Here is a 72,089-nt window from a genome sequence, read left to right as displayed (position 1 = left end):
TCACAGCATTTTATTTATACTTCACAATTTCTTACATCAGCTGCATGTAGAGCACGTCAGCATTTCCCCTTGTTATTTCTGAAGAATTGTGCATAGTTTTTATGCAAGTCAGAAACCGAATGGAGGGCAAAAGTGAGATAGAGGGAACAAAATGTACTTTTACATGAACCACAGCAAAGTGCCTTACCTCTTAACCTCCTCCTCATTTTCAGGCTGCTTAAATTTAGCTTTGGGAGGATGAAGGGGGGGGAGGAGAGGAATTAACAATTCACACTCTGAAAAATGATAAGATGTGACATCTAGAGCCATGTAGTTAATGGAAGAGTAACTTTTATTAGTGATTTTATCACAAATCCCTCTCAGTCAGCACTAACTCTCTATGGGAAAGAATATGGGCAGGTAAATGCCTTGCTCAGCCCTTGACCTAATCTTGCTATTAAAAGCAGAGCAATAAATTTAGAATATCTTTAAAGCACACATGCACATACATTTGGATATGTGCTGTTCCACTGTACTGTACAGGGAAAGTGAACAACAGGGATAGGGAACCTATGTTTCTCGGTGCATCGCCGAACACCAACTCTAATCAGCCCCTATCAACATGGCAATGGTGAGGTTGATGGCTGCACAATAGCAAGAGGGTTTCAAGTTCCCCATCCATGCATCAGGGAGAATAAATCTTTGAAGGCGAAGTTATTGCTGTGATACCAAAGAGGTAGCTTTATTTATGTTAACTTTTAAAAACTGAACTCACAAGCAGAGCTTCTAAATGCATGTACAGAGGCGGGAGGTCTTTTTTGTCCATTTTATAGACCCCTTAAAACAGAGACTTTTTGAATTCTAGGGAGATGGGACTTCCATTTGGAAGTATGGAACCCTGAGTTGGTGTAAGCACATTACAGTGCTGCACTTGATGCACCCAATCCTAGGACCTATTTGCTGGCTCAGTGGATGAAAGATGCGGCCTCGAGGACAATAAAGGCATGAGTAAGACTTTCCCAACATCTCCTCTGATTAATCATAATTAGCTTGGAGATTATTAAGCACTGAAACAGCTACCTGAAACTCTCCCCTGAAACTCAGTAATCACCTCAGTAAATGGTCAAATCCATTACTAGGTGAATCACATTCCATAATACCTGTAATACTTTTCAATTAAGCACTTACACCATATAAAATAAGCATGATTACGTGATATAAAAATGTGACATTGTGGGTGCTATAAATCTTTAATTGCCATTAGCTTGCCACAAGACACGTGGCAGAGCTCTAAGTGACTCATGGGGCCTTCATAAACACTCTAATAAAAACTTTTGGAAGGTTTTTTTGTCAATTTGTCCTAGTTTTATCCTTTAACTTCTCCACTTTTCCACCTTTGAAGTTGCTTAATGACTGTGGAAACGATGATGTAATAATTATGGGCAAGGCTACATTAGGTAAATCTGTAACCGCATTGAGTCCACTTAGGTAACATTTTTATTTTTATTTTTTATCATTTATTTTCAGATTAGGGTAAGAGAGGACTCTGTATTGCTAGTGGGATTTATAATGCATGTAGGCTACATCAGTGGAATGAACAATAACTGGTTTTATTTCTTGGTACACGTTTTTTAGGTTGGCTCCTATCTTGAAACAACTCCAAAGAACACAGGCCTTGAGCATGCTCAGTTCCAACTATTTTCCTCTCAAAAACACTTTTGCCTTTTATCCTGTAGGAGGCAAACACATAACCCAGAAGTGTCCAGGAAAAAACAAGACATCCTGTTTTCTCGTACGAGAGCACAGTGGCCATTTTGGGTGCCATGATCTTGCATGATTTCGCATCAAGTTCTTGACCTGAAAAAGAACACACACACACTCCAAAAAAGCACTTGGGGGGCTGTGATCTTATGCAGAACCCCAAAGCACATCTTTAGGACTCTGTAATCTCGATCAGGACCACGGGCAGGAAGACTTCACCTCTTCTAAAGCAATCCCGATTGGTGGCCATCACTGCCTGTTGTGGGAGCAATTTCCATAGTTCAACTGTGAAGAAATACTTTCTTTAACCCGTCCTGAATGTTCCAGTATGCACCTTGAGGGAATTTTACCCGACTCTATAATATCTTTTTTGAGGTTAAGCAACCAGAACCTTACACAGTGTTCCAAATGTGGTCACATCATAGATTTGTATAACGGCATCAAGTTCTAGTCATGAAAATATCTGCGGTTTCTACGCATGCACACCTCTGCCTCTGTCTAGGTAAGCCTGAGGCATTCTCACACTTCTAGGAATCTTTGCAGGTAGGTAAAAGCCCTTAAGGAGGATGGGGCTGAGGGGCATGACTTTGCAAGAGGGGTGTGTCATCTGGGTAAGGTGAGGAGTACAGAAAGGAGAGTTCTGGAAGGTCAGATAAAGAAGTGTGAAGAGCCACATTTGGCCCCTGGACCGAATGTTTTCCGCCCATGATCTAAAATTACCTGATTGCACCACTGACCAAATTTGCATAGCATTCCTTTCATCCTTTTGAGGCATGATGGTCTAAAGAGATAGCGGTAGGCAATTTCGCTTGCTTGCTTCTAATATGCAGTTAGATGTAGGAATGGAGAACAGTCACATTTTTTGGTCCTGTCCTAACAGCCGTTTCATTTTTACATTGTCTCTTGTTTGAGTGAAGGGGCAAGCCCATTGGGCAGGTCCTCTGTGAAATCCCCACTGAAATGAGGACTTACATGAGAATGTGGAGCAGGGGGAGGCTTTGTCTACAGTTGATTTTTTATTTTAAAAAAACCTTTGCAAAAAGATGAAACAGTACAATCAAGAAAAATTCACAACCCTACTTTAAAACATAGAAAAGTTAAAATACTAAAACAGATTAAAAATACCTCAACCTTCTAAGCATCTGGGTAGACTGGCCTAAACAAGAATATTTTTAGCAGGTGCCAAAAAAGTACAGTGAAGGTGCCTGCTAGATCTCAATTGACAGGGAGTTCCGAAGTTTAGGTGCTGCCACAGTAAACAATCAAGTTCTATATGCTGTTATATTCTGACAAGGCCTCACTCCTGTCAGCAATTGTGCTGCAGCGTTCTGCACTAACTGCAGTTTCCGAATCAAGTGCAAGGGAAGCCCCACATAGAGCGCATTGCAGCAATCCAGGCTTGAAGCAACCAACACATGAACTACTGTGGCAAGGCTTTCCCAGTTCAGGAATAGCCACAGCTGGCAAACCAGCTGCAGCTGGTAAAATAGCACTTCTAGCCATGGAGTCTACCTGAGTCTCCAGTGACAAAGCTGGATTAAAAAGTACCCTCCGACTGCAAACCTATTCCTTCAGGGGAGTGCAACCCCATCCAGGGCAGGCAACTGACCAATTTCTCGGGCACAGGAGTGACTCACCCACAGTGCCTCTGTACTGCCAAGAGCCAAGCTCAGCTTGATTTTCCTCATCCTTTTCACCACTGCATCCAGGCAATGGCCAGCGACTGCACGGCCTCGTCTGATTCAGATGTTATGAGAAGTAGTGCTGAGTGTCATCAGCAGACTGATGGCACCTCGCCCTGAAATTCCTGATGACCTCTCCCAATGGCTTCATGTGGATAATAAATAGCACTGAAGATAAGATAGTCCCCTGTGGCACCCCAGCCGCCTGGTGGCCAAAATACAGTCTCTCTGTGCTATTCTCTGGACTCAGTCCTGAAAGCAGGATTGGAACTACTATAATACAGTGCCCCCAATTCCCATTTTTGGTGCAGTCCAGGAGGATACCAGGGTTGATGCTGTCAAATAGGTAAGGTAAAGGTAAAGGACCCCTGGACGGTTAAGTTCAGTCAAAGGCAACTATAGGGTTGCGATGCTCATCTTGCTTTCAGGCCGAGGGAGCTGGCGTTTGTCCACAGACAGCTTTTCCAGATCATGTGGCCAGCCTGGTCCTGGGAGAGGGGAGGGGGTCAAGAATGCTTTCCAAGGACACTGTCAGCTTTCTCTGCCCTGGTGCTTCTTCTTCCTGCCTCCGCTCTCCCAATATTTCCCAGCTTCTGCCCTCTGCAGCCTCTGAACTATGCACTTCTGCAAACCACTGTTCTAAATCTATACTGCTCTCCTGTTCTCAGGAAGGTTCAGGAGAGGCGGGATCAGTCCCCACCATTCCTCCACAGTCCAGCCCTTGACAAGCACACTGTAAAGGAAGGAAGGCAATAAATGCAATAAATAATAATAAATACCTTGAAGGGCAGAATGTCCAGTATTTTTTATTTTTTTTTACTCTAGCCTCTTAAAGGGTTTGGTTTTCTTGTTTGGCTTGGCATCTCAGCCACTTATTTTGAAACTCCTGACTTCATGCTACAAAGATGCTCAGATAAGCAACAGGCATGGGAAGCCTAACACGACCTCAAGTTTATTGTTTTTAAAGTGCAAAGAGATCTGCATTCACTTTTTAAAACTCGGGATCAGCCCATATACTCTACATATATATTGTGCCATCTAATAGCAAACTCAGATGACAAGTGCCGACAGAATCCAAAGAGAGAATCCAGAGGAAGGTATTTCTACTGAAGTTTTCTGTAGAAGAAAGGGAAATAAAGAATGAAAAAGGGTAGAGGAGGGAGAGGGGGAGAAAAGCAAGAAATAAAATAACCAAAATCAGCCCCTGAAGACTGGGGGTGCTTATTAGCCACAGAATGCTTACTATCAGTTGGAAAAGAAAGATGGGGGAAATTGAGGGGGCGAGCAGTATTTGCATGGGCATGCTTCATAACTTGACCCTGAATAAGAAATTGCCCACACATAAAGAGGAACAAACTGGTTTGACATTTAAAAGAAAAGAAAATCCCAAACCAGTAAAAAAAAAACTCATAGCAGAAAGAAAAAACGATTGCTGGCTGCCAAGCAAGAGGCGCAGAAGGCTATTTAAATGTTTATCAGACTTTGATACTGACTTGGTCTTCAGAAATTTAGCTGCTATGTAGGTCTCTTGCTTGGTTATAAAGATTCCTCTATTGCCATCTAGTGGCACTGTTCATATATGTAGCCAAGATATTCCCCTTGCCAACCGTTATTAAACCACCCAAAAGGAATTCTTTGATTTTCTCCAAGGTTTTCTTCTAATGCCTTTCTCTCCTTTAAGGTTTAGGCAATGTGCAGTTCCCAACTAATTAAAATATTTATTTTAGTAGACTCTCTCTGTTGCTTTTCTACAATGGGTTTCTGAGTTAAAGGCAGGGGCGTTTGCGAGGGCCTTTAGCAGGGGGGTTTAAGGGGAAGGCCCAGAGTTCTGTCTCTTGGTGTGCATAGGATGGGGGACACCTAGCTTACTAGCAGTACATGTGAAAAGGATCTAGGGGTCTTGGTGGACCACAAGCTGAACATGAGTCAACAGTGTGATGCAGCAGCAAAAAACCCCTAATGTTATTCTAGGCTGCATCAACAGAAGGATAGTGTCCAGATCAAGGGAAGTAACAGTACCACTCTATTCTGCCATAGTCAGACCACACCAGGAATACTGTGTCCAATTCTGGGCACCAAAATTTAAGAAGAATGTTGACAAACTGGAACGTGTGCAGAGGAGGGCAACCAAGATGATCAAGGTTCTGGGAACTAAGCCTTATGAGGAGCACTTGAAGGAGCTGGGTATGTTTAGTCTGGAAAATATCTTAAGGTCTGTCCCATGGAGGAGGGAGCATGCTTGTTTTCTCCTACTCTGGAGGGTAGGACTTGAACCAATGGCTTCAAGTTGCAAGAAAGGAGATTCCAACTAAACATTCGTAAAAACTTTCTGACAGTAAGAGCTGTTCAGCAGTGAAACAGGCTCCCACGAGAGGTAGTTTTTAAACAGCGGTTGGATGGTCATCTGTCATGGATGCTTTAGCTGAGATTCCTGCATTGCAGGGGGTTGGACTTCCAATTCTGATTCTACAATTCAATTACTCCTGTTCAAAACTCTGTTCAGGAGCAGATTTACTGCCACCTGAGCCAGCTCAAACAAAGGGAAAACAAGCCTTTAAAATCCTGCTGGCTATACCAGGGTGAGAAACTCGTGCCAGCATAGCCCCAGCAAAATAGCCCATGAACTGTCTATTCCAAACTTGCTTGTCACAGTGGAGCTTGAGTTTGGATTGGAATGACATCTAATTAGATGATAGTCATTATATACCCTCCAACATTTCTACAATGAAAATAGGGATGTCCTATTCCAGTATTATTATTAATTATTATTATTATTATCACCATCATCATCATCATCTTATTTATACCCCACCCACCTGACTGGGTTGCCACAGCCACTCTGGGCAGCTTCCAACATAATAAAACATAATAAAACATAATAAAACATTAAACATTTAAAAACTTCCCTATACAGGGCTCCCTTCAGATGTCTTCTGAAGGTTGTATAGTTACTTATCTCCTTGGCTCCAGGGTCATATAACTCTATACCCTCCAACATTTCTCCAATGAAAATAGGGATGTCCTAAGGAAAAGCAGGACATTCTGGGATGAAATCAGAAACTGGGATGGCTTCTGGAAATCCAGGACTGTCACTGGAAAATAGGGGCACTTGAAGGGTCTGTCATTAGTCACAGTTAAATGTTGTTGAACCACATATTACTCTTAACCACTTTGACCAATTAACAAATCCTCACAAATAATGTTATCAGGTCCAAAATTCTTCCAGCTCACAGCTCCCACCAGAGATTGACACTTTTTGAGAAGACTGGTCTTGCACTGAATGTGTTTTTTCTGGTCTTGAGTTGGGAGCCACACACACCGCCTTGTGTACTGGATGCAAACATCCATCCAGAAGCAGAGATGAAGCCCCCTTTTGTTATGTCACGTCTGAGCAGCTGAGGAATGGGGAAGTAATTCATCTGGTTTCCATTTTGGTCTGCCAATTCGCCTGAACCAAGTGCACTTCCTGAATCAAGTTTCACTTCTTGAAACATAGCTATCTTTTGGAAAATCACACTTCTCTGAATTTTTGTGATGCAGGCCTTCAGCCAAACAGCATGCCCCCCCCCCAGCAATGTTTGTATTAGGGGCAAGTGTGCATGAAAATGCATATATTCGTGACAATAATATAAAAAACTATGTTATATTAGGGGAAGTTGCCTGTAGATTAGATTAGGCAAAATTGCATATGAAATGCATACATTAGGAGGAATACGCATGAAAATGCATATGAATTTCCATGCAAAAAACCACACAACTAAATTGCAAATTGATGTGGAAATGGTAGAGTGAACTTAAAAGTTGGGGAAATGCAGAGTTCCGGTGGAACTCACTGGAAATCAGTTCTGGCACCTCTCAGGTGGGCTCCATTGCCATTATAAGAGAACAAGGGAGGTGTTCATGGAGAGTTCTGGCACCTTTTTTCTTTAGAAAAATAGCACTGGGAAATGATAAACTGAAATTGACAAATTTGCCAATTCCTACACTAGATTAGATAGATCTTTATCATCAGTTTTCATTGACAAACACCCACAACTACAATTTGTGATCATGCTCAAGACAAAACTGCAAAAGAGCTGTATCTTTTACAATCGTGCCTCCTGCTCCCATCCACTCCATGATGCAGGATTTATCTATTCAAAGTTTCCTCCTGGACGTGAACAAATTACAGTGCATTGTTTTTGCTTATTTGCACATCGCCAGCTCAAGCAGGCAGCAAGCAAATATGTATGAAGATCAGAGTGGCTACTCAATGCATCATGGAAAAAAACAAGAAGAAAATGCATCACACAAGAAGAGGGCACAGATTTGCATAAAATTTGCCCTGGTTAACGTATGCCTATAGATGCAAATGACTGTAATTTACAAAGAAGTATGATATATCTCAGCATAGTGAAGAAGACCAAGTCAGCTGTGTGCCTGCTCAGTCTCCTGCCCAACTATTTAACACTGATGGGCAACTTCAAGACCCCTGCTGATCTCCCATCATATGGTTCTTCATCTTTACACTGGGTGTGAAACAGCCCTTCAAACAGAGAACTGTCCTCTCTATAGTAGGCTACACTGCCATCCTAATGCAGATAGTATTGTTAGGGGTCACAATCCAGCACCTGTGGGTGCCATGGTGCCTGCAAGGACCTTCACTGGCATCCTGGGCCAGAGCCCCAGAATCTGAGCTTTCATTTCTCTAGCCCTTGGAGAAATTTCCAGTATTTGGATGAAATGGGAAACTGTGCTTTCTTGTCGGTTATGATCGGACGTTTCTGATATTGTACATCTGCATGCAAAACAGAGTGAAGGGGGAATACACAAGTTCAAGGTTCCCCATGGAAGAATCTCATAAAAGCCAACCAACCATCCATGGCTTGTAATTATGTCTTTAGGAAACATGTCCTTCTTTTGCAGCATACTTCTGCTCTGATGCCACAGGAAAACCTTGCCTAACTCAATGCCTTCCAGATGTAAAGGTAAAGGTAAAGGGACCCCTGGCCATTAGGTCCAGTCGTGGCCTACTCTGGGGTTGCGGCGCTCATCTCACTTTATTGGCCGAGGGACCCGGCATACAGCTTCCGGGTCATGTGGCCAGCATGATGAAGCCGCTTGTGGCGAACCAGAGCAGCGCACGGAAACGCCGTTTACCTTCCCACCAGAGTGGTACCTATTTATCTACTTGCACTTTGATGTGCTTTCGAACTGCTAGGTTGGCAGGAGCAGGGACCGAGCAACGGGAGCTCACCCCATCATGGGGATTCAAACCGCCAACCTTCTGATCAGCAAGTCCTAGGCTCTGTGGTTTAACCCACAGCGCCACCCACGTCCCTTCTAGATGTAATGGGCTACAATTCCCATCATCCTTGGCCATTGGTTGTGCTGACTGGGGCTAATAGGAGTTGTTCTCCAAAACCTGGAGGTCAACTGTTTGTGAAAGCCCACCACACTTCTTCATGTGGGTTCTGTTCTCTCTCAGGCTGTGAAGCAAAACTGATACTGCTCACCGTTCTCAGGGTGCCTTCTTCTGCCACTTTACAGTGTGGGCGACTGAGTTTCCCAGAAACAGAAGCACCTTCTGAAATTGAAAGCGGAAGGGAGAGAGAGAGAGAGAGAGAGAGAGAGATATGAAAGAGGAAAAATGGAATGCTGAAAATGGCAGTTCTCACATCACGAGGAGAAACATGCTCCTACAGTAGGAAAGGTCACACATCTCACCATAAGATATGATACAATTTTTTAAAAAATATATTACACAGCAACGCAAAGTTCTCCTGTCATGAATTTAAGTGAGTACCACATTCTCCTGTCAGGAGAAGAACGCGTTCCTACAGTGGAAAAGGTCATGCATCTTGCCACAAGATCTTGTTGTGAGTTTGGGGGCAGGGGCAGGCTGTGTGCCTGAGTTCCTTCCAATTCCTGGATCCAACAGGGAATCAATTGCTGGAATAGGACCCCTAAAGGTACCTAAAGGTAACGAAAGAAGTGGCTTTGTGTCAGAGAGCAAAAGGATGGGGCCCCCTCCCTCAACTGGCTTTTAGAAAGACAAAGGCCAGAGTCAAGGTGTGTGAGCTAGAAGCTGGAAGCAGGCTAGGAAGCTGAGAGACAGAACCATGCCTGATTTCTGCTGAGATCCAAGGCTATGGAAGAGGCAAGACCTTCTTCAGGTGTTAATGCTGTGAGCCCCTCCATCATAGACTCAGGTTGTATATATGTGTAAATAAACCATCTATCATAAAGACACCACAGTCTCCCTCATTCCGAGGAAGCAGAACCCCAGGTAAGCACCTGGAACACCTGGAATCTCACACTGCTCAGAGATTGGGGTGGTGTGCAACAATATTATGCCACTTTTGATATTATACAGAAATATTATACAGAAATATGAAGAACAGAAGTAACTGTGATTTGCACTATCTGTCCATTTGGGATTTGGGGTCTCAACTCTCCGATAGACATAAGAGAATGGAGGCATGTCAAGTGGCATCTTCATCCTGCTCATACAGAGGTGGTTAATATTTAATCTTTTTTCTCTTTGTCCATCAGGACAGTAATCAATCGAGTCAAGGAAGGTTTTCAGGCAAGCACTTTAGTTAGATGACCCTCTGAAGCAGCATTCCTCAACCTTGGGTCCCCAGATGTTGTTGGACTACAACTCCCATCGTCCCTAGCTAGCAGGACCAGTGGTCCAGGATGATGGGAGCTGTAGTCCAACAACATCTGGGGATTCAGGGTTGAAAAAGGCTGCTCTGGAGAATTCATTGTTGTGGGTGTGAAGGAATCCTCCCTCAGGAGAGCAGGCAGGCTGATGCACAGCTGTCAACCTTCCCTTTTTTTGTGAGAAATTCCCTTATTCCAACACCGTTTCCCGCTGCTTCCCGCTACTATCCCTGATTGTTAGATATCCCGTAGATTGTCCCCAGGACAGGTGAGGCTGCTGATCCCTTATTTTCAAATCTGAAAGTTGACAGCTATGGGCTGATGTTTCTATCATCTGCCTTGTGAACGAACTGTTAATGGTAAATGATAGAGTAGAAAACGACGAGGATGAACTTTGTAACCATAGGAAACTGCCTCACACCAGGTCAGACGAATTGATCCACCGAGCTCAGTAATGATTGGCAGCATCTCTTTAGGGTTTCAGATAGGAATCTCTTACAGCCCTACCTGGAGATGGGGGGGGGGAATGGGACCTTCTGTGTGCAAGGAGGATGTTCTGTCACAGAGCCATATCTCTACCCCTTTAACTCTGTAAAATATTTCTATGTCCATTTGACTGGATATGCTTAAAATGGCCTTTTCAGCTGCTTTCACATTCACCTGGGTTTGCTCTAGCGTAAGTTTACCCTATCCCCCCATTAAAACAAATCAGTCTGGGTTTAAGTACACCCATTCTGCGAAATAGTCTTCAGGGAGCATAAGCAAAGCCTCTGGTGATGAAATGTATGGAGATTTTTATTGCGACATTATCACATTATTGCCCACAGCAGAAAAAGTACTCAACTCTCACAGACATTAGAATGCTGCGAGGGAGCCATTTTGGAATTGTTCCAATTTTGTAAGCATCTCGGTCAAATATGAGACCATAGAGATTATTGGGAGGGGGGGACTGGGGTAGAGATATTAACATTCAGGCAAAGCTTGATTTACTTGAGAGAGACGACAGCGATGGCTGTTTAGAGACGCTCTTGCCAAGGAGGTGATGACTAAAAGGGGAGAAAACATAAAATTGAACATTGTTTTCCCTGCTGCATGGCAAAGTCTGCTTATCATCAGTAGAGGAAACAGAACCCAGGTTGCAGTGTTTTCCAGAGAATGATAAAGATGCTACAGAGGTCATAAAATAAAATTAAAATGGTATATTACAATACACACACATGTTAATAGCAGGAAAGCTTTATGGACTTTAGTAAGGTTGTGTGTATATATATATGTATATACACACATGAATGTGAAAAGCAGACATTCTAAGATTGGTAAACATTGTCGAAAAGCTCCTAAGTATCCCCCACACATATAGTTTAACCCTTCGCCATGAAGAAGCGGAACCACATCCCAAATGCTAAAACAGGTGTACTGATCAGAATCATACATGCAAAAGCAAAGGTGATTTATATAAGTGCTAGACCTGGATTAATAAGAGTTTATTTCACTACATTTGTGACTATTTGATTCAGAAAAAGAACCTGGTCTTTTAGAAAACAAGATATGTTTATTTTATAAAAATTTCAGCATTATTATTTTTTAAACACTGTTGTTATAAAGGTATAGGGACCCCGACCATTAGGTCCAGTCGTGGCCAGCTCGGGTTGCGGCACTCATCTCACTTTATTGGCCAAGGGAACCGGTGTACAGCTTCCGGGTCATGTGGCCAGCATGACTAAGCTGCTTCTGGCGAACCAGAGCAGCACACGGAAATGCCATTTACCTTCCCGCCAGAGCGGTACCTATTTATCTACTTGCACTTTGACGTGCTTTTGAACTGCTAAGTTGGCAGGAGCAGGGACCGAGCAACGGGAGATCACCCCATTGCAGGGATTCGAACCGCCGACCTTCTGATCGGCAAGCCCTAGGCTCTGTGGTTTAACCCACAGCGCCACCCGTGTCTCTCTACTGTTGTTATAAAGCGTAGTAATTAATAAAATAGGAGACTTTTTATAGGTGGTCTTGGATTTATCTATTAAAAGGCTCACAAATGATTTAATGGTGTCATGGGTTTTCATTCACTAGGGTCACAGTCACCCCATTCATTTAAAGCGCTATGATACCACTTAAAACATTGATGGCGTCTCCCAAAGAATTATGGGAGCTGCAGTTTGCTAAGGGTGCTAAGAGTGATAGGAGACCTCTATTCCCCTTTCAGAGCTACAGTTGGGAGAAGGTGTGAGCACGCTGTGGAAATAACACAGAGAACAAATTGGCAAATGTGCTCAGGCAAGATTCAGACACAACAGGAGGCTTTGAAGATGCAGCTCGAAAGAGCAAGCAACTCTGGAATACATTAAGAAAAGGTTAATCATTAATCCAGCACTATGTGTGTTGATGGCACCCTATAAATAATACATGTCTTGAAGCTCCCACAAGATGGTCCTCAGGTAATGGATTATCTACTAGAGCAAACATCAGATTCTAAACTTGGCCATCTAATTGAGAAGTTAAGTCTCCTAGTAGAATATTGAAATCCAAACTGGATGCAGTTAGTAGTTCCCAGACTTTTTATTAAAGAGTTTCTTATCATTCAAGAACTCACATTTTGTGTTTCAGTTCTTAATGAAGATGTGAAATTCCCGGTACCATCTGATAAGCAGAGAGGCAAAGTAACGAGGGTCTGTCATCCTTTGGGGAAAATGAGGCACAGTGTAGTTTACAGTGTCTTTGGAATATGATTTATTTACACCAGAAACTTTCAAAGGAGAGAGATTTCACAGCATTCACATCTCAGAAGCAGCCTGTCCTCCACAGCAGCCCAGCATTAGATTCCCATACATCTCTGTCCTTCTCTCCCAGCCTGCCAGCTTCAGCCAGCCTGCCAGTATGGTCCTGGCCTTGCACAGCAGCTCATTGAGTTCTCTCCATTGTTCCCCAACCTCTAAATTTCAACAGGATACGTTTTTCCTGTGTGACATCACCACACCTGGAACCTCCCCCCCCCCACTCAGCTATTCACCCAGAGCTCAGGCAGAGGGTCAATGACTGGCCATTGCCTGGTACGTTCAGGTTACCAGACTTTCTTCAAAGAATCCTGGGACACTTTTTTAAAAAAAAAAAAAAGAGGGGGAAAATTATTTTTTAAAAAATATTTTTAAAATATTAAGAATTAATATCTTTGTTCTGTGGTCTCCTCGGTCACGCAGCCTTCCTCTGGGCCCTGGCCTGTTCTCTTGGTTCCCCCAGTTGAAAACGCCGGGCGTCCCCGGTTCCCCCTCAGCAGTGGCAGCAGCAGTCTCAGCAGCCCGTAGCCAGCCTGGTAGCACAGTTGGCTCCGGCTGGCTTCAGGAGCTGCTCGCTGTCGTGGCGCCCGCCATTTTGCCTCACTGGAAGTCCCAATATGATGTGTCTTGTGCCATTGAACTAATCACGCAACCTTCATTTCCTACTAATAAATCTACAACACTTAAAATATAAATCCAGGAACATTAAATGAAATCCGGGGACATTCCAGGGATGGATTTTGTCCGGGGACAGATTTGTAAACCCAGGAAATGGGGACGTCTGGTAACCATATGTAAGTACACCTTGATAGCCCTTCTCCCCAGGGATTTCCTGGTTTAGCCTGCATTTTACATCTAAGAATCTTCGCTTTAATACTCCAAATACTGTCTAAATGCTACCATTTATTAAGTTCTAACATCCTCTAACTCTACCAGCCCTTACACCCCCAAACATTGTTACCTGAGATCTGTAACAATATGATTGACTGAATGCAGAAAAGCTCCCCCACTGCCCAGAATAAGGATGTGATGACGGAGAATGTTTCACCTGCTGTAATATTATAATTATTTTATAGTAGTAGAGGCAACTACCCTGCTCACTTCTTCCACCAACCCTACATACCCGCTCTTTGCCAACTCCCTGTCTCTTTACACCTGGCCAACCCCAACTTTACACCTAGCTCCCCAAAAAACTTCCCTCCTTTACAGTTTGTCCCCCAAAGCCACTCCACCCTCTTGGCCAACCCCCTCCCCTTGGCTTTACACTTTGCTCCCCCTCCCTTTATACTTCACTGGGGGGGGAACCCCCCAAGAACTAAAACATATTTTCAGTTAAAATGCAGACATTCTCCTTCATATTTCCTATAGCAATTTGGGGGTGGGGTGGATGAAGGAGAGGAATAAGCCCCAGAGGAGGAGGAAGGACAGGGCTCAACCTCTTTCTATTGCAAATGCATTGTAGCTCTTTTATATATATATAATTTATCCTAATTTGTAAAGAGAAGCTGAGAAATCTTTCTGCGATACAGATTCATTAATAATTGTCATTCTGTCTGTGCTGTATGTTCTTTGCCAGAGCTCAGATAATTTTTCACTTTATAAATGGAGAGCATCAGTGCTGTCACATTACCTGGAGCTGTGAGTCATTTGCATATAAACTATAAGCAGCTTTCAGTATTATATGCACAATTTTGGTTCCCCCTGGATTTAACTTCTGTAGCAGAACAAACAGGAGAAAACACTTAGTACTTCATAGACAAATCACACTGGATTGATTTAGATCAGTCAGAGTTTAAAGGAAGAGTTATTAATCTTCAAAGTTTTCAAAATATTTTACCCTTCCTGTCTAAATTGACTCTCAGCTTGTTCGCAACGTAAGAATAATGCAACATAATACTGGAGATTCAGCTGTGCGTATTTAGACAGCATTTGGATAGGTGAGAACAGAAGCCGCTCACCCAAATTGATGGGTATTGCCATTCAAATGATGTGTGTGTGCTGTGTCTTGTGATCAATTAAGCAGGGTGGGGCATACCTGCCCCCTCAATACTTCATTGAAGTTGGCACCCCAGTTACAGGTCTTCTCTTTTCCTCTGGAGTTCCTTGTCCTGTGTCTAATAACCTTTGGATGGGTGGTACCTTAGACCCAAATTGGCCCTGCTATTTGATATGCTGCAAAGGCATGAAACTCTTATGTGCAAAGGACACATAGACAGACACCTTGATCTGGGTCAGACTATTTGTCCAGCTATGAAAACAAAGAACATGCACTGATGCAACACTGCATTCTAGATTCCCAGACTTCTAGCTCTCTTGCTGACTCTTTCTCTCTTTCCTCTCTCTCACACTTATCAGTCCACTTACTTTAGCTGTGTGTGGGGGAGAAGGGAGTGTTACCATCCTCAAGTTCTGATAGGTATCTAATTCCTGACCATCTCCTAACCAAGAGCTCCCAAGGCAGAAATGTCATCAACAAACCACTCTAGACTACTGTTAACCAGCAGTCTTCCTAATAGAAGAATGGCAGGCCAAAATTCATAACACCAAGGTGTAAAGAAGACCTGTAACAGTAAGGAAAAATGTCTTTGCTGACACACATCCAGCCCAACTTTAGTTTAGTATCACCTGGTCAAGGCAAATTGCATTGCCTCTTTGAGAGCCAGCCCCAAAGATTACAGTATACAGAATTTGGGTGGCATTAAATGCTAATCCTACCCAGAATAGATCCATTGAAGTTGATGGGCATGACCAATTTAGGTTTGTTAATTTCAGTGTGTTTACTCTGAGTAGGGCTTGTTGAATACAACTGAAGTGCCTTCCTGGACATGTATGCCCTCTCCAAAATGTCACTCATAGTTGCATTTAATCTACCACATGACTTTGTCATGCAATGAATGTTTAGACCACCACTGTCATGGAAATATAGCCATATTTGTAATGCTTATTTACGTATTTGCTTAAGCATTAATTTCAGAATTGACCCCAACACTGCAAACACGTGGGTGGTGCTGTGGTCTAAACCACTGAGCCTCTTGGGCTTGCCGATCAGAAGGTCGGCGGTTCGAATCTCTGCAACGGGGTGAGCTCCCGTTGCTCTGTCCCAGCTCCTGCCAACCTAGCAGTTCGAAAGCACAGCAGTGCAAGTAGATAAATAGGTACCGCCATAGGAGGAAGGTAAATGGCATTTCCTTGTACTCTGGTTTCCATCATGGTGTTCCGTTGCAGCAGAAGTAGTTTAGTCATGCTGGCCACATGACCTGGAAAGCTGTCTGTGGACAAACACTAGCTCCCTTGGCCTGAAAGTGAGATGAGTGCCGCAACCCCATAGCCACCTTTGACTGAACTTAACCATCCAGAAGTAATTTACCTTTTACCTTTACCTAAACATTTATTTCAGAATTGACCCCAACACTGCAAACAAATGGGAGGGATACCATGGAAATCAATCAATGAGCATTTATGTTACAAAGAAGAATGCGCATGCTTGGACTGCTTGTACATAACAGTTGTGCTTCAGTTTACAGGCTTTCTTGGTTGTCACAGGCCAAAAGTCATACATTAAGTCTGGTTCTACAACAGAAGAAATCAATAAATGTGTGCATAGTAGGATACCTGTTGATGGGAACAGGATTAGAAGAAAATCTTCCCATTATTCAGAGTGAAATACACACAATGAAAGAATGAAAAATAAATTTGATTATTTTTAGTTGGAACCGTTATTGAAATAAATGTAAATAGCATACTAAAAATGAATAAAACATACCAAAGGATGACTTCATGTTTATTTTTCTCCAAAAGTGAGTGCAAGCCTAATGTAATCACTATTTTTTTTATTTTAAAAATGTTAATGAATCATTAAGGCATTTCTGACATTTTATTTTAAGCCTTTTTTGTTGAAGTTTTAACTCTTACACTAACAAGTGCTAATGTAGATCCTGCCTTCTCTCTAAAGAGCTATAAAACTCCAGAGCTTTCAGGATTTAAGCACAGTTATAAATCTCAAAGCCAGGTGTTTCTATATCATTTTCTGTAATCTGCAAATGATACTAGACTTTCTCAGCTCAAGCCAAATATGACTGTTGCACATGTTAGTATTAAACGTAACCCGCTTAAGAATGAATATGTAAAGCAAAACAAAAGGCACACTGACAGATTTCACCTTTGGGGAAAGAATGTCAAATGCCCTTGAAAATCAGATTTGAAAAGCCAGCCGTGGAAAGGTATGCAAGAGTGATAAATGAAAGGTAAAACACCACAAACTAAGCTGGACAAAATACAGTAGGGACCTGATTGCCTACTTCAAGTAGCATTCCTCTTAATTTATGACCTACCAAACATCTTCCAAGTTATGTCAGCATTGACGATGGTTTGAGCTTTTTAAGTTTCAAGCTGCCTCTCACATTGTGACTGTAAACTGTGAGGGTTGTTTTTGTTTTTAAAAAAGAACTGCTTCTGAAAAGCAAGCAGGGAAACTGTAAAACTGTAAAAAGCTGCCAAGAGGCCAAAACTCATTCATTCCTCCTGCAAGCCCTGTATTCAGTTTTCATACGGTTCCACGCATTTCTCTGCTGCCATAGGAAAACCTTCCCTCATTACTCTGACTGATTACTTCAATTACCAACCGAGCAAGGCCTAATGTTCTAGGCTTCATTCCCAGGAATGCAAAAGGTTCAATGATATGCTTCAGATCCATCCAATTAGGAGGGAAATTAACGCTAAATGCTCCAAGAACACACGTGCAGTGCCAGCTTGTAAGTATTTGGCCGAATAATCTCCACGTACTATCTGCACACCTCTATGTTTTCAATGACTATAGCTTTGTTTACTTTGTATATTTATTCCAGAATAAGTGCTGATGATTAATGGAGCTTTCCACTGGAAAGGGCGAAGAATTTGTGTGGATGGCAATAGGCCAACGACTGGGACAGAAATGAGAAGAAACATTACAATTAGCACACTAAAGCCACTACGATTTATACACAGGCTTAACTTTCCCAGCACAAAGAATTCTGTTGAAATAATTAGCTAAAAAGTATTTTACTGTGACAGGGTTGCAAAGATTAGAAGTCTGTGTTGGCGTAAGTTGGACAGCCCGCTCTATGCTATGCAGAGGAGCAATTTGTTGTCCTCTTTATTGATTTTATTGTCTGGTATTATTACTTGATTTAGAGCATTTGTAGCCCATGCTTCAGACAAAGTGCCTCCAAAGCATCTTGCATATGATCAATTAAAACAAGACACTCCTTACCTTTAGGCTTAGCTTACAGTCTTTAAAGGGGGGGAAAGGACAGGGAGGGAAGATGAAAATAAACATCTACACTCAGATACCCATTTCTAAACAGCAAAGCTGATGAAATGAGCCCTGCTTCCTCTCTCTCCCACTGAGGCTGTCTCATGGAACGGCTCCCTGGAGAAGGCTGAGGGAAGAGGAGGTTTGATGGAGTCACAGCGGAGCCAATATCTGTACCAGTTACTTTGGAGCAACTACATTATACAGGTAACTCGCAACTTATGCACATTTAACTTGTGCATTCAGCTTTACATGCTTGGCAAACAAGTGGGGGGGGGGAGGTGGGCGTCCAAGAAAAAAGAATCTGGCAATCCCACCTGCTATTGAACCCAATGTGTTTTGGCCATTCACGATTTTGGCTTTACATGCTATCCCCCAGTGGCGTAGCGTGGGGGGTGCCAGGGGGGCCGGCCGCACCGGGCGCAACATGGGCGGGGGGCGCGCTCGCACTAGCAGCTCTCTGCCCCTACTAAAATCCACGGGTTAGGGAGCCCGCGCTCGCTCGGCTTGGCGAGGAGGTCGCGGAAGGGGGAGAGCGAAGCCTTCTGCCGCGGGCAAAAAAAGGAGAGGAAGCCGGGCGGGCGGACTGGCTGGCTGGCGGGGGTCTGGCTGCGCCTGCTGCTACCGTTGCCGCTGGCGAGGGGGCGGGAAGAGACTTTTCCACCTCGCCTGGTCAAAAAGGAGAGCGGAGTCTCCTCAGGGCGCCCTCAGGCAGCGCAGGGCAAGGCAAGCAGAGCGAGGAGGAGAGAGAGGGGAAGGGGGGGGGAAGCAGCCAGGAAACGCTGCTGTGTGGAGGAGGAATCAATTAAGGAGAGAAAGCGAAAAGCCTTGGAGAAAGGGAAAAAAGGAAAGAAAAGAGGCAGCTCCAGGAGAGCGCGGGGGAAAGAGAAGCCTCGCTGCTGCTGCTTGGGAGAGTAAATTACTGCACTTGCCTTGCCCCGGGTTAGGGGGCGCAAATTAATTGCCTTGCCCCGGGTTAGGGGGCGCAAATTACTTGCCTTGCCCCGGGTGCTGATAACCCACGCTACGCCGCTGCTATCCCCAGAACGTAACCCCCATGTAAGTTGAGTCACTTGAAGTCAAAATAAGACAAACCAGTGTGGTGTAGTGGTTAGAGTACTGGACTAGGGTCGAGGAGATCCCAGTTCAAATCCTATCCAGCCATGAAGCTCAGTGGATGAACTTGGGCTAGTCATGACTCAGCCTAACCAACCTCTCAAGATTGTAATGAGACTATAATGTAGCACCATGTATGCCACCTTGAATACACTTGGATGAAGACAGGTTGAAATGCGTTAAATAACTAAAATATGGGAGGACAGAGTTTTTAAAAATAAAAATAAAATCTGGAAGAATCCATTTCAAAATCTGGGGAGAACTATTGATCTAGGAATGGTTATATTAAAATCCTAGGTCCCTTCTATTCATTGGCTAGGACTCCCAAAATTGCTGGGGTGTTTATGTAAAATAGAAGCTGAAATTTGGTACCATATCAAGTTACTAGAAAATTCAGTTAGAAGTTCACTTTCAAAACACAGGACACAAACGGAGCTTCCTGACATCCTGTTTCTTGAGCATTTGTTTGGATACGTTTGATGCTGCTGCTTTAAAAAAAGTGTTCTCTCACACTTTCCAGTTTCCATTTCCCCACCATTTTCCTTGTTGCAAATCTTTCAGGGAAGCAGGATGGTTGCACAAGAGCTCCACATCAATCATAACTATGCAACTTGATTGAACTTCACCTGAAAACAGTGAGTCTGGAAGCACCCAGGGTCTGCCACAAAGCAGCATCTTGCCTACACTGTTCAATTTATGGGGAGGGGCAACCAAAAAGGCCAACAAGTCTGGCTAATGCCCCATATGAAGCATCTGTTCTAGAATGTCCCCGATAATCATTTGTGGTTTCCAGCAGTTACTTGGCACTCCTGCAGAGCAAAAGGGTCATCAAAAAAGAAAGAATATTTGTAAACAACTGTTGTAAGTGAATCAACAGGTTTTAATGTGAACCGATGAGATGACATATTAGAACTTCAGCTCCAGTAGTTTAATCAGGAACATTCAGTAAATTACACATCCAGCATGGGGAAACTTCTGTCTGCAACATGGATAGCCTTTGTGTAGCCCAGCCCACTGAATGCCTAAGGGCACCATGCATTTGTTCTCAGTCATAAACTTGTCTTATCTGGCATCAGGCATCACACAAATGCTGCAACACAATCCCACTTTTGCATTTCTGGGAGCTCCAGTTCACAAGAGCCTTCTTACCCTGTTCAATGCACAAAGACAGCTGTTTGCATATAGTGTTGTCACACCCTCCCAGGTCTGACCAATAATACAGGGAAAGCCTTGCTAACACAGCACCTTTATGTTGATTCTAGTGCTTCAGAATCTGGTTAGAGCATAGATTCATGTGGCCATGCCTTTTCATTAGGAACAGCTTACTTTTTATAAAGAAAAAGAAAAAGGCCACGTTTTCCCTTTGATAAATTACTTAAATCAACTAACTGCACTGACTAATTTATTAATGCTTTCAGACTCACCACAAGTATATAAACACACATTTAAGAACTGACATGAATATACTTATTGTGTAAAGCTACATTATTTTCAAGGCATGAGCACTTCACCGCGAGAGTATTTATTCCTTGGCACTTCCTCTCCCTCTCTTCAGCCTGATTTATAAGGTTCTGTAGTTAATTTGATGTTAACATACTGCCTTACAGCTATGCTGGTATTCTTCTTCAGGAATACATTTTCCAGATTGTCACTTTAGTCATAAAGTACGATCAGAATATTTCAACTCCAAGTGCTGAAAGTCTAAAGGGAAACTTTTGGTGCCTCCATGTTTATTGAGAAAATTCTCTCAACGGTCTTGTATTTTCTGCTTTAAACCCAGAACTGTATTTCAGTAGGCTCACTTAAGTGATACCAGTTACTTGACATTTATTCCCACCCCACTGTGAGTGCTATAAAATGATCACTAGAGTGTCGACATTCTTTCCAATATTCTAGACCAGTGTTTCCCAAACGTTTTTGGGCAACGGCACACCTGTTACCCGGAAAAAAATCTCGCGGCACACCACCATTAAAGCCCCGCCCCGTGACGTCAGCGCGCGTCACGCCGGGAGGGACGCACAAAAGCGAAAGTTTTTTCCCTCCCCCTTGCCGGGGTGGGAGGAGGCAGCAGAGCGAGGGCAGCTGAGGCGGCGGCGGCGATAGCGGGCGGAGGAGGGGGCGGCAGCGGGAGTTGCTGCTGCTGTTGTTGCTGCTGCTGCCCGGACATGCCGGCCTCCTCCTCCTCCGCTGTCTCGCGCTCCTCCCTTTTGCGCGCGCTGCCCCGCCGCTCGGCACCACCACCGCGGAGCCGCCCCCGGCTCGACGCGGATCCTCGCCGCCGCCGCCGCCTCTCACCGCCCGACTCGCCCGCCTTCCTCCCACGGCACACCAGCCGGTGTCTCACGGCACACTAGTGTGCCGCGGAACACCGGTTGGGAAACACTGTTCTAGACCATAGCTATGCAAGGTATTAAAATAATGTTAAATATTGGTGAATGAATTCCAATTTTATTTAATTATCTAAATTCCTATTTTATTTTATTAATTTTATTTCAGGGGTTGGGATGATTTGAATTCAAACTCACTCAGGGACATTGGGTACACTCTGGAGCAGCACCAATGTCGTTGCGTGGGAGATCAATACAGATCAAAATGAGATCAATACAGATGAAACTGGACTGATGAAAGACCTTTGTCACTGTATCCTTATTGAATTCACATCATTCCCTTCAGTTGTTTACTCTGAGCTTGGCAGGACAGGACAGGTAGAGTTCTGTATGCAGCTGCCTCATCGATTACTATTATTTATTGATATACCAATGAAGGCCAAAATAGGCTTCTATTACTCAAACTGTAATAGGAACTGTGGCTTACTGCCATGAAAAAACAAAAAAAAAGAGATATGACCCATTGATTTCCTCATAAATAGTTCATTCTTACACACTGTGCTACATCAGCTCATTGACAGTACGCCCTCCAATGTGGTTTATCAAGAATCTATTTTTCTCCGTAAAATACTAGAATTTCCTGAGTTATTTTTTCCCTTAGGAATTCCTTAGATCAGGGAAGCTTTTAATGTTTGATGTTTTAATTTGTTGGAAGCCACACATAGCGGCTGGGATACCCCGGTCAGATGGTTGGCTTATTATTATTATTATTATTATTATTATTATTATTATTATTATTATTATTCCCAACTATATGCCATGATGGCGGAGGCTGTTGGGAGTCCAACAACTTCTGAAGGGCCACAAGTTTCCCATCTCTGCCCTAGATCCTAAGAACACTTTTGCTTGTTGTTGTTGTTTAGCCTCCTGCAGTTTGGTCAGACTTATGTTTGTAGCTTCGAGAACACTGTCCAACCATCTCGTCCTCTGTCGTCCCCTTCTCCTTGTGCCTTCCATCTTTCCCAACATCAGGTCAAAACTCTCCACTATGACCTGTCCATCTTGGGTGGCCCTGCACGGCATAGCTCATAGCTTCTCTGAGTTATTCAAACCCCTTCGCTACGGCAAGGCAGTGATCCATGAAGGGGCACTTTTGCTTAGAAAGTTTAAATGCAATACAATCCTATGCATGTCAGTTCAGAGCTGAAGAGATCAAAGTAATGTGCCAGGCATCCCCAAACTCGGTCCTCCCAATGTTTTGGGACTACAATTCACATCATCCCTAGCTAGCAGGACCAGTGGTCAGGGATGATGGGAATTGTAGTCTCAAAACATCTGGAGGGCCGAGTTTGCCTATGCCTGGGCTGTGCAATTTATGAGAAAGAACTGAAAGATTTGCTGGCAGATTACTTTGGTGACCCAACATTACAAAAGTTGCATTTGGATGAGAGACAAATATTATTTTCAGACACCGCATTTAAAAGGTTTGGGAACAACTGCTATTATACAACAAAAATTCTAGGAATTTTCCTTGTACCACAAGGTGGTGCCAAAAATCTACTAGATCTCACAGGTTTTCAATAAGATGCTGTTTTTCCAGAAGAAATTAGTTATAGCTAAAATAACTAACTAAATACCCTTTCATTGCAGCCCATCACATTCCCTCCTCAAGATACCTGAAAGACATGGGACTCTGCAGAGTGAGATTTAACCTGTTATTGAGAAGATGCAGCTGGGAGTAAGAAAAATAACTATCTTCCTTAAGTCCCACCCTGCATCCTGAGCAGTCCAGAAGCACTTTCTGCTTGCACACAATTCATTTTTTAAAAAGTGAGTAGCCCACAGGTTCATTCAAAAAACAAGCAAACAGCAAATCACCACCAGATTAAAACCAGTTCAATGGCATGCTGATATGAAAAGGTCTTTACTGTGAGTACATGGCATAAGATACTTATCAGCAGGCATGCTATAATTGTTTACACAATTGAGAAAGTACCTCTCTCCAGGTACTCTGCCTAACCTCAACAGGGGCCTCAGTGGCGGTTTCCAAATAAACCTATTAGGTAGGCTTGTGTGGGAAGCAATTATCTGTCAGGTACCCATGCACAAATATTGCTTAGGGTTCTTTATATCCAAGGCCATACAGCAGCTGTTGCAAAAAGGGTATTCTATACAAACATGTACAATTTTAGGAATTATTTACATGTATAAATTTGTTTTTAATTTGCTTTTTTTGCTTTTAACTTGTTTTTAACTTTTTAAGTTGTTATTGTTTGGTTTTATGTTTTCATATTGCTGGAATATAACTGTGATATATTTCCATGATACAGGGGCACAGAAATATTTGAAAGAAAGCAAGAAAGTTCTACTTTAAATAAGCACATAAAAATGGCAATGTTTACTCATCGGATTCCTATTAGTGAAAATGCTGTGGAGGGTGGGGTGGAAGAAAAAATTAGTGTCTTTAATGCAACAAGTTTCCAAACATATTTTTAGAGGCAAAAGGACTCAGAACTAAAGAACACTATTTTAATATATTAATATTAATAACAATATTAAAAGGTGACTTTTACTGTCAGTCGCTTGAGTGGACATCAACTCAGTTCATGACAACTGTTTATAAAGTGCATGGTTGTCCCATATAGCACAATGAGAACCAAACTAGAGACTTTTTAAAATGAAATTTCGCCAGGATGCCGTTTCCTTGAGCACTGGGAAGCCTATTTAAAAATGAGAAGAGAAGCTAACCACATTGCTTATGCAAATGAACATAAAATAGCCTCAAGGCCTAAGCTTCTTGCAGTTTCCCTGCCTGCAACCTTTCTGCTCCAGATTACCCACAAATGTCTGCCCTTCAAAACACACATTTTGAACTGCATAGGAGTGTGTGTATGTAAGACAGAAATCCAGAGCAAAGACATCTTTGGACAGATAGTGTTATGCAACACTTCCCTAATGGTGGGGTGACAGCCCACTTAGGGAAGGCTATAGGGGAAATGATTTAGCTAAAATTGGAGCAATTCAGATACCTGGCTAGTTAATTTCCAGTAAACATCCCCTACCTTTTTCTCCTCCAAGCAATGTTCCACTCTTTCTCCAGTCCAAATTCCTAGTACCCAAAGCAGCTTCCCTTTAACTAAATAAGAGAATCATTTGGGCTTAAGCTTTTCAAAGATAGTTCATCCCAAACTCACATTCCATGAAATATAGGTCTAGGCAAACCAAGTATTAATATTTTTTAAAGAGGTGAAATATTAAAAGATGTAACTGTCTTCATGTCACTTCATGTTGTGCACAGTTCTAATCCCACAGAACAGGCAAAGGTGGGAAATGGAAAAGGTGTGTAGTACAGATAGAAAAGGTACTGAAGACAATCCAGCTTTAGTTATTGACATCTTCCTCATGAAAAACACTGAAACATCTAAAACCTTAAAAATGCAAGGTGCTGGGGCAATATTGGCCTAATAGAGAATGAATAACTGGGGGTAGAAAGATTACCTCCCTAGCATAGCTTAGTAATTTTTATATTAGGGTTTTTTTTAAAGTTTATGGAATGGAAATCTGCTACACCAGTTGAGACATTTTCATTTAAATTTAATTCAAATCTGCTTTTTAAATTCCTACCCCAGCTAATTTGGTGTAGCTCACATATGCTTTGGGAAAAGACAAGAAAGCTTATGAAATTAGCCATGCTTCACAACAAAAAGAGAACTGTTTTCTCATCATCCGCTAGCCACCCCATTAAAAACCTGTGATGTCGAATGCTGTTGCGATATCACTGTGAGATCTTATCATAGGAAGTGGTGGAATTAAGGTTAATACTTTCTGATTAAATAGGTCCCTGTGCAGGACAGAAAAGTATGTGGCAATTCTGAGATCCAAATATCTCAAGTTCCTTCCTGTCCCCCACCATCTACTTTTCACCCAAGTACATCATATTTATGTCTGCTTTACATGAACTTTCCTCTTCAAAGAGACATTTTATATGGCTTCAAAATCATAAAACTGTTCTGTATCTCTGTATACTGACTGGATGGCCTCCAGCTGTGCCAAGTCTTAAAATGTGTCAGGTAATGCAGCACTCAAAACGCTCAACACATTTCCCAGTCCAAGCCTGTAGACCTACTTACATATTTTAGTGTTTCAGATCCAAATGGCCTTCACTTTGTTAGTCTTAATGGATGCTACAATGTGTTTGTGTTTTCTGACCAAGCATGAAAATGTATATTTTTTCAAAAAGGCTTTAGAAAGTACACGTTTACAATATGGTGTACTTGGAGTTTTCGTTAAGGCTTCTACAGCTTCACAGATGGAAGGCATGCAATTCTCTTGGGTGCAATATGAAAGTCCCAGCTGGAGCATTTCCAACAGGATGTAAACCATGGTCCTTTAGCTGCCCTTTCAAAAACATATTACTTAGGCCAGTGCTAGCAAATGTCAATACGAAAACAGAGTGCAAGTACTGGAACAACTCTGCCACATGCACAGAGGGTTTTTTGTGCAGAAAGTAATTAAGCGCAGTTAGGTGAAAATTGCATCAATGACAAAGGTATTACAAAATATTTATTTTCATAAAAATAAATAGCTTTAAATAATTTGAGTTACAAAATATCACAAAGAGATTCAGATAGCTCTAAAAATTTAAAGGCATACATAATTGCTTGCAGATATCTGGCTGTGTAGGACAGAATGTTCTCAAGAGGTGTTTCTTGAGGTCTTCAACAACTCTGAAGTTTCTTCAATCCTGAAGATATTATACAAAGAGGTTAGATATGCCAAACAAAATTGTCTACTTGCAGAATGGTAACATCGAATAAGCACCAATTGCATTTTCCCAACTATATTAAAGAAGAATCAGACTAAAAGACAATATGGAAATATGGATTATAGAAAACACATATTCCAAAATATCAAACACATATTCTTAATTTTCCAATTTAACTAGAAATTTTGCACATCTTATTTCTTTGTAGGAAATTATTTTAGAACAATACAAGTTGGGGTGGGTGTTAAAAATGAAACCTGTTGAAATAGAATTATAGTGAAAGAAAAAACAAACAAACAATGATAATGTAAAGTTTCACAATCAGGCATTACTACATCAAAGTACAATGCTCTTGGGTGCGAAAATGATCATGGTTTTCATTTTGTTTTTAAAAAAGAGAAACTCCTTCAATAAAACATTACCGGGGGGGGGGGGGAATCTAATCACTAATAAACATATTTAGCACTCTAATCTCTAGCAGCCACCAGTAAATTCACTTAACGTTGTATTTCAGAAACAAAAATAGTGACTCATCCCACAAACATGGAACTGTAGCTCGATTTATTATCCAGTACAGCCTTAAGGAAATGCCACACCTGATGCAAAGGCCTTTGAGGTTTGGAAAACACATGTACTTTCTAGATATGTTTTAAGCCAAAACAATTCCCTGCAGAGAAATAAATTTGTCTTCCCCCCCTATTACTTACATTTTGCTTATTCTCTCCATTCTTTGTACTGTTGTCTCCTGCAATTTCAAAACAGGCTAAATTAATTCTTTGAAGTCCGCATTTTTCTAAGTTTAAAGGCATGAACAGAGTAACTTTATACAAGCACTTAATTTTATCAAAAGTGCTTTGAAAAAGTTTGCTGTTACCCACCCCCCAAATAATAATAAAAATCAACCAACATCTACAAGCTCTTCCAAAGCTAAACAGCTAGCATTTGCTGGTTTTTAAAGTACCTTTGAAACCTCTGACAGACCATGATTATTAACGGCCGTGGCTTTGGGAGATGGGTCTGCAGATAACTGTGAACTGTATCCAGACGACTGATGAAGAGTCTCTGGCAGCTCCGCCTTCTCCCTATCTGTAAAGAAATATTCATTTTAAACATCACCTTTGCCTTTTTGCTCTCTCACATCAGGTCAGCCATCACACAGTTTGATTTACAGAATGTATTGACAAAGGAAATTGAGGGAGATGAATTTGCAAAGCTCCAAGGTCTTTCTCTCACGTTATTACACAACCATATATTGCAATTATAACATAGAAACTACCTGCGACGATTAACCAGGTATGCCATGATTCCTAGCAATGTAAGCTGTTGCAGATGCCATTACTCAAAAAGGTCATTACTTGAGAATAAACTATTTCCCGAGAGCTAATGCTTATCCGGGGGAGGGGGGGGGAAGGACCAAAAGTTTAACAACAAGTCTACAAGCAACACAAATGGCATCAGGGTTCTTCCAAGCCCTTCTTAAATGCCACACTGTTCATGTCAGTAGGATCTTGGCATTACCCTAAAGTGTTTTTATAGGCCAACCAAAACCTCTCTGCAGTGAAAAAACATCACATTGTACAAAATATCCTGTTGGCAGATCTCAGAGCCAACAGAGAGCAGCTGTACTTTATCATACAATAAATCAGTTCCAACTTACAGAGACGACAATGAGTTGATTGACAAGTATTCATACAGCAAACCAACCATATAGTTAATATACATTTTAGATAAAATGAGAACGGATGTGGAAAATTTTCTGTCTGTTCTGCAGTTCTAAGGCATGGTGAAGTTTTAAATGTGTCTATTGCAATTATGGTCTATAATTTTTCAAAACAAGATGTTTTCCAAAACAGTTTACAGAAACATAAACATACAAATAAACTATAATACAATTTTAAGACAAGTCTAAAAATGTACATTTCAAAACACTACAAGATATTATTAAAACTAGCATGAACATGACCATACAAAACAAAACATAAAACAATCACAACCCAAAACTAGCCATTTAAAAGGATCAGTAAAAAGATAGGCCTTGAAGGCTCATTTAAAGGTCCTGAGGGATGGAGCCTGCCTAACTTCAAGCAGAATTTAGTTTCTTAGTTGGGGGCCCAATGTTGTACATGTACAAAGAGAGGACAAGGCAACATTCCCAAAAGTGACTATCCACTTTGGTCTGGATTCCAAACTGGGCATCTCTCTGAGGGCTACTTTTGACAGTGGGAAGATCTGCCTACCTGCCAATCACCTGATATCATACGACATCAGGTGGCTCTATGTCCACCAAAAAGCACCAGGGCTTGCATTTGGTGTTATTTAAATTTGGTGCAGAATATACCGTATTTTTCGCCCCATAGGACGCACTTTTCCCCCTCCAAAAATGAAGGGGAAATGTGTGTGCGTCCTATGGGGTGAATGCAGGCTTTCGCTGAAGCCTGGAGAGCGAGAGGCATCGGTGCGCACCGACCCCTCTCACTCTCCAGGCTTCAGGAAGCTATCCGCAAGCCTTGCAAGCCCGGCGGGAGTTCCCGCGGGCTCACAAGGCTTGTGGGCAGAAGCCTGCAGCCCCGGCGAGTGTCTACAAGCCTTGAGCACCCGGCAGGAGGTCCTGCCGAGCACGCAAGGCTTGGGGCGGCAGCCGTGGTGGTGGTAGGGGGAAATAATTTTTTTTTATTCATTTACCCCCCCCCCCCCAAAAAAAAACCCGAGGTGCGTCCTATGGGCCGGTGCGCCGTATAGGATGAAAAATACGGTAAACCCCACTGGGATTGGTTCCATTTGGAATCTTCCAGTTGGGTTAGGTTTTGGAATTGGGCCCAAATTTAAATAGCGTAGAATGCAAGCCCTGCTGCAATGGAACAATCAGGATTTGTTCCAGACAGCAGGTGACATGTGAGTGTGGTTGGCCAAAAAAGGGCTGCATGGGCCAAACTGGTGGTCTTAATTTGACTAGCAGGCCAGAGGTTTCCAACCCCTATTCAACAGAAAATGAAATTTAAATAGACTGCATTTCAGTTTGCAACAACGCATTTAAACTGACAATATCACTGTGTAGTTTTAAAAGTGGACTGGAGAAAGCTACATCAAATACTCACCAGGAGAAACTGGAGTCATATTTCTGCTGGAGGTATTTTCTTCGCTCATGTTATTAAAATCTGCAGATAAATCAGCCTGAAATTATAAGACATTTCCCCCTTTATAACAGTGCTCTTCAGCAAAATAGCTAGCATTTCCTAGATCTGGTTAATGATCTCCCTCAGTACCTTTCAGTGAATGGGTTATAATACACTCCCTAAAACAACAGTATCAGCAGCATAGAGACAACATCCCTTTTCAGACACTACCTTTTAATCAATGGGTTCATGTATGCCAGTTCTATCCTGTTTCCTCCAATCACAATCATCCAAATTTTGCAAACTATGGTCTAAACTAAGCCACCAATGTTTCTTGCACATCACATTGGGCTGAATCCAATGCTGAAATTATGATGATGCAACGGCCTTTCATGTCTACCAACAGAGCTCTCTCTCCCTCTCCTGTCCCTTCCGGCACTCCCTTGCAGCCTCAAAACCAGCTCTAAAGGACTGGGGACCATTCAGGAGGGAGATGAGAGAGGAAGCAGATGTCCCATTGCATCAGTGGAACTAGCTCAATTGGTAGAGCATGAGACTCTTCATCTGAGCATCATGGGTTCGAGCCCCATATTAGGCAAAATATTCCTGCATTGCAGGGGGTTGGACTAGATGATCCATGTGCTCCCTTCCAACTCTACAATTTTATATGATTCTATACACACAGTGTGTATTGAATGAAGCACAGTTTATTTCTTGCTAAAGTAACCAACAGTTATTCTCTAATTATATCTCACAATTGGAAATCTATACCCTATACAATTGACATTCAACAGAATAAAATTCAAGGTGCTGGAGGTAAGAATAAATAAATAAATGCAGTAAAATAAGTTAAGTTGGCTCATAAGAAAAAAAGGCCACAATTGAGCAACAGCTTTACTAGAAGTAACCCAAAGGATACACAGTTGGTAAGCTACAACAAAACATTATCATTATTTAGGAGCTCAAAGTGGCAAATACATCAATATAGCTGTAGGTGGTAAAAACATACCTTTTTGGACTGCAGTAACAGTTGTGTTTCAAGTAGTAACACCCGGCTCAGTAAATTATTCCACTCCTTTTCATCTATAACAACTTTTCCCTGCAGTTTATCTTCTAACGCCTGCAACTTTTCTTCTACCCAGTCCAGTTTATTAAGCTTCTCCTGCAGTTCATCAAGTTGGCTCTTTAATTCTTGCATTTCATTAGTAGTTTCCTCCAAGACCTGTAAATAATATTTTATTCATCCAAAGTTTTAGATAATCTTTACTCATTAGCCCCCTTTGTGCCTTAATTCTCCCCGACAAGAGGCAGTGACGGCCACCAACCTGAACTGCTTTAAAGAGGATTGAGGGTTAAAGAAATGAATGGAAGATAGCCATCATGGCTAGTGGCCATGGATAGTCTTATTCTCCACCTCCACTGCAAGAGGCTTTATGCCTCTGATACCACTTGACAGGAATCACAGGTGACAGGAGTGCTATTGCTCCCAGGTTGTGCTTGCAAGCTTACCACAGGTATCATTCTGGGCACTGTCAGACTGGAGTGCTAAGACTAGACAGGCTTTTGGCTTTATTCATAGGCATTTACGTTCTTAAAGGGTTGGTGCAGCCACACTTTGGGCCCTGCTGTTATGATGAATGCCTCAAGGGGGCTACTGGCAGCATTATGTAGATTGTTTTCCCACTAGCTGCTTTTGCTATTTAATCATGTGTCAAATTTATTACTATTTCCTGTACCATTGGAACAATCTTTCCTCTTCTCTCCCCCGCCCACTGTTCTAGGGGTTCTTTCAACCCCCCACCAGAGCAGATTTGGGGTTGCAAAGGGGGAAGAAAGCCCCGATGTGCTAGCGGGACTCTTGCTGGCTCCCATTAGCACACCTCTTTAGCTGAATCCAGCCCATAACAATGCACAAGATATATTAGCTGGAAAATTATGATTATTTCAACAGGCAGGTGAGGAAAGAAAATTTAAATGGTCCTACCTGTTCACGTATACTGACTGGATCATCAGCAATACAGGCAACTTCTTCCTGCTCCTCCTGCTCCTCTTCTTCCTCCAGTGCTTCATTGATTATGTCTTGAGGGAGTCTTGCACTCAACATACTTTTATGATGTTCTATTTGGGGATTCTTTGTCATGTAAAAGACCCCACACACAAAGGGATGCAGAGAGTATTAATAAAGGCCATATAGGTCAACAGCAGAACACTTTCTAATTGAACCTGGCTATAAAACACACGTATGTGCGGGATAAAATACTTGAGGCATAAAATACAAAAACTTAGAAGTGATTTTGAAAAGATAAGAACAAAATTAAAAAAACCACTCCCTGTATTGTATAGACAAGGAATTTCTAAAGGCCCCATCCTCATATTGGTTCAGCATTAGCCCTATTTTTAATAAGTTGTGAGAACCAGGAACTGAGTTTCTAATATAACTTTTATGAACTGTTTTAAAGAGGACAGTTTTAGTAACCTTCTATCAATGGTATTTGGTGCCTTATTAATATACAAATAGGGTCTGATAAATGTTGTAAATGTGGATTAAACAAAACAGATCACATACACATTTTCTGGAATTGTTGTCAAACAGAAATATTCTGGAAATCCATTCAGACTAATATCTGTGATATGTTAGTATACCCTTGGAACCTAAAGAATTTCGGCTTGGTTATCTAAAAGAGTTTATTCTAGAAAATGATCAAGAAATAATGTTCAACTTTATTACTGCTGCTAAGATTATAACAGCTAAAAATATCTGAATGGATTGAAAAGCTGTGGTCCATAGTAGCTATGATTATGCTAACTTATGATAAAAGACTACATATAAACCAGCCTAAGAGGTTTATGGAAAGATTGGGGTTTTTTTGTAATGTTTTGAAACAAGTTCAGTGATAATATCCAAGTTTATGCTGCTTTCAACCTGCTGCAATGATATTTCTTTATGTTGTTTGAATTTTGTTTCATAAATTTCTTTTTTAAAAGTATGTTCCTACAGACACACCAAATTACTGGGGAATCCTCCCCAGTCAAACTGCTTCAGGAGCAGAGGGTCAGGATTCATAACTCCATATTCCATATTCCAATTACCTGAAAGGTAATCTTACAGTGCCAGGATGACAAGCCTAGAAGGCAGTGGCCACGAAAAGAGACGGTGGAAGAAGACTGGAAAAAATTTAAAAGTTATCTGAAGGACTATTATAAACTTAATGAATGTTAAAAATGTCGTGGTTTTTAAAAACAAGGGGGTACAGGGATATATGGTTAGAAGATAGAAAAGGACTAAGTTGACAGAGATTTGAAAGCAATAATTGGGAGTTGCTAGTTGAAGTATGGACATTGGGATGCAGAGAGGGGGGGTATGGGGAAGTCCAAGAAAAGAGGTTTATAAGAAAATATGTACGAAACTATGCGTGTTTGTTTGTCATTTTCATTGTTTGTTTGTTTTTTTTAAAAACGTTGTAAAACCAATAAAAATTTTATAAAAAAAAAAAAAAAATAGAAGGCAGTGGCACAAAGAATCAGCCAGATATCTGAACACAGTTCAGTTTCTGGTGAGCATTTTTCAGACAACTTGCTCAGTAAAAAAGCTATTGTTGCTGGAAACATATCTACAGTCTTTCAGTTTTTTGTCTAAAATAATTGTGTATTTTAATTCTTCTTCTAAAATAATTTTGAGTGCTCTTGCCTGCTGAAAATCCATAGTAGAGATTGTTGCAGAATCCGGAAGAGTAGGAAAAAGATTTGTAGCACAGAATGTTGCAGAATCGGGCACACTAGGACTGTTTGCTTGTAGCTGAGGTCTAACTGGATGGGTTCTCTTTCTTGTTTGGGATTTGACCTATAAAAAAACACAGAGGTCCCATCCAAATAGTTAATGATGCATATATTTTCCTGTTTTTACAATATGTAGTATGTTCTAACAAAACATTTTGTTGACGTAAATATACAAGTATATAAGCTCTAAGGGAAAGATATAAACACATACACTGTATCCTCTCAAGAGTGATTTTGAAGAGCAAATTGTAGCAATCAAATCCAAACATAATATTACACAACTTTGCAAGAAGTTATAATTGAAATTAAGTCAAAGTATGGCACTATGTCATTTTAACTGTCTATACACTGATGTGCAGGAAGAAGAAGAAAAATTAGGGGGGAAATGAGAATTATCTGATTTCCCCAATACCCATAGACAACAGAAAAGGGGAGTGGGGTCCACACCCAAACCAGAGCCAGTTCAGTAAGACACCCTGAGAGCCATTCATAATTTTGTTAATTAAAATAATAAACTGATAAATGGAGCAAACACAAAGTTTTCACACATCCAAGAAACTAATAACAAAAATGTGCTGGTTATTTTACTTAGACCTTAAAAGATATTAACATTTTTATTTCTCAGAAGTATGAACTAAATTAATAACCTGATCAATACCTTATTCATATTACTTAATTCTTTATGCCTTTTATAGACTGAATTAATAATGTCACAAACAATCTGTATTTTTCTCTCTGCAAAGCCATATTGGAGGAACTGCTGTTTTGATAGGACTGGCTTATACTGAAATTGATCTCGGAGAACCTGCAAGGAACAGAGAAAAAAGAAATTGCTTTCACAGTCACTATAACTGTGGTTACAGGTAGGTAGCTGTGTTGGTCTGCTGTAGTCGAAACAAAATAATAAAAATATTCCTTCCAGTAGCACCTTAGAGACCAACTAAGTTTGTTATTGGTATGAGCTTTCGTGTGCATGCACACTTCTTCAGATACGGGTTAACTGTGGGTTACAACCAGTGCATGAAAACCCAGGAAGTGCTAAAACACTGCCTATAAAACGTCACAACATAATACATGCTGAGATCGTACAATCATGTAAGTGCTATAACAATTTAAACCTGTTTGTAGCCTCCATAATGCCACACAACTTTTTCAGAAGACCTTTACACCATGAATGTTGCTTTAATGTTCTACTCTTGGATGTTTTAACTTAAGTTTTAAAGTAGATTTTCCTTTTTTATTTTTATAAGGGGCTTTGAGACATGTGGTGAAAGTATAGTTTAAAACAAACTTTTACTTTTCCGTTATTCTCAACAAGTGGTAGTGTCACAAAGGACACTTGAACTATATAAATACCTTATAAACGGCATCAATAAAACGCAAGTCATTCTTTGCCATGAGTTTCACATCCGATTCCACTAGAAGTTCTGCAATATACGTTGAGAAGGATGTGAAGCAATAGCTGATGATGGGCAAAAATGCAGATGGATCCCCCTTTGCCAACCTGTAATAGAGAGAAAAGCTAGACAGTAAGGGAATATTGTATTCCACTGCACCAGTGGAAGTGCAGCTGTTCTATTTCTGTTCCTCTAGAAACACTATATTAAAATCAGAGTTGTAACTATTTTACAATGTACTCACATTTTGGGTGCTTTCAAATTTCCAAGCATATCTCAAGTCCTTTTTCTTGTTAACTGCAACCAACATTTTGTAAGAAAGTTTCTACTTTATAAGCATCTTTGCTTTCCATTTAAAGACACAGGAAGGGGAGGCAGGGTAACATATATAAAACGGTCCCTTCAGACCATAGTTTTCTGCATGTCTATTCTGCATTTGTGGTGAATTTAAACTGCAGCATCCACACATCATTCAGCTTTATTAGATTTTCTGCCGTTATGATACAATCCCCTGATACAATTATGAGCCCAAAGCATCATGAATGCACAATTAAATGAATACCTGGAATGACCCTTTCCCCACCCAACATCAGACTATATGGATTAATATGCTGCAGATAGTTGGTTTTAGCTGCCTACCAGTGTTCATCTATTATCCAAACAGGAATACAGTACAAGTAAAATTCTTGCCTCTTCTTTAACAAGTCAGTTTATTATACTGTATATTTTTTTTAACTGGCCCACAGTCCAAGCAGAAGCAGCATTAAAATAACATGATTCTGATATGAGAACTGTAGATCCCTTTCCCAGCAAATCATGTTTGATAGAACCAATGAATATTATAAAAAATAAAGATATACTTGCACTTACCCAGCATAATCAACATCTCTGGGATAATTTAAAAGTCGAAGTCCTTGCTCTATTTTACGCAAGTTTCCTTTTAAATCTCCTGTGGCCATGCTATCACGTTACAATTCTTATTTCATTCAGATCATAGGAAGGGCTCAGTACAGACTAGAACACAGAATAGTTGTATTTTAGAATTCAAATGTTTTGGTTAGTCATATTATACTCTTACCTTATAGAACTAGCTCAAAGCAAAATTGGACTCAAGCTTTGTTGTATGAAAACAGCTATCCTCTTTCAAACCTTGCACATGGGAAGCACACATTACATCTTAAGTGGCATTTTTAGGGTTGCGAAAACAAAACAAAGAAGAATTGTTTTGCAAATACCACACTTTCACTCTGGAAACCCAGGCTACAACTGTACGCCCATTAAACCCAGTAGGACTAGCTTCTGGAGCATAAGATAGGATTGCACTGGGAAGGTTACAGCCCTGTGCCCACTTATTCTGCTTGCAATCCAACCCCCCCTTACCTGGAAGTAAGCCTCGTTGAATTCTATAGGACTACTTCCGAGCAGACATGGTTAGGAGTCTGCTTCCCACTGAGCTTATTTCCACAAAAATCAGTTGTAGGATCAGACTGCAATTCCCCCTCTTTTTCTCTCTCTCTCTTTTTTACACAGACTGCAATCCTACACACAATTAATTTACTTGCTGTTTAGCAAGCACCTACTGAACCCGGCAAGGCTTATTTCAGCAGCTGACACATCGCTATTGCCATTAATAAACAGCAATGTCAACGGCGCCTTATAACGAACAGGTATGACAGGTTCCTCATGGTCAAAAACAGACTCGGGACAACAAGAAAAAGGAAGAGGGAAAGAGAAGCACAGGTATAGGGGAGAAGTATAGGCGGTTATTTCGGTTACGCGTGCATAAGGCTGCAGAGTCAGCTTACCGGCCCCGGCCCACCTTTGGCCTGAAGGATGGCCAGAGCCCCGCCCACCTCCTCGCGCCGCCCCCGCCCTTTCTTTCTTCCTTCCCTCCCCCTGTTGGCGGCAGTTTGAGCGCTCCCGCGGGAACTCGAGGCAGACTTTCGCTCCGTTCATGCAGATTCCTCACACCTTCCTCCCTCTGAGGCTGCTAGCCCTATTGGCCGGCCCCTAGAATTTCTTCTCAGACAGCGCTGTGTCCTGCAAGAGGGAGGGAAATCGCCAATCTTTCGCAATAAATAAATAAATAATAATGTATGTTTTATTTCCGACCCCCGTGGAACCGAATCTACCGCTGCGAACCCCGCGTCGGTCTCTCTGGGCCAGGAGGGGCCGACGTCACTTCCGGTAACAACATATGCGGTGGCGGCAGCTGCAGCAGCAACAACAACAAGCGTTTAGACGCTCTGGGGTGTGTGTGGAAGAGGTGACGACTCATGTTTTTGCGTAGGGACCCGGAAGCCCGTTTCCTCCGCCGGCTGCACGAGGCCGCCTGACGACGGTCCCTCCCCCCCGCTGCTTATAAGGCTCGCGCACCCGATTTGAACACGGCTCGTCGCGGCGGCGGTTGGGACTGGAGCTAGCACAGGTAAGGGGAGCCTTGAGCGCGACACCCGGGGGGGGGGAAGTGGCGCTCCGGCCAGTTGTCGGCCTCGGCGGGAGGCTAATCGGGGAGTGGGGAGCGGACTTTGCCGTCTCTCATCCACCCCCGGGTTTGGATGCGGTTGGGCAGCATCTCTCTTTGAGCGGGTTTTCATGGCTGGGAAGTTGCACCAGCTGCCTGTATCCTTCATAGGGTTAAGTTCCTCCACGCATCCCTTCCTTGCACAAGCTCTGGCTCTTCAGAGTGTCACACGCCTGAAATCGCCCTGGGAGTAGTTCAAATGTGGTGTAATCTCTCCCCACCCCCCAGCCGGCAGCCCTTCCGGTACATGTGCATGGAGGAAATTAATAATATATAAACCTGTTTAATAATTTGGGTATTTAGGAACCGAGAAAAGTGATTGCATAACAGGTAACTTCTGGTTAAGTTAACTTGGGCTAAAGTCCTATTGCATACTTAGGTTGGAATACGTCTCGCTGGATTCAGTAGCAGTTTCTCAATAGACTAATGCAATTTTGCCATTGGATATGTGCCTCTAGCATAGCTGTCAACTTTCAGATTTGAAAATAAGGGATCAGCAGTCTCACCTGTCCCGGGGACAGTCTACGGGATATCTAACAATCCGGGATAGCAGCGGGAAACGGCACTGGAATAAGGGAATTTCCTGCAAAAAAAGGGAAGGTTGAAAGCTGTCTTCCTTCCCGCAGTTCTACTCATTTTAAATTTTTGCAGTTCACCTTGAAATTATCAATAAAGGGAAGTTTATAGATGATCTGACTGGTGTTTCTCTCCATACAAGCTTGTGCATGCCAAAACAAGCAAAATCCTAATTGGAGAGATGTTTGCCATTTCTGCTTTAAATCTAGGTCTCCAAATCACCAGTACATTGAATTGTTGGTCAGGCCTATGACATGCCACTTTTCTTTGCCTCTACCTCTTTGGCTTTAGGACTGACCCTGTGCTTAGGCTGGGTGAGACAATTGCTTGAGGCAGCAGATACCATTATTGGTGTGGTGGTGTGCCTGTCTAGTCGTTCTCAGCCCTTTGACACTTCCCTGTCAGAGATCACCACTGCTGGTGTCACAAAGGCTTTCATGCACCGCACCCCCTAAACTTTGCCTGTTGCCAATGTTGAAGTATGGTTTAACTGCCAGTTGAGCCAACTTCTGAGTATGGTATGGACAGCACCATCTTGACCTTTGCCTTAGACAGCAATATGTTTGGGCAGGTTCTGCTATGGAGCCCTGTTATGGTGAAGGTTTAGAGAGGATGCAACTCAGTGGTGCAGCACATGTTTTGTGTGCCTAAAGTCCTCAATTTAAGTCCTGGCATTGCTGCATTTAACTTTTTAAGTGTTGAAGATGAGATCCTGGATTGCTATTTTGCCAGTCAGAATGGTCAGAGATACCAATGTCTTGAAGCAAGGCTTTGTTTCATTGCAAAGGCAATGATTCTGTTGTCACTTCTGGATTTTATAGATTGAACCCTACATTACAAACTTCACTTGAATGTTGGTTTTCTCTCCTTACACATTTGTGGAGGGTGAGCATGGCATGTCACCGGCGCTTGTTTGGTGTGGAGAATGTGAACTACCTGCCCTGTTTGGGCGTGGATCAATTATAATATTCTAACATCCATACTTTCTGTATGCAGCGTTAATCTTGCATCAGAAGGGATTATAGTCACATTTGTCCATGGAAGGGGGAGTGACTTTCGGTCCTGTTCTTTCATCACTTTCTCTGCTCACGTCTGTGACATCTGCAGTGCAGTTGAACTGATGTCCGGTCAATGTCTCCTGTGTATGTGTGGTGCTGGAGCTGTGCAGTTCCATCAGTGCAAGCTGGCAGCTAATGAGTTGCACTTGACAGAACTTAAGACAGTCTCCTTTCCAGCTCCCACAGAATTTGACAGTGGATAGAATGTGGCACTATATGTGCTTTGTTGTAATTTAGATCTGCAGCCTGCTTAATATGCATAGTTTTGCATAAAATTAGGGTGTTCATTATTTATGCTTTGTGGATTTCACCTTCTGTGGTAGCTGTCATCAGTTTGAAGTGTGGTGATTAGGCACCTGTTCATGTTTGTACTTTGAGAAATGTCATTTAGGCTTTGGTCGGATATTGTTCAATTAGTTATATAGTTTTAGCATTTATTTAGCTGCTTCTCAGATTTACTCAGGGTGAGATACCGAAATTAAGCATTTTAAAAATTAGCTAAGCATCAATAAAATCAGAATCAGATACACCATTATGATGTTACAAATACAGTAGATATCTTTTAATGCATAGAAATAGAGTAGCAGCATAAAAATGTATGTTATAGATAAGGATTAGAATCTTCCTTAGCAAAGCTGAATTTATTGTGGTATGTATTCTTGCATTTCAGCCTGAAGAGATAAAACAGATTGACATATGTAACTACTAGCCAGCCAGTGACTGCTGTGAAACAAAGAGCTTAAGGCTCTCTGTAGCTTTTCAGTGCTAACCTAGGAGTAAACTCTTAATGTGCTCAGTGGGGATTACTTCTGAGCAGACATACATAGGATTGCAGTGCTGGTGCAGCAAATTTTGAAATGTCCTCTGCTGAAGTTACCTACTGTGCACAGGTTGTGTCTGAAAGGTGTTCCTGCTTTCCCTATGCAAACTTCAGAATAATCCATAATGTTGTTATTAGAGATGGGCAGAGGAATCATGTGGAGATGAGGCGGGGTGGAGAGTCCATGGCAGAGGAACTGCTGCTTCTTATGCCCTGCTGGCTAGGGTGAAAGTTGGTGGGGCAGGGCAATTAAAAGAAATTCTGCCATGATCAAGGGTTTTCTTTTCTTTTGCTGCAATTGCCTGTTTGGGAAAAGGAAATAACTATGGTAGTTCACGGGTTGGCATAGTTTTGTGGCCAGTTTGGGGGTTGGGGGAAGGACTTTAGATCTTATGGATCCAAGCCTCCACCCTCATATTTCCCCTTTTCATCCCCCACTGATAGGAACGGTGTGGTGGTGAAGAAGCCTCTGGCAGTAGAAAACATCCTTCTCTGACTCTCTCCAGCCATGGAGGGGAAGGCTATGGCATTCTATAGCCCATTGGCTGCCCACCCTGGCAGCTGAAGGGGAAAGGTGATACTGGCTTTATTAATGGGGGCGGGGAGTGCTGAAAGACAAATTGCACAAAAGCATGTGCTTTTCGTTATTTACGTCATGCTCTTTTTTGCTATATGTTTCTTCCAATGGGCATTGTTCATTACAGGATATGAGGTTTTATCCTAGATGTTCCAGTAGTCAGCTTCTGGAATGTCCATCTCAGGATTATTGCTAAAAATAATTGCTTTGTAGGAAAAAAGCAGAGATAAATCCTTGGAAAAGCCACAGAGAGCCTTAAGCTCTTGGTTTCACAGAAGTCATTGGTTGGCTAGTAGTTATATATGTCAATCTGGTTTATCTCTTCAGCCTGTTCAGTTAGTACTTCGTATAAAGGAGAGCACAACCTATTTTTTATAAATATTGTTGACAGGTTTCAGTAGTTACAAATATAGTTTTATTAGAGCCTCTCTTGTGAAATGCTCCCATGTTGTGTATGAAATATTAATTTTCAGTTAATTTTTAATTTGATTCTAATGCATTTCCATTGAGTGTGTCTCCTAGATAAGTATGCACGGTTTGCAGTCTTATACCATTAGTTGCCCTTGCAAACAGTATATATGGCAATATAGGCTATTTTCAGTTTGGATAGCTGCTTTACAGTTTGGATTTCACCAAAGCCTAGCCTCTAAACACTTCACCAAAGCAATGCAACATCTTTATTTAAGCAGGCTTGTATTAATAGGGGAAGTGTATGTGGTATTTAAGTTTTGTATGTTTTTGCTTCTTATTGCCTATGTTTTTATTGTCCATCTAAGAACAGGTTAATGAATTTTTACTGTATTCTTCAAAGATGAGAAGCATGTTATAAAATTGTACTGAACACTACTGATTGTTGGAATGCAAAACAACTGGCATAATTATTTGTTCTGAAAAGCGGAAGCTTTTGTTCCGCTCATAGTCATTACAAGTGTAGTGTTGTTCCTAGACTACAGTCCACAGCTTGTGATCTGCTGCAGATCAGAACACCGTGTTACAAAAATAAGTTGAAATGCTTATTTGAGTTATCAGTTGTAAAAAGCATGATTAATAGTAATTAATATTACCATCAGCTGAAATAGTTTAATTCTTCAATACCATTCAATTCTTATTTAATGCCTGTCACATGCTGTGCACTGTACTGAAGTGATAGAAAACTGTTTTGGATGTAATGACGTTGCATAGGAAATAGGAGATGGGACCCCCGCCCCCAGTGCCTTATCCATGGAAGCCCTCCCTGTATTAAGTTTTGCCTAATTTTGAATTTTTATATTTATGGTTAAATGATGTATACCGTGCTCTGCTGTTAGCAATGAGCTGCAATGAACATTTCATCTATAAAGCCCAATTGATTTAGGAACTGTGTACCTTTAAATGTCTTTGCTGCTGCAGATTGGACATGTTTATGCAAATTACTAGAGCAGTGTTGAGATTCTGGGCTATGTTTCTTCCATCGTGAGTTCGCATTTATGGCCTAATTCAGGAGACCTTTGATTTGTTGACCTTCTAAGAATTGTGCAAGACTCATGGTTGTCGTTGTTGTTTTAATCTGGCTTTGCTCATTTGTATGTATGATCATGGATGGGCAAGATAAGGCTGTCAGCCTTATCAAGCCTTCATAATCTCCTCACTCAGCAGCCTACACTACTGTTACTGAATTGTTTGGTGGGGGGGTTGGTCCAGATTTGTAGTTTGTGAACCATCTTCTGATTACTCTTGTGATAAGTTGTTGGGATTCTTACCTTTTCTTTGTTGATCTCTTTTAAAACATGTAAATAAAGTTCATATAATTGTTCTACATTAAGAGATTTGACAAGTTCTATATTGTCACAACATGCATTCTTTCTCTAAAAGTTTATTCTGTTCATGTGCCTATGTTCAAGTCAAGAACGGATAACTACTCTTGAGTTTGGGGATTGACCTTGGAAAGCCTGTTCTGCCTGCACAAGCCCCACTAAAATTAGCAGGTTTTATGATGAGAAACTATGAGCTTATACAGCTTTCCTTCAGCTTTTTAGTAAATACAAGCTAATACTGAAAAACGTAATGTAGGTGCCTAATTTACAAGGTGACTGAACTAGACTTCAGGGAGGATGTTTTTAATTGCAGTCTAAAACATATGTTGGACATATTTAGGATACAGTCCTTTGCACAACTCTAAGCTGCTGTTATATTCTATTGAAATCAACAGGATTTAAGTATTCCATCTGTATACACAATGCAGCCTCACATGTATTGCCATGACTCCTTTCCTAGTGCAGTTTGTTTATCTAGGCAATGTCATTGCTCCCTTAATGCTAGAGAGAAGTGAAAGAATTTCCAAGTCCTAAACAGCTGTCCTAAAGTTGCCTTCAAAGCTGGAACTTGTAAAATATTATTTGGCAAATAATTGTGGAGAACAATTGCTAGAATTCAGCCCCCCCCCCCCTTTCCCAAAGTAGAAATTCCTTTCACACACATACATAGGGAAAGGGCTGATCTTTCAATGAGCTGTCTCTTGCAGCTTTTAAGAGGTGCTGCTCTACCTGACCTACTTCCCAAAAATGTTGCATTTTTCATCTCGCCCATAAAAGGAAGTGGCAAAGGGTATAAATTTGGAAATATAGATAGTCATAATAAAGTGGACTTCATTAAGCCTGAGCAGAAAAAATAGCTCTTGGAGTATAAAGTCTTCCATCGAATAGCTTCAATCATGCATTTCCAGTTTTCTCAAACACCTGATAAGCTGCTTAAAAGCATGTGTGCTTTGTTTTAACACAATAAACTAAAATAAAATCTAGTTGTTATATTTATATACTAGGGACAAAAAGTTTTTAAACACCACAGTCTCATAAGATACTTGGAAAAGAGTTATTTCCTGCAAAACCACAGTGAAAGTGTTCCTGGTTTCTGCAAGCTTACCTGAATGCTTTCTAGTACAGTTATAAGACTTCTGTTGGTGGTGGTTGTTTGCAATGACATTTTAATGGTTTTCTGAAGTGTCAAAGTAAATATACCAGCTTGATTTTTTAAAAGCTAGTAGTTCGGATGAATGAAAGTTGTAGTACAAAACAACTGGAGGGCACCAGGTTGGAGAATGCTGTTATGGGTTATGTTTGTCATGCCTTTCATTCATTTTGTAATCCTTTGGGTGAAAATCACTTTAATGCTGTGCACTGTTTAAGCATAATTGCATGTAGAACCATAGACTTTATTTGCTTGTTCTTACAAACATGACTATGAAACTGTTGCTTCTGTTGGTTAATGAACTAATCTGGGTGTATCCTTGTGTTCCTCCCCCCTTTACAACCTGCAGGCTTGCAGATGGGTCAGGGGCTGTGGAGAGTGGCCAGGAACCAGCAGCTGCAACACCAGGGATACGCGGGACAAAGCTATCTGTCCAGAGAGCATGGTAGAAGGATAGCTGCTAATAACGTTTCAAACGCAAACCATCGGAAACATGCACAGGGAGGCATTGACATTTACCATCTGTTGAAAACTCGGAAGTCAAAAGAACAAGAAGGGTTCATCAACCTGGAAATGTTGCCTCCTGAACTTAGCTTTACCATTTTGTCATACCTGAATGCAACAGACCTCTGTCTGGCTTCATGTGTTTGGCAGGATCTTGCTAATGATGAGCTTCTTTGGCAAGGGTAAGTTAATGAGAGGTCATGAGCACAGGTTACAACAGTCAATTTAGATCCAGGATTTCTTGTCCAAACCACTTGCTTCTTTAAACAAAACATCAAAAATGAAAAACTACTGTGTAATTGTAATTGTAGCTAATTAACTAGGCTTTTTGAGTCTCCAAATTGCAACTTAAAGCCGATAAGGAGAGTACAGAGTGATAGAACTTTAGGAGCAATTAACTTAAGTTTTCAAAGGTGATGGTACTTCAGAAAAAAAGTGTGCTCTCAGGTCATGCAGAGGCATTTCAGAAATGGTTAGCGTTCTTGCACGTGCTTCTTACCCTTGTGGAAACTGTAACGGCTCTATTAAAAAACTAGGTACATGATGGTCTAAAGCAGGTATAGGCAAACTCAGCCCTCCAGATGTTTTTGGGACTACAACTCCCATAATCCCTAGCTAACACGACCAGTGGTCAGGGATGATGGGAATTGCAGTCTCAAAGCATCTGGAGGGCCAAGTTTGCCTATGCCTGGTCTAAAGACTCTAAAGTGAAACTACATGTTTGGTGAGAGCATGAAACATAACACTGAACTCATTGTGGCTGCTTCTTGAACTATCCTTCAGCATAGCTATCACAAGTATTCAATTGCTCATGAAAATTCAGTTCCTACCCTGGTCTACATATGGCTTGCTGAATTTGATAGTGCAAATATTTTCGAGATCAGCACTTTGGGCTACAAGGTTGTCTTAAATGGAAAGGGCCTGTTTTTGTGTAATGGCACCAGTCAGTAATGTTTCTGGAAGCAGAAAGCTAGCCTTCTCTTCATAATGCTCAAAACAACTGCTTGCCTGGCTACACCTTACTAACTGGTCACAAAAAATGGAGAGTGGAGAAAATGAGTTTTGTGTGTGCCACTTCCCAACATGTGGGTGTGCATTAATAAGATTTTGTACAGAGCAAGCCCTTGGAAGGGTAAAAGGAATGTGTTGACCCATGCGATTGGAAATACGTCTTGAATTTTTTCATGAGATTTATTTTTTTCATAAAAATAAATTTAATAGTTCAATTGTACCCTAAAGCACCAAGTTCCAGATATAGTTAGGTGTTCTTTTCTTATTATATACTGTCTAAAGGATAGGCAGTACTGGGTTGTAATCCTGCATGAAGCAGAACAACCACACACTGGATGACATTCCTTTTCTGTGAATTGATAAATTATCTGAAAGTAAAGCTTCTCCTAATGCCTGGTAGGTTTATTATTTTTTTAAGATTCAAGCTTGGGTCAACTGATGTTTACATTTACTTACCCGGTTAGTCTCTGAAATATTAATTAATGAGACTTTTACGATGAGAAGGCAAGTACTGGATAGCACCATTCATTAAGCCCCTCACGCTACAGAGGCTTACATGAACTTACAGTTATCTGTTTAACTATTTCTGTGTGGAAATTTAGACATGTATATGTTTGGAAGATTTTTGTACTGATACTACTTGCGTTGGCAATGATGCAGTACAAAAAAATAAGTCAGTTTTTCGGTAGTTGTGCAAATCCTAGGTATTTAATTGGTTCACTCATGTTCATAAAACATAATGAAAAGTATGTTTTAGACTATTTAGAAAACTCCTATTAAAGTCTGTGTACTAAGTTATATAACTGAAACATTAAGTGGTACTTTTCAAGTACTACTGTAATATCTGGTGGGCTCTTAGAATCCTGAAATCTTGGACCTGAAAATTAATTAGAGCATAACCTATTTCCATATTGAACATGCTTCCTCCATTTTTGTAGATTGTGCAAATCCACTTGGGGTCACTGTTCCATATACAATAAACGTCCGCCTCTGGGATTTTCATTTAGAAAATTGTATATGCAGTTGGATGAAGGCAGCCTCACCTTTAATGCCAATCCAGAAGAGGTGAGTTGATGACAATAGTAAGTGTTGGTGATAGTTCTGGTGCTCTTGTTGGTTTCTAAACTGCTGGGCAGTTCTAACGTTAGTGGAGCATAGAAGTGCCCACTAGATGTACAATTGAATAATAATAATCATTAATTAGAAGCATACTTTTTGGATGTACATTTTATTGAAATCCATTTGTACTTGCTTAAAGCAAATGTTTTAGGATTAAGGTTTAACAGAAAGTATGTTATTTTTACTTTGCCTTTGACTTCAGGTTTGTGAATAAATGTCTCATTTGTAGAAAAAATGAGAAAATAAACATATGCAGTTGTGGCACAAAACGCTAACACAATCCAGTGTACTAAAGCTGTTCATTAATTGGAACTTCAGCTTTGTTATGGAATTAAGAAACAAAGAAAGTTTGACTCATAATGGTTGTTTTACTTTAACAAAGGACGGAGTTGTCTCTGATCACTTTGTAATGCTGAAACAAACCTTAAATCTAAAGTAGCGGGTTTGATAACTGAGAGCTTTGGTTAGCAGGTGGGTTAGAAATACTCCAAATAAATTAAATACTGTTATGTGTTACATTTATGCATCCTGTGTGTGTTTAGAGCCCTTAATTTTTTGATCATGTTCATTTTCTAATTTTCTGTTTGCTTTTTCTGTCTTGTAAAGCTATTTTGTTGAAATAAAGAAATGTTAGGTAATCACCCCCTTGAGCCAACTTAGGTGGGCAGACTACCCACCTGTCAGTCCTCATTATGACATCAGGTGATTGACAAATGAGGGTTTCCCATCCACTTGTCAAAGCTGGCCTATGGGCTTGGGGGTGATAAAGATCTGGCCTGCTGGGCCCAAAAGGTTCCTCAGACTTGCACTATAGGACCATCAGCTAATCTGTTCTTGTCAGTAGCAAACTAGTTATGGCTTCCTTGCTGCTTTTAGCAAGGACAAACACTGATGAAGGAGCACAAGCTGCTGTTGGGAGTAGGTGCAGTTTCCAGTGGGAGGATACCAGAAGTGCCTTGTGCAAGTGTTATGTTTCATCATATATTTTATAATTTTCATTAAACGTGTGTGAGCAGTTTTCCTCTTCTCTTCCTCATGTATTTAGACTGCAGGCATAGGCAAACTCGGCCCTCCAGATGTTTTGGGACTACAACTCCTATCATCCCTGACCACTGGTCCTGTTAGCTAGGAATGATGGGAGTTGTACTCCCAAAACATCTGGAGGGATGAGTTTGCCCATGCCTGGTTTAGATAGAGCAAGAATAGTCTAGAAAATGTAATCAATATTTCTGTAATTTGATTATAAGAACTAGACAAATAACATATTTTACGGCACATGCTGGTCTGTGAGTTTCCTGAAATATATTTTTTAACATTTAGAATATGTTATATGGTTTCAAGACATGTGCAAGCTAAACATGCCTGCATTTTAACATCTTATAAGTTCAAAACCATGCATTCATTTGAATGTGATCTTGTACACAGCAGGACATGAAAATGACTCTTTTAAAGTAAAATGAATGCTAAATAATAAAGACTGACTAAATTTTCAGCATGATACCCAGTTAGGAAATGAAGTACAGTTCCACAGCCGTCTTAAATTTCAACCTAATATGACACACACAATCAAAAAAGAGAGAAGGTTCATGTTGAAGGAAGTATGTTTCCTGCTGCTTTACTACATATAAAATCCCATTCATAACTACACTAATGCATGTTTTATTTGCATATGAATTGGATGGCATATATTGAAATGTAGTTCTGAAGATAGAATTTCTTCATCGTTATTAGGATTTGTTCCATTCCAAATTCCCCTGTTGAGCACAAAAACCTAATATTGCATATATAAAACATCTCTTTGTCCCAGGGAGTCAACTACTTCATGTCCAATGGAATACTGGATGATTCACCAAAGGAAATAGCTAAGTTTATCTTCTGTACAAGAACACTAAATTGGAAGAAACTGAGAATCTATCTTGATGAAAGGTAACTTTATTATAAACTGGGAAGCATTGTATTCCCTTTTATTTAGTAGAGTTGTATTTTCTTTTGAAACTCTGGAAGAATGGGGCATTAGTTAATAATAAAATACATCAATTTAGTGACGGCAAAGCTGAGGATCTTTTTTATTTTTTTGGCACTTTACCAATTAAATTTACCCGGTAGTGGAAAAATGTGTTGATATCAAGTTTCTTGTAATAGAAATCTAGCATTAATTGGAATGATGCTCCTCTGCTCTTCATCAAACACTTCAAATTCTGGAAAGGAAAGTAATCCCTCAGTTAAAATCTTATTCAGGTTGCATCTGTCACCCACTTGCCCCAGTTGTAGAATCATTTCTTTAGCCATGTTAGGTTCAAGCTAGTAAGCATTATAGTGCTTGAGCAAATTCAGATGTTCTTGATATTATTTTAAAAATATACTATCCATATATGGTATTGAGGATTTCCTAGGAATAATTATTTGTTTACATGCTCAAGACTATCTCTGGGTTGCTGCCCTGGGACAGCTATCTAGTTTGCAGAAGGAATTCCAGACCTGTTTTCTTGACTGCTAACTTTGGTTTTTATTGGCTCACTGTGTACTGTATGTCTGGAATTGTGGTCTCCGCTGCTGCTGCTGATGATGATGATGATGATTATTATTATTATTATTATTATTATTATTATTATTATTAACAACAACAACAGTCAAAGTTGTGATTTCGTTTATAACGTATCTTGGGAGAAAAAGTGAGAGCCCCTCACTTTTATCCAGTCCATGAAAGTCCATGTATTCTACAAAATGTTTACACCATAATAAATCTATTCCTGTTAAGGTACCACAACACTGTTGATCTATCCAGGGAGTTTTCTTTTGAACTGAAGCAAAGGGTAAAGCAATGAAAGCCTAAAAAGAGCCAAGCAGATGTAGGAGTAGGAAAATGGAACATGTAAATAGGCCCTTAGAAAGAGAAAAAGCAAAATGTACAACAGAAAAACCCAAAAAATGTTCCATATACAAAAACCCATAGACAAATGTCAGAAAGGATATCAAAGTGATCTGAGGATGAAATGAATTTTAGAGTTTTAGAGACAACTCATTTTGGTAAAAACCTGGACTGTAATTGGAGGCTGTAACTAACGTATAGCAGAGGTGCCTGTTGTGACCTGCTTCCTGTATACCTCTTCCACCATGTGTTCTCTTCCTTTTATCTGACATTCTCCGTTGTAAATGTGTTCATATGAAATGTATTATTGTTTAATATTATCTGTAATTGGCTTTGTTTATTTGTCAGTTGATGGCTCAGGTGTTTGAAATATTAAGGTTTCAGTTCTGTATATATGTATCTGGGAAGTAAGCTCCTTGGAAATTGCCTATGTAGGATTAGGTTGTAAATTGTATTGAAAATATTTTGAATGTTCATGTAATCTTGATTGGCACTTACTGAGAGCTGTTGCAACCTGAAAAGTTTGAGGAAGTGTCCAGGATATACAGTCTCATGGACAATGCGATGCAGATTCTTAAGGTTGGGCGCATTAAGAGATGAACACATATGTATGATCCACTCAAAGAGCCATCTTGTAATTGAAAACAGCAGCCTCAGAACTGTTACTTATTTTTCCAGTTCTAGTAGCTATCAATGAACCAGTCGTACAGACTACTGTACTACGTGCATATATGATATATGACCATCATCAGATGTTTCTGTGGCATATCTGATTGCATTACAGTGCATTGTTTCAATATTTTAAAAGAACTGTGTTAGTCTTATTGCCATATCTTTCTCTAGCAGAGGGAGGTTTTGTTTTCCATTATTTGCATATCTTGATATATTATGATGTCTGGGGTTTTTTTACAATATGTTGTTGATACATACAGACTTGCAATGCAATATATTTTTGCCATTCTATATCTACAGAAATTAAATAACTATACATATTGCAACACCCTTTAACCTGCTATACCAATGGACAGGATCATAATACTTTGGTGTTCTTTATAGTACAAATCACACCTATCATGCTAAATATATGTTAAGTTGAACTGTATACTGTTTGTTCCGGTTTGTAGATCTTCCTTTACTGTCTTGATGAAATGAAGGATTTAGAAAGGAAAAGTAACCCTCCCCCCAAAGTCCTTATGGTTACAGTTCTATACACACCTGGGGTAGGTTCCATTGAATTCACTGGGACTTGCATCTGAGTAGACTTGCATAGGTTTCACTGATAAGTTTTAAAACTGTGTTTTGCATAATTGTCACTTGTCTTTTCTTTTTCCTTTTTTTTTAATTAGGCGAGATGTTTTAGATGACCTTGTGACGCTACACAACTTCAGAAATCAGTTCTTGCCAAATGCACTAAGAGAGTTTTTCAAGCACATTCATGCCCCTGAGGAGCGTGGCGAATATCTTGAGACTCTTATTACAAAGTTCTCACACAGATTTTGTGCTTGTAACCCTGATTTGATGAGAGAACTTGGCCTTAGCCCAGGTAAGAAGAAATGGCCTGCAGTTTAGATGGTGTGGAATGTTGTTTTGTAGTATTAATCAAGACCTGACAAATATGCAAATGTTTCTTTTTAGGTCTTGCATGATTTAAGAGCTCTGAATCTGCATATCCTTATGGCTTAGTAATGCGTTAATGGAGTTTATTTCCCAGTAAATATATTTACTGTAACCCAACACAGGCTTATGTTCCTTTTAAGCTCAGATTGGTTTTAGTGTGATTTGAGCACCAGTAACTACACAGTGGATTGCTCAGGTTAGATGGACACCTCTAGTAAGCATTGTGTACAGCATTCCAGGTATAGTCATATTCTCTGTGCTCCATTCCTTTACCTGTGATTGTTTCTTCTTTAACTCAAGAATATTGATGCATCATAGGTGAAGCTTGTTAGAGCAAGAGATAGGACTATTTTGGAATTGGAAGCCCAGTTATAGAACACCTTCTCCAGGAAGATACCTGTAGCAAAAAAAACACCAACCCACCAGACAAAGCCCTCTTTTTTTCCCCACCCAGCCCTTTAAAAACACTTATGATAATAAAAAACATTTTAAGTACTCTTAGTTGATCCAGACAGTCATGCTTAGAGTAGATTTATTTATTTTATTTCATAAAATTTAATTATGTTGACTGTTTTAAAAAAACAAACCCCAAGAAAAACATTGGCAGGGCCATGCCCTAAAAAATATTTGTTTAAAAAATCAGTTATAAAAAGTTGTTGTGTTTTCTTAAAATGTTATCTATTCAAAGTCATGACTTTTTCTTCCCTTTCCCCTTAGATGCTGTCTATGTACTATGCTACTCTTTGATTCTGCTTTCCATTGATCTTACTAGTCCTCATGTGAAAAATAAAATGTCAAAGAGAGAATTTATCCGAAATACACGCCGCGCTGCTCAGAACATTAGTGAAGATTTCGTTGGGCACCTTTATGACAATATCTACCTTATAGGCCATGTGGCTGCCTAAAAAGCACAAGTTGCTAGGACTTAGAATTTATAGTTTAAAAGGAATTGGATCTCCAATGAGATTTGGGTTTTGTTTGTTTTGTTGGTAGATATGGGGGTTATATTAGTGCTGGTCATTCTAACCTCCGTCTGCAATCAAAAATGTACAAGAACAACATTTTTTTAGCAATTTACCATGAGAACTGAAGAATTTTGGATTTTTTAAAATTTTTGCTTACAGTTTGCACAAAAATTACCATTAGTTTGACATGTTACAATTTCTGAATGTTAAACTGACATTATGATTTTAAACTGACAAGATGGTGGACTTATGCAGTAGATTTGCTTGAACACTTTAACCAGTTCTTTTGTTTTTTTAAAATACCATGTAATGTGTACATATTTAAAGAGATTTATAACCATAATTATTTTATTGTAAAATATTTTAACTAAAAAATTTCCTGTCTCTCTCTAGACTAGACTATGTCTTTTCGTATTTATTTCTTTACTTTGTGAGACTGCTCTGGTTCATTTTGCTGTTGCCTTTGTTTAATAGCATTTGGTGTGCGCACTCTTCAAAAGCTAATTTAAAGACACAAAGCATTTTAGATTCTAAACTGCCATTTGCAGCCACCAGCCTAGCAGAATTGTGTAGTATCTGGCTGTCTTTGTGCCTCAGTGTTTAGTGCCTTAAAACATGGGACATTTTTTGTAGCTATGGCTCCTCAGGGTTGGGTGCCTTCATAGCGGCTGCCCAGAAATAGTAATAATAAAAAAATTAACACTGAAAAGCATGGAGGTTATGCGAGAACAGTTGCATTACAGCTGATTCATTTCATTTCCACTTAAGCAAGAGACATTCTTGGTGAATTTGACCTAGAATTAGTGGCTGGGATCCTTTGCACAAGCCTAAGGCATTTCTGTTTGCATACGGTCCCTCTTACCCAATTTCCACCAATTCCTCCTGTTCAAGTCCTGACCCAACTATTCAGAAAGATCGATGATGCTCAGGAATTCTTGAGGTGGGAGAAATGAGAAAACCGCACTGTATGTGTAAAGTTCCACTTTATGCAATTAAATCTCTCTCCTGCCTGGAGTATCCCAAGTGTGCCTTGCATATGGAAAATTCTCCTTTCTCAGTTACTTTCTGCTGCTACCTACTACAGTGCCTGTGAATAGGTTGTGAGAATTATCTGAGCAGTATCGTTCACCAACAGCAGCACAAGCATTACTTGAGCTGGCACAGGTGAAACACAATAATCATAACTCACAAGTGGGAAAACGTCCATTTCCCCCTCAGTTATAGCTGGTGTCCATTTTTCCGTAGAATAGCCCACCCAAGAACTATATATGCTCATGGAGTTTCACAGTATGATTATGATAATGAAATGTTAAAGAAGATATTTAAAAGCTATGGAAATTAAGCAGCTTGGGTTCCTTTCATTTCTTCACAAATAACTGAACCTGCTTTTTTTCCCTTTGACCAATCCCAGTGTGTGGAAATAGGTTATTTTCTTTTTTGGGTGAGGGAGGATAAGGTTTTTATAAAAATCTCGTAGGGATGGTAGTTAAACCCTCTCCATCCCTTAATACAGGCATAACTAAAGCCAGCTTTGATATGGAATATAACTCATGCTATAATGTAGACAAACATTAGCCACAGGAAAAGTTTGAGTCCCAATATAAAAACTTACCCAGGGCCTCAAAATTTCCATAGAAAACTCAGACATCCAAAAGCAAAGAAATGTGTTCAATGTGTAAATTTCAGTTCCATGTTTTGTAGATGTTCAGTATATCAGTTTCATTCAGTTTTATTTTAGATGCGGGGGAAATCTTGTACAGCTGCTATTCCTTGTTTTCAGGGCTACTCTGTATCTTTTGCAAAGCAAGTTAAACCCATCCTACATTTGGGAGGATACATTTAATATATCTTTAAACATGCAATAAGTTAAAACATTTCTCAAAGCTTCAAATAAAGGACAAATTTGAAGAAGAATCTACTGACTAAAAGGTCCTCGACTGACAAAGGCTGTGTGTGTCTGTTTTGAAAAGATTTAAAACACCACTTGAAGTAATGTGGTGTTGACAGTGCTTGATAATGCTATTTAATTCATTATAATTGATTTTTCCCAATTACTAGGATTCATGATTTATGTGAACTACTCATTTGTAGTTTCTTAGCTTGACAACTGGTATTACTTTTCAGCCAATATAAGTGCATAGCTACACCATTTAGAAGAAACTCCAAATTACACTACAGATTTCTTTAAAAAGAAAAATGGGGGGGGGGGAGGCAGGCATGCTTCCTAGTGAATTGCAAATGAAGACATGAAATGCAGATTGAGGAATATGTTGCCCACTTTTATGGTTATTTTAAATAAATATCTCACTCAATAAGCTTAGAGTTGATTACCAGCTTTTTTTTTTTTTACTGCTTTTAGAAAATCGTCTCCTCTAATCTCCAAAGCATTATTAAAATGAACAAAGGACAGACTTGAAGGATTTCCTGTTTCCCTCGCCATGCATGTTTTGGCTTCATTTTCATTTAAAGTGTAATAAGATACAAACTTCACAATCTGCATGCAAATCTGTCCCACTGTGCTAAAAGGCTTTTAATATTACTATCGTGCAGTCCTAAGGATGGCTATGCAGATGTAAGTATAAAGTTCAATGGGATGTTAGTCTTAACTAGATTATTATTAAACTGATGAATAAGAGTCCTTCAAATAGCATGCATGTTTAGGTATAAATCTAAGCTTGCACTTTAACTATTTTGACGGTGCTTTTTTTTTAGGAACACTCTTGTTAAGTGTTTGTCTGCAGTGCACGTTTGTGATCAAATAGTCACCCAACTATTCTGTGGCTCTGTGAGCCACATTTTCAACACAGTTTGGTTGTGAAATTGGACTTTTAATTTTACAATGAAATTAAAATCATTTTCACCCTTAGTCAGAAGACAGACATAGGGTTAACTAAGAGCTGCAACTTCATTGACATTTAAAACAAGAGATTGGCAGTGGTGCTCCAGCTGTGCAGAACTGAAATCTGCAGATCCTTCCAATATCTATAAAAAGGAAGGAACCCATTGGCCACACCTTAATTAATCAGTATGGCAGCTTTAGCAGTACCAAACAAGCTTCCAGAGGGTTGCCTACCCTGCCCCACGGGGTTCAAAGCCCTCATGGGCAAATCTTGGAATACAGGCAACTCCCATTTTACATGGGGGTTACATTCCAAGACATCACACACATCTGTGAAATCACATATATTTGAAACAGGATTGGAAAAGCCTGCAAACACTATGCCGCCCCTTTTTGTGACATTAATGGGTCACTTCCAGGTTTGGGTTGATGCGTGTGTGCACGGTCGCACACATATTGAACACACATAAATGGGGAGTTGCCTGTAATCTATCACCATAAAGGTGACTTGGGGCATTCCCTGATAACTCATCTGCTCTTAGAGTAAGTTAAAGAGAGAGAAAGAACCAGACCTGTTTCCCACAGTGTGGCACCTCCCCAGGTTGCTTGCTTGGTTGGTTTTTAAAAAACTTAGTTGGCCATGAAGCAATCAACCTGACCTATACTTAAGGGTGGGTGTGAGAAAGTCCGAAGAATGTCAGCAAGTAGCAAGGCTGGTTTAGCTTATGCCGTGCCACCTTGTTTAAAGCTGCTACCTTTGTTTGCATGCTGGAATGTTGTCTTGCCTCCATCCGCTGTGTTCAATGACACCGCCAACCCACTTATTGTTTGGGGCATGCTGGAACAGGGTGTACACAAGTGGGACAGAAACTGGCATTCTAGTGTCTGTCCATGGTGCTATGTTCACTTTGCCCTCAGCTTTTCATAGAATGGAGACACAATGATGAGATTGATTTCCGCTGTAGATTTCTTCCTCCTCTGAAGCTAAAGAGTCTCTTCATAAATAAGCTGGAAGCCCTATACTGCTGGAAGAAGAGAAATGAAAAAGGCTGTAACAGTGATTTTAACACCCCCCCCCTAATCCTCTGCAATCCCTCTGGCTTATGCTAGCCATTTTTTGTTTCCTAAACAAGATGAACCAGCTCTCTTTCACTTGGCTATAGCTTCATTTTTTACCAGAGACCGCCAACCAAGTAACTGCCTGCAAGTTAAACCACAGTATTTTATTTTTTTAAGAAACCAAAACTTCCTCTTCACCATGTTTATATAGAATGAGAGAATATGGAGTGTGTTCTGACTGTGAAACCTTTCCACAGAAGGCTCGGCAAAATCTGAATGCACGGCTGTCCCTACCATTGGGTAGAGTGAGGCAATCACCTCAGGTGGCAAATGTTTCTTTGTGTGCAACATGGCCATCCTGCACCTCCCACAACTAGCTTGCTGTCCTTGGATGCAATGGAGAACAACATCTGCTGCCAGTATATCTAGTCAGTTTCTGTATGTGGACTAGAGGGGGCAAGGAGTACCATTTTGCCCTGCACTGCAGGCACCATTACAAACCAAAGTCCAGCCCTGTCATTATGAGGCCATTTTTCAGAAAACAAATCCCAGTACCCAAATTCAGTGGGTGTGGTTTGGTAGAACTAAACTAGATAAAACGCTTGAATCCAGCAGCAATGAGTCCCTTTCAGAAATAATACTTTACAGTTTGTCATGTTTTCATGTTTTATATTGTTGTGTGCTTGAGGGGGTAAAGCACACTGAGAATCTAATTTGTGAGGAAATGGAGAAGAGTTATAGCTGGGCCGGAAAATTCAGCCCATCACTAAGTCAGGTTAGAAACTGTTATTTCCTCTCTGTATGTGTCCTTCAAAATCTGTTTATTTGGAGAGCTACAAGGCTGGGATATTGGGTCTTTTTCCGAAGGCATTTTCATTTGTAAAAGTTAGCCTCCTTCTTGGCAACGAGGAGGAATGTTGTATTTAATTTAAAATGATTAATGAGATTTTGTCAGACTCCTGCCCTCTACCACCACTGCAGTATGTCAGAACAACAACCTGGGAAAACGGACGCCACTCTGTCGCCCCAAACAGCTTTCCAGGAAAAATTAAAGCTGAGTAGCCAGCACCAGGTACTTGTCAATGGTATTGTCTTTTGGTTGCTTGACAGTTAAATGCCAAGTTAAGATATTTACCTGTTTGGGACAGAGGGACCTACATTAGTTACTTAAGTAGGGGTCTCTCTCTCTTTTATGCTAGAGATCTGTATTTGGTTTCTGTTGTTTTCTAAAAAATAATATGTGATGCTGGAATTAAATTGAATGTCTGTTTTCCACCAACCCACCCAATAAGCAAACATATGACAGTCTTGTTGGATTTTGAGAGAGATAAGGCTCTCTCCCTGCTCACAGATTAGAAGAGCGGACAGGAAAGCAGAAAATAACCTGCTTTTGAGGTGAGCCTCATACAGATCCTTTGCAACAGAACTGTGAATGTAATCTGATTGTAAGATATAATATTAATCAGCATGAGACCCTGCAGATGATTGCTTCTGTGTCATCGTCCAGAGAGTGGCACTCCAAAGGGACTGAGGAAACAGGTAACTAAAGCCTTAGCTGCCATCTCACTCTGTTATTCCTGGGGGAAAGCCCCACTGAGCTCCATTTGGCTTACTTGAGTAAACTTGTAGAGCAGGGGTAGGCAACCTAAGGCCCGGGGGCCGGATGAGGCCCATTTGCCTTCTCAATCCTGCTCGCGGACGGTCTGGGAATTAGCATGTTTTTACATGAGTAGAATGTGTCCTTTTATTCAAAATGCATCTCTGGGTTATTTGTGGGGCCTGCCTGGTGTTTTTACATGAGTAGAATGTGTGCTTTTATTTAAAATGCATCTCTGTGTTATTTGTGGAGCATGGGAATTCATTCCCCCCCCCCAAAAAAAAAATATAGTCTGGCCCACCACATGGTCTGAGGGACAGTGGACTGGCCCACAACTGAAAAAGGTTGCTGATCCCTGTTGTAGAGGATTACACTATTAAGCTAGGTGCATCTACATATGTATGTACTGCCTTATTTAACTACCAGTGCAAACCTATACGTGTTTGTCCTCTTAGTGGTGCAGCTATAGAACAGCTCGCACATTTGCAAAGCTAAGCAGGATCCAGTATGGTTTCAAATTGGATGGGGGACTATGCATTGAGATTCCTGCATAGCAGGGGGTTGGACCAGATGACCCTCGGGACCCTTCCAACTGCAACTCTATTCTTCTCCAAAGTAAGCCTCATTAACGACAATGGGACTCCATCACAAGTGGGTATAGGATTACAGGCAAAGAATATTAAAACAAAACCTTTAGCCATCTAGAATATTTTCAGCTTTCCACTTCAAAAATAATTACATTTTTAATCCTTTTATTGACTGTTAATTATGCAGTTACAATTGTACCCAGTAACTTAGCAACAGCTGACCCTGTCGAGAAAGACATAACTATAGAAACAATATTGTACGTTTGTCAAATTAATACAAGAAAACCTAAGCTTAAGTCCATGCTCAAACAGAAATTCTGCCTTTGGCCTTAGTTAAACTGCAGTCATTCTGGATGCATGAAGAAGAGTATTTTTGATGTGTTTCATCTCAGGTTTGCGCTCTCTGTTCTTTTCATCCTCTTTGTTACACAGGCAACAAAGAACCTTCTTCCTTGAATTGTGTTGTTCCTTCCCTCCCCTGAATTTGTGTGCATGCACCTATTCGCCTCCCAAAATGCTTTGCCACGATGGAAAATGAGCGATTCTGGTATAGAGCTAGCATAAAAGGGCTTTACTTGTTGAATTTATTCATGTTAGGCAGTTGTGAAAGACACACACACACACACACACACCTAAATCTCTCTTTTCTGTGACATTTTATTAAGTCTGCATATCTGCCAAGGTTAGCCGGAGGGTGGTGATTAAACTATCTGTCCTAGGTTTTTTCCTGGCTTTCTGGCCCCCTCTTTCTCTGTCTTACGCTTTCTCTTGTCATTTGACTTCTTGCAAGGTATTTGGAGATATTACAGCAAATCTTTCCCCCTGACGTCTCCAATCAAGGGGAGAGGTCTGTCTGCTTCCCCTTTGCAGAGCGCCTGCTGGTTATCTGTAGTAGCATCAAGGGCATGAGCAGCTGCTATAAAGCAGGGTTAAGCAAAGCAGCCTCCAGGGATTGCAACTCTGCCCTGGGAAAAATTAATCATCCTGTCCTTGCTTAGACTCTGAGCCTGGGAAGGGCCTTTCCACTTAAGAAACTCACTGGTGAAGAGGTCCATTTCATTTTTTAGCTGCAGTCTAAAAGTGCCCAGTTTGATCCTAAGATTCTGATCCTAAGCACAATTAGGAATTATTCACACAGCCCATCACATACTTTGTAGCCACAAGAAGTCTGAGCTGAGCTTTATAGCATTGGCTCCCAGACTGGCATACATGAACCAGTCTGCACACAGGTGGTAGATTAAGTGGGTCCTGAAACAAAAGGTTGCATTATAGAGGGCTGTGTTTGAGAAGTTTATAAAAAAGATTCCTACTCTCCAGTAACAGGGTTAGCAGAATGGAGATTGCTCCAAGCACATTAAAACTGAGTTTGATTTGCATCTGCCCCCATCCACCTTTAAACAAACATTCCCCATAAAAATACTTAGGCTAGAATAAATCACACACTCTTAGCTTCACAAATAAGTGAATATTTTACTCACGGAGTTTTCAGAAGTTACAGCAAACAAGTCTCCGTCAGTTGGCAGTAAAAGAAAGATGAAAAAATGTTCCACATGACTTATAAAAATAAAAGTACTTGGTTTCCTTTCAAAAAGGATTGTGCCATATATGGATTAGGAAAGGTACAGGCTTTAAAATATCTTTTTAGAGAGATTCAGTTCACTTTCAGGGAGCCATGGTAGTAGCATGGCTACTTTGCTTGTTCCAGGAAGCACAAAGAGAAAAATAATGAGAAGTGGGGAGCAAATGCTCCCCTTAGGGGTTCCCCCCCTCTTGGGACCAGCTAATATTTCTCCCTCTGGACCATGCATAGTGCCATCTTGACTAGATAAGGATCCACACTTAAAGAATGCATAAGATGCTAAGAGATTCCAGAACATGAAAGTGGTAGTAAGTGCATAAGTTCAGCTCACTATTTATAGTGCCTTCAGTGTACATAGTGCTTCACAGAATAATATTTACAGAAGGTACCAGCCCAATGCATGCAATTATTACAAGCAATCACCAGGATCCCAAGTAATGGTGTATTATTCTAATTGGAGGGGTTTTTCATCCCATGCCACAGTCAGATCATTAATACGTTTACAGTGGTACCTCGGGTTACATACGCTTCAGGTTACAGACTTCGCTAACCGAGAAATAATGCTTCAGGTTAAGAACTTTGCTTCAGGATGAGAACAGAAATCGTGCTCCGGCAGCACGGTGGCAGCAGGAGGCCCCATTAGCTAAAGTGGTGCTTCAGGTTAAGAACAGTTTCAGGTTAAGAACGGACCTCCAGAACGAATTAAGTACTTAACCCGAGGTACCAGTGTACTCCTTTCAAGTGCAGAAATTGCAAATAGGTGGTATAAACCTGAAGTCACATGACTGGGTTCAGTGGGTCTTGTTCCTAAAAGGATGACACTGCAGCCTTAAATTAGTTTTTGTATTTCCATTGCCTTGTCATTCAGATATGAGGCATACATTGGCTTGAATTTACATTGAACCACTTTCTATCCTAATTAACAAGTGAAATATTTGTATTTAGTCCATAAATTTTGGGATCCGAACCAAGGTCATAAACCCATTGATACAAAAATCCACTTCTGGTTTCCCACAAAACATTCTCTTTCAACAAGCTTTCTTTTTTTGTGGGGGAGGGGAGTAGATGTTAAAGTTAGAAACCCATGGTGATCTACTGCAAATCGCACAAATATCTACCAGTAGGTCTTGATCTACCTTCTACCTCACTTCTAGTGTAGAAGATGACAGTGTGTAAAGTTCAATTGTTTGTGTAAAGTGATAGTTGTGATAAGAAAAGTTGCACCTTGTGAAATTCCCTCTTCTTTGCATAGATACAAGAGCTGTTTTGCCACTGACCATGCAATTTCTAGGAATGGCAGTTTGCCATTTCTTATGGTGGGAACTCTTTCAAAGCACTTCACATCCATTGTCTCAGTTTATGAGAACTGCTTTTGAAAAAGAAACAATTACCAATTATTCAGCCCTTTTGTGTTGCTGATTTTATGCGTTACTTAATATTATGATATAGGCAATAATGATCTGATTAACATTTATTTACAATAATCTCCCTGTTATGAGAAGGGTATAACACAGCCTTAAAGCCACCCTTAGATTTCCACAGATTAGCCACCATTTATTTTTAAAATATATATATGCTGCTATATTATTTTTTAAAAAGCAGTTTACAATGATTTCCACATACACACCCCACATAAAATTTAAAATTAGAAATCATCAACTTAACTGTTACAGAAAGGTGTCCTCCTAATTGTCTGCATAAGCCTGGCAGCAAAGAAAAGTTTTCAGCAGGCGTTTAAAGGTTAAAACAGAAGGCGCCTGTTGAATCTCTATTGACAGAGCATTCCATATAAATCTTTGCCTCTGACATCCACGTTCTGTTGCATCAGGCAGGGTTTGCTAAACAGAGTACTTTGGTACTCAAGGTGTTAACCACACAACAGTGGAGAGTGAAATGCCCTAGCAGGCACATTTATGTGCAGCCTTGTGAAAAAGTGAATGCTTGTAGTCTTATTGCATTGTCTGAGAAACTGGGACAAACAGTGATCTGTTTAAAAATTGCCCTACTGGCTCAGAGCAAGTTCTCCCTAGTCCAGAATTCTGTCTCCATCAGTGGCCAGATCACAATAATAATTAAAAAATCATCCTTATGTGTGGTATTTGGGTATACTCTCCATAATCCTGAGAATTCCATTTAGTGATCAGGCTTTCATTTGTAATGGCAGCTAATCTCTAAAGACTGGTTGTTGTTGGAGCAGGTGGTCATCACCATCTTGGAATATCAAATTCCATGCAACAAGGAATGCCCATTCCCATCAGGAATCATGCTGATAATGCTGTTTTTCTGGCTATGCCATATTAATTCAGCATCTGTAGTGAGAAATAATCCTAGGGTTCCCGTTAAGTCCGAGTTGAGTAGAACTGGATTTGCTGACCAAAATTTGATTCTATTCAATTTGGATTTAATCAGAACCATGGGTCTCATTAAAGCTATGTTACGTTAGCAAAACATTGTTAGAAAGGCAGTACAGTGGTACCTCGGGTTAAGAACTTAATTCGTTCTGGAGGTCTGTTCTTAACCTGAAACTGTTCTTAATCTGAAGCACCACTTTAGCTAATGGGGCCTCCTGCTTCCACTGCGCCGCTGCTGCACAATTTCTGTTCTCATCCTGAAGCAAAGTTCTTAACCTGAGGTACTATTTCTGAGTTAGTGGAGTCTGTAACTTGAAGCGTATGTAACCTGAAGCATATGTAACCTGAGATACCACTGTATTATCATGATGACTGGCCACTCGGATCTTACGTTGTAGCTCTTTTATGCCCCAGAATGACATTTTGTGGCGAGATCTTCTCCATGGCCCTCCCTGTCTCCAGTGGTGGAATTTAGGGCCTCAAATTCCAGCAGCGCCTTCTGTGACACCAAAATCAGCACCCCTGCTTCTTCTGCTCCAGTCTATAGAATAGTTGTTGCATCGCCAGCAGCACCCCTGAGGCTCCCCACCTGGTGTGACCAAGCTGGTCACGCTCCCCTAAATCCACCTCTGCTTTCTCCTTATTTGTGTTAACGAGATAATATTCCCTGCATCTAATGAAGTGGGCTCTAGCCAATGACTCTGCAAAAGCTCACACTGCGATATACCCACAAATCTTTAAGGTACCATTAAACCCTTTCCTGTTCCTGCTACTACAGGCTTCCCATGGAGGAAAGGGCTATTGATGGCTACTAGCTATTTGGGCTATGTTCTTCCTCCATAGATGAAGGCATCAGTGCTTCTGAATACAGTGGTACCTTGGATTACAGACGCTTCAGGTTACAGACTCCGCTAACCCAGAAATAGTACCTCGGGTTAAGAATTTTGCTTCAGGATGAGAACAGTAATTGTGCTCTGGCGGCGTGGCGGCAGCGGGAGACCCCATTAGCTAAAGTGGTACCTCAGGTTAAGAACAGTTTCAGGTTAAGAACGGACCTCCAGAACGAATTAAGTTCTTAATCTAAGGTACCACTGTACCAGTTGCTAGAAACTACAGGAGGGGAGATGGCTTTTGTGCTTGAATGGTGCTCTTGGCTTTCCCATAGGCATCTGTGAGAACAGGACGCTGGACCAGATGAGCCATTGGCTTGATCCATCAGGCTCTTCTTACATTCTTATTAAAACAGGCTATCCAGTTCAAATTCTATGTCTTATTTGGGGAGGGAAGAATACTTTCTTTTGTTTTCACTAACCTACTGCCAATCAAATACTTTGATTAATGTTGAATTCAGGAGGAGGGAAGAGTGGATCTTCTCTCCATGCCATACGTATCTTTATCAAGCCTTCTGAATTTTGTTTTGTCAGGATGATGTCCTCATAGCAGTCAAAAACATATTTTCCACTCCCCTACCTGATCCATCCCTGTTTGTATGTGCAATTTAGGCTTTAGCCCTATACCCTTGTTTGGGAGGAAGCCCACTGAACTCAATGATACTTACTTCTGAAGTAGCCATGTATAGGATTGTGCTGTTAGCTGGTTTGCGTTACATACTCTTACCGTACAGATGCCTTCGTATTAACTCAGATACAAATCCCATTTTGCTCACTGGTGCTTTCTCCCTAAGTAATTGTGTTCAAGTTGAATTGCAGTCAACTTGAAGTCATGGTACTCCAAAGCAAATAATCAAAAACCCTCCCCATACTTCTCTGCTCCTACACACAATATAACCAACACTGTAATGTAGATTGGAATCTGTTCTTGTACCTATTAACCCCCATTAAATAATGGAGAATGATCACTAGGAGGGAAGTTCTGATTCTGTTGTGGCTGAAACAAAGGCTGCTGTCTCTGATTTTAACTTCAGCTCATGTGTGCAGAACATGTTAGCTTTTATAGCATTTCAACCTCTTGAGTAAATGGATCTGTTTCAGTATTTCAAAACAAAACACCAGAAGATTAAATGCTCATTTCAGAGGGGGTATCCTGTCCAGGAATAATTCTACATTCTTAACTGCTTTGAAGTTGACTAAGGGTTTGGATTTCAAGAATTATTTTGGATTATAAGGATATAAATATTTACACATCCAGTTGGGGGAAGGGGAGAGAGGTTCTATTAATTTCCAGCTAGCCATATTTCAAATACGTTGTCAAGACCTTTTCTCTCTCTTTCTCTGAAATGTATCAGTATCTTTGCAGACACACGAGGGTGGGGAAGCAGCAACGTATTTACAGTCTTAGAGAAACAAGATAGCTGGAAGTCTTCTGAAAAATTTGTTGCCAATTTTGGTTAAACGGATGGTACCCGGCAAATCTATTACCCGCGCAGGGCAACCCTGTTGTATCGTTACGCAGAAGCAGACTCTACTAGGTTCAATGGGTCTCACTCCTAAGTAACCATGCATAGGATTGGTATCTCAGGCTACAATCATATGCCCACATTGCTAAGACTGGGAGTTAGACCCATATAGACTGTAGTGGGACTTACTTCCGAGTAAACACGCATACTGTAAACCACTCTTCACCATTCCCGTTAAGACTTGCTCCTTGCCTACACCCAAAAACCTGCAGCCCATCACTCAGACTTCAAAGATATGAGGAACAGCTTGACTCCGTAGCCAAACTCCGCATAAAACAAACAGCTTGATTACGCAGGTTACTCGGGAGTAAGTCCTATAGAGTTCAATTGGACTTAACAGGCACATAACTGGGCCTGGAGATTTCCTTAGGATCGGGCCTGGGATCTGCGATTTAATTTGATTTTAAATCGGTTCGAATCTAAAGGCATTAAGGACTGCTTTGCACGAGAGATTGGTAACAGCTAGCTACTGTTGTTGGAAAGCGAACATGCTCTTTTTGTTCCAGTTAGGGGTGGGGATAGTGGATTAAAAATAATAATAAACGGCCTGTGGGGAAATCTCCCCCGCCCCTCCAGTTTTTCCTCTCTTTCTGCATTGTTCTCTGAGACAAACGATTACAGGAAGACACCCTTGAAAACAGTAAGGTCACGTTACGGCAATAGTTTGGGCAGCATAAATGTGAAGTCTGGAAAACGATTGACAGTTTGTGCGTGAGAGTGCAAAGTGCGTGCGAGCTTTTAGCAATCTGAAAATAAAATTACACCCTCGCTTTGCAAACAAACAAACAAACTTCCAGTATCAAACCCCCTTCCCCTAAAAATAAATCCCCCGTATATCCAAAAGTTAAAACGCAGGGTTTTTGTTTGTTTTCATCTGTTTTGATACCTCTTAGGTGAAAAGGCAAAGGGAAGAGCGAATTATGTTTGCTCGGTAAATTCTTCTGTGCTTCGTGAGAATGGAATAACCTACCACTCCCGGGATAAAATCCCGCAGTGATTGACACCCGTGTGAAGCTTTCGAGTGGAAACTGACAAGGGTGAAACCCTGACGCGATTCTGTTAATTCCAAGATTTCTTATGAATGGGTTTGTGGACTGAGCTGAGAAAGAAGCGGAATAACGTTGTGCAAGTTAGAGAAAAAGTAACTTTAGGCTGTCGGTCGAAAAAAATCGTGGAGTAACTTCCGAGGTTTAATTCCATCTTCATCAGAGCTGGTTTCTGAACAGGAGGCTACAATTGTATTGTTTCTGTAGGGGGCATTATTTAATAATTCGTGTGTTTGGAATTTAGGCTCCTTATTTAGAAGTAAACGTCTTAAAACAAAATTGAATTTACTCTGGAGTAAATATACGTAGAATCCGGCCTGCAGACAAGTTCTCACGCACCCCCAATCTTAGGAAATTGAACAGAAGCTCCTTCTGCTCTTTTGAGTATTAGCGGGTCCCTCAGCCTGGCGTGCTCTGGTCCATGGGGTCACGAAGAGTCGGACACGACTAAACGACTAAACAACAACAACAGTTCATAAAAGAAGTAAGGCTACATCTTTTGGGAGTCGGTTCTGTTGAATTCGGTGAGGCTTTTTTCTGAGTAGACATGCATGTCATTGCGCTGTTAGTGATGCCCTTTAAGCATGAGAAAACAAACAAAAAAAAGGCCCCATTTCTCGCGGGCGAAAGATATTGCCTGACAGATCAAGAGCTTCGCTCACAACCTTGTACACGCTAGAGAGCTAAATCTGTCAATCTGCGATAGCAAGCACACAGTAAAAGGTCTTCTTGTTTTAGATGGAGGTAGCAAAAGCTTTACCTAGTAAACCACCTATGCAAAATTACCTGAGAGCAAATCCCATTGAACGCATCGGAATTTGACATTGAAGGTTTGCCACACTTCCCTGGGGGTAGATTCTCTTTGAACCCAGCAAGACTGACTCCTGAGTATGCGGACACGGAGTTGCGCTCCGTGTTAGTACTCCTGGGGTCGGGCTGTTAATTGTGGCATCAGCCTTCGCAGAGCTGAGCCTGCTGCAGGATGGCTCAGTGGGTTGAGCATGAGACTCTGAATCTCAGGGTCGTGGTTCAAGCCCCACGTTGGGCAAAACGATTCCCGCATTGCAAGGGTTGGACTAGATGACCCTGGTGATCCCTTCCACCTCTACCATTCTATGAGCTGTAAAGCTTCGTTGGCAGGTCGATGAATTTGGACTCAAAACTTCAGCGGGAAAACCGGAAACGAGGGGGGCAAAAAGGTCTGTGACATTTCGGCTCAAAAGTGTACCAGATATGGCCAGTGACCATTCACAACAGCAGTTAACTGGGTTGTCGCTAATCTTTTGCTCTGCTAAATTTATCATTGGTGTAGGGGGAGGGGGGACAGTCATAAACTGACACAGCTCACAGTCAAATTCTTTCATTAAAATGTTTATTTCATTAAAATGTTTATATTTCATTGACTACATACCCTAAGTCTATTTAATTAGTGTATTGATTGTTAAGTTCCACATGGGCCGTTTTAATGTTTATGTAAAAAATTTGGGTTTTGTATGCTGGCTGTTTAGCCGTAATAATAAACACTCATTCATTCATTCATTCATTTATCCCATGGAGACATTTAGTAAGAAAGCTAAGCTTGGTGTATTCAGCAGCCAATGCCAGCGGACCATTTGCGCGCAAGTTAAGCACTCGCTCAGGCTCCAAACCGACCTCCTTACGTCAAAAAACGTCCTTGGACACTGCGTTTTATCCATCCCAATTATAAACGCCTGAAGTGCAACCTTAGTGCCACCGTGTTCAGTGTAAAGGATCGCTGCCCAAAAGCGTTCTGTGCCTTTCTACGAGGACAATAGCGTTCTTTTTTTGACTTGAGCAAATCCTCCCCCCCCCCCCAAATTATCCTGCCCCGGTTTCCAAAGCGCTCCGGGCGGTCTACATCTTTCTCTTTGCAACGGCCAAAACTCACAGCAGTAGTCTAGGCGGGGAGACCGGAATTACAAAGAAAGTCGTCACCACGTGCATTTTTGTTGCCGGGCAGGAATTCGAACCGGAGTCTTCTCCTCGAAGACCAATACCCTAACCACTAGGCCACGATACTTATTTGTAAGCCGCTTTGAGAGCGCCTTTAACTGGGAAGTGATTTGTCAGCGCGCAGCGCAGCTGCAGGCTGCCTCTGCCCAAGCCTCCTTTGCTGCGCTGTTCTCTCTCGAGAGGCACCGCCTCGATGGAGTTATAATGGCTGGCATAGCGCCAATCGGTGGCCATCCAGCTCTCATCGCAGGTGGGGCGAAAGGAAATGGACCGGCCTGGAGTTCTTAATCCAAACAAACGGGTCATTGGCTGGCGAAAGAGAGGCGGGAGGTCAAGAGAGAGTCAGCTTCGAACGTGGCCTTCCCTGGTCTCCAGGACGCAGCGGGGAGCGCGCGGAAAGCCTGGCTGTCTACGCGCTCTTGGCTTTCAAGACCCTGTTGCGCAGTCAAGAGGGACAGGTTGCTGCTCGTGGTTATATTAACAAGGCTAGAGCTTCGCCTTCCTTCGTGGCACAAAGAAACAGCCCTGCTTGTAAACGTCAGGGCGAACGAATGGATTCCTTTCCTCCCTGACCACTTGCCAAAAGCTCCAAGATCAAACAAAAGGATGTTTGGGGGGGGGGGAATCCAGCTCCCATTCCTTGACTGCCTCTCTTCTCCTTCCCTCTTCCTTCTACGCCTTCCTTCTGGCCACCTTGGGGGTTTTGTGGCGTGGTAGTGGGAAACGATGGGGTGGAAGAAGAACGCTGACCGCCCCCCCTCCTTAGTTTTATTTTATTTTATTTTATTGAGCGATGGGGAGAGTGGGTATGGATGTGTTGCCAAGATCAACACGGCAACGCAAGCAACTCCGGAGTCTGGCAATCATTCCTCCTTCTGAAGATCAAAACTCGAGCTCGTCAACAAGCGGCGGTCAGGTTTGGAACTGGCTGCCTCCATGACATCATGCCAGTTGCAACTCTGCGGAACCCGGATGCTTTCCTTGTTAGTCACTTAAAGCTGGGTTTATGTGAAGGCTGGTGTTGCAGCCGGGAGAGAGGGCTCTTTGCTGCTTTGGATTAGGGCAACCTCACGCAAGGCATCAGCCCAATATACATGTCAGGCAAAAGAAGGAAAAGACAAGCGGAACAAGCCCCCACCGCCTGCAAAACAAAAAACAAAAACTCTCTGAAGCTGTGGGCTATAATGGGCCCGTAAGCAGCTCTTTAACAAGCGCCAAGCAAGCCATTTCATCGAGGGTAGAACTGATTCTGATTAAACGAGAGATTCTAGGATTCTTGACTGCACCAAGTTAAGGTTATTACTTTTGCCTCTCAAAAGAAGGGGGTGGGGGAGCCAGGACCTGGTTCAAGTTAGTTGTGACCAACCGCACTGTCATATACAGATATATTGAGAAGTAAAGCCCATTGAGTTCAATAATTCTAACTGGGTATAGAATTGCAGCCCATCCAACTCAGTGGGGCTTACACCCTTCGGATTGCACTGCAGGGCAATGAGGATCTGTATCCTTTATTGAGAGGAAGCCACGTTTGATTTCCAAGGCATCAGGCTAGAACCCGGCTGCAGAACGGATTGTTAGCCTGTTTCAATAGTATCTAGTCACAAATTCAAGTAACTTTAGCTTAAATTGAATCTGTTATGCCCCCTTTTCTATGCCATAGTAGACAAAGGAACAAGTAGTGCTTTTAAGCTTTTCCTTTGCCCCCAAAGGGTTGAGATTTTAGACTTTCCATGATAGGCTAAGTTTACTAATCAAGCATATGGTTACTGATCAGGAATACAGTTGCTGATTGGTCACATATTTTAAACTGGTAGAGCTTTAATTTAATTTCTGAAAGGGAGGAGGCTGTGCCCAAAAGATACAGGTCATTAAAATGCTTTAGCAATGGAGTACTTTTCTGTATAGCCAAAGGTCTCAGTTGATAGGTAATTATTTTCCCCTGTTTCAGACATTATGTGGATTCTTAGTCCAAGCGACCCCTTTGAATGGACAGGTCAGTCTAGGTAACAGGTCACTTCCTCCACAATCTTCACATTCCTTGAATCAGGGAAAGTTTTCTAATACCTTTTGGAAACAGCAGATAGGTTGTACTATTTCAAGTAAAAAATAACTCAACCACTGAATGATACCAGAACATCACCCACAGATACTAGCTGAGGCTGTAAGCAATATGTACTTGGAAAAAATCCTTGATTTTTTTATTTAAAAAATTAATAATAATTGCTGGTGTCCATTCTAAAAAAACAAAAACCAGTGGTTGGGGTTACAGGATAAAACACTTCCCTCTAAAGATCTACAGTATACTTACAAATGACATGCTTTGACATTGTATTACCATCATCATTTCACTCTTAGCCACGTGTGTGAACATGGGATAACCCCTCTTTATCCTCACTGACTCATGAGGTATTGTGACTGACCCAGGGAATTTTATTATTATAAACATAATTATTTGCCTAGTATAGTAATACTTGGCATAGTGCCTTTGCAAATTATGAAAGTGCTCCACATATATATCTCTCTGTGATCCTTACACAACAGTCTTGTACGGTAGGCCAGTATCAATCTTTTCCTGCTGCAGATGGCTGGAGGTGGGGGCTGAGGCTGAAAGACAGGAGTGTGCAAAGGCCACTTGGAAAGTTCATGGGTAAAAGAAAAACTCGGCCTGGGACTGTCCTGCTCACAGTTCCTGGATGAATAGTGCAATCTAATACTGTTTAGTGATGAGTAAGTCCCACTGAGCTTCTTGTGGTTTACTCTCAGGTAAGGTAGAATGTAGACTTAAACCTTATGATACGCTAGGAGACCATAGATTGTAAATGGGATCACTGATGATCTGTGCATTGTAAACATCCATTCTGATGTGACTCTTAATAGACAGTATAGAGATCTAGAGAGTTATTTCAAAACATCTTTATATATTTGCTAGGCAACTGCAGTATAATGACTGCTTAGACATTTACTTGTAAATACTCTTTGAAAGCATTTGATAAAAAGAAACTCTAGCAGTCAACAGCATGGCTGCTAATAATAATAATAATAATAATAATTTATTTATACCCCACCCATCTGGCTGGGTTTCCCCAGCCACTCTATTATAAGGATGTAACTTTTCTGCAAAGCCATTGGAGGCTTGCTTGGTTCAAAAGGAAAGACTCACCCCTTTGCAGAGGACCTCCAAGTTTCCACATGTTCAGCCTGACACCCTTCTGGCACTGTCTGGTTTGGCTGCAGGGTGAGCGGCCCTGCGTCCTGACACTGACATTTGATTTAAAGCTTGCTTCATCAGAAATAAAAATAAATAACAAACATGACCGCAGACTGACATGAGCTGCAGCTTAAAATGCTGTGCGTGGATGATAGAACCACAAAAGTAAATAAATCTTCGGTACCTAATTGAAAGGAAGAAGAAAGCTGTTTGTATAAATAGTGCTTCAGACAGAGGAAAAACAGAACCCAATGACACGAGACAACTGGCGGTCCGTAGGCACATGTGTAGCTATGGGATGTCTGGGCGGCGCATTGGAAATCTGGCTTGGCCAGCTGGGATGGACTCGGCCTGTTCAAAGGGAAGGAACCAGCCCTGCTTTTCCTCACACATTGAAGCACTGTCATGAGAGAACCCACAACAACATTTCCGTCAGTGACTGAGGTACCATGAATAATTATCCTGATGCTGGCTTACGCTTTCCCAAATTTTGACATTTGAGGGTATGTTCAGACAGTACTGTTATGCCCGGGATTTATTTCCCAATGGTTGAGTGAGGTATCTGTGGGGAGGGGTCCTCTTTTGAGAAATGCTCACTAGGGTAGGTATGGGGGATCTAGATGGATAGTGTATAGATCACAAATGAGGAACAATGTTCAGCTCTAGGTCACATTCTCTTCTGGGCAACTTTCTGGTGGGTGAGGCCAGATGCAAAAGTGGGAAGAGCAACATATGTTTTTTGCGCATACACAAACCTCTGTTTTTAGGAGTAATGCAACAAGGCTTGCAGTAAATTACCTGAAGCAGATGGTGATGGGGAACAGACAGAAAGCCAACCTATTATTCCAGTAACTATTTGTTGGTAATGTAGATCACTTCCACTCAGGCTTTACTTCCTTCCTGCTTTTTCTCCAGGTTCAGTCAGTATCATTATGAGTTAGCATGTGTTAGTGTTAACTTCTTGGCTCCATCTTGCCCATATGCAAAGCTTGTACAGTGGTACCTCCATTGTGGACGGGATCCATTCCAGAGGTCTGGTCAGATCCTGAGGTTTTTGCAACCTGAGGCCCGCTTCTGTGCATGTTGCGCAGCGAAACCCGGTAAAATACTTCCGGGTTTGCCATGTGCACATTCTGAAGTTTGCGTAACGAGAGGGTTATGTAAACAGAGGTACGACTGTACTAAGAATGGATTTGTCTGCCATGAATAATAAGCCTTTATCTCTTCAACCAGCAGTCTGGTTTTGGGCAGGGTAGAACACTTGGGGAAATGACTTTACTGATCAAATTGCACCGAGCCAGAGGGTTTCCCACCTCTCATTTAGCCCAAGATCTGGTCCCAAAAATAGCCCTGGAAACACTTGCCCAACTTTTCCTTGAAAACATCCAGAGAAAGAGATTCCATAACTTCCTTGGAAGCCAGTTCCACTGCTTGACTGTTTTCCTAGTCAGGAAGTTGATCTGATTTTTAATGTTACCCTCAGTTCTTGTTCTGGCCTCGGTGGACAAGTTTGAGCAGTAATTTCTTTTCTCAGAATGTAAGTGCTAGTTTATAGGACACTGGGGTTCTTTGTGGAACTATATCATGGCACTCAGGACAATGAGTCCATTCACAGAGACACACAGAGACATACCCAGGCAGTGCACTTTCAGTTTCCCTGCCACTGAGAGTTTAGCATCTTCTTTCCACTACCAGGGAATATGGGATCCATGGACAATTTTGGGAACTGAGCTGGATTTTAAAGGGTTCAAAGGTGATTTCAAAAAGTGCACTGCACTAGGTTATTTATTTACTCTGGCTTTGAGACAATCAAAGTGGGGTTCAGTGGGGGCAATTAGTATCCACCTATAGCTTGTCTGGTGTTGTGAGTTGGGCAGCAAATATTTTGGAGGGTATTTACAGACATTCAGACACCGATTAGGCCTGTTGTGGAGCTCAAATGTCTTACCTGAACTCTGGCTCTTGCAGAAGCAATGTCTATGCTGTCTGGGAGCTCTCCTAGGTCCTGTACAACTCATCTTTTAGGGTAGATCCACACTATATATTTAAAGCATATTCAACACACATTTAAAACACTTGACTTCTCCCAAAGAAACCTGGGAACTGTTGATGTTGACCCAATGTGCAGCAGCTGTGAAAAAGACAAATTTCATGCTAGGGATAATTAGGAAAGGAATTGAAAATAAAACTTCCCATATCATAATGCCATTCTCAGCCTTACCTG

The 72,089-nt window shown here is 41.2% G+C and overlaps 2 protein-coding genes across 5 annotated transcripts; one reads left to right on the top strand and one right to left on the bottom strand.

Moving 5' to 3' along the window:
• Positions 1–26,119: 26,119 nt before the first annotated feature.
• CEP44 (centrosomal protein 44) lies at positions 26,120–36,498 on the bottom strand. Of its 3 annotated transcripts, none has more exons than XM_083460227.1 (11): positions 36,432–36,498; positions 35,487–35,640; positions 34,586–34,733; positions 33,888–34,034; positions 33,141–33,293; positions 31,437–31,583; positions 30,462–30,674; positions 29,435–29,510; positions 27,301–27,425; positions 27,047–27,084; positions 26,120–26,318 (listed from the first exon to the last, which is right to left on the bottom strand). In XM_083460227.1, the coding sequence occupies exons 2-11, from the start codon at positions 35,510–35,512 to the stop codon at positions 26,270–26,272; spliced, it is 1,122 nt and encodes a 373-aa protein (XP_083316353.1). In that variant the 5' UTR covers positions 35,513–35,640; positions 36,432–36,498; the 3' UTR covers positions 26,120–26,269. The 3 variants fall into 3 exon arrangements, with proteins under 3 accessions (XP_083316353.1, XP_083316351.1, XP_083316352.1); XM_083460225.1 differs by having other exon boundaries at positions 35,497–35,640; XM_083460226.1 differs by lacking the exon at positions 36,432–36,498 and adding an exon at positions 36,007–36,142 and having other exon boundaries at positions 35,497–35,640.
• Positions 36,499–36,795: 297 nt separating this feature from the next.
• FBXO8 (F-box protein 8) lies at positions 36,796–53,123 on the top strand. Of its 2 annotated transcripts, none has more exons than XM_083460228.1 (6): positions 36,796–37,054; positions 43,474–43,810; positions 45,578–45,704; positions 47,566–47,684; positions 49,974–50,170; positions 50,962–53,123. In XM_083460228.1, the coding sequence occupies exons 2-6, from the start codon at positions 43,482–43,484 to the stop codon at positions 51,147–51,149; spliced, it is 960 nt and encodes a 319-aa protein (XP_083316354.1). In that variant the 5' UTR covers positions 36,796–37,054; positions 43,474–43,481; the 3' UTR covers positions 51,150–53,123. The 2 variants fall into 2 exon arrangements, with proteins under 2 accessions (XP_083316354.1, XP_083316355.1); XM_083460229.1 differs by lacking the exon at positions 36,796–37,054 and adding an exon at positions 40,041–40,178.
• Positions 53,124–72,089: the final 18,966 nt, after the last annotated feature.

Source organism: Podarcis liolepis, assembly GCF_965112155.1.
Source record: "Podarcis liolepis genome assembly, chromosome: 9".
Classification (NCBI taxonomy): Eukaryota; Metazoa; Chordata; class Lepidosauria; order Squamata; family Lacertidae; genus Podarcis; species Podarcis liolepis.
Note: the sequence above shows the minus strand (reverse complement) of the source record. Positions and strands in the feature narration are given on the sequence as shown.

Bases quoted from the DNA above. Each gene is read 5' to 3' on its own strand.
- CEP44 (XM_083460225.1), bottom strand. From the start codon at position 35,585: ATGGCCACAGGAGATTTAAAAGGAAACTTGCGTAAAATAGAGCAAGGA. The intron at 34,035-34,585 runs GTATTTATATAG...TGTTCCTTGCAG, and splicing joins TTATTGATGCCGTTTATAAG to GTTCTCCGAGATCAATTTCA. The intron at 31,584-33,140 runs GCAAGAGCACTC...TACATGACAAAG, and splicing joins CTACTATGGATTTTCAGCAG to AATCCCCAAATAGAACATCA.
- FBXO8 (XM_083460228.1), top strand. From the start codon at position 43,482: ATGGGTCAGGGGCTGTGGAGAGTGGCCAGGAACCAGCAGCTGCAACAC. The intron at 45,705-47,565 runs GTGAGTTGATGA...TCTTTGTCCCAG, and splicing joins TTAATGCCAATCCAGAAGAG to GGAGTCAACTACTTCATGTC. The intron at 47,685-49,973 runs GTAACTTTATTA...TTTTTTAATTAG, and splicing joins AGAATCTATCTTGATGAAAG to GCGAGATGTTTTAGATGACC.